This window comes from Schistocerca piceifrons, chromosome X (genome assembly GCF_021461385.2).
Source record: "Schistocerca piceifrons isolate TAMUIC-IGC-003096 chromosome X, iqSchPice1.1, whole genome shotgun sequence".
Classification (NCBI taxonomy): domain Eukaryota; kingdom Metazoa; phylum Arthropoda; class Insecta; order Orthoptera; family Acrididae; genus Schistocerca; species Schistocerca piceifrons.
Genome location: NC_060149.1, coordinates 701,028,069 through 701,100,157, shown reverse-complemented (window position 1 = coordinate 701,100,157; position 72,089 = coordinate 701,028,069). Strand labels below are relative to the sequence as shown.

General features: G+C 44.1%; 1 protein-coding gene across 1 annotated transcript; it reads right to left on the bottom strand.

The window, feature by feature from the left end:
* Positions 1-18,988: 18,988 nt before the first annotated feature.
* Positions 18,989-70,099, bottom strand: LOC124722626 (pikachurin-like). Its single transcript, XM_047247760.1, has 6 exons — positions 69,820-70,099; positions 58,534-58,692; positions 57,848-58,025; positions 51,685-51,912; positions 19,901-20,130; positions 18,989-19,095 (listed from the first exon to the last, which is right to left on the bottom strand). Exons 1-6 carry the CDS (start codon positions 70,097-70,099, stop codon positions 18,989-18,991), a joined length of 1,182 nt encoding a protein of 393 aa, XP_047103716.1.
* Between the last annotated feature and the right edge of the window lie 1,990 nt (positions 70,100-72,089).

The following is a 72,089-nucleotide window of genomic DNA, read 5'->3' as shown; positions in this document are numbered from 1 at the left end:
TCCTCGACTGTTGCACATCGCATTGAAAGCTGCCGCTTTCGACCACTAAGTGGGGGTGGATCAACGCCCCCAAGAGAAGGGGTGGCTTCATTGACCCCCTATGCCATCTGCTACGAACTTGTCTTGTCGATTCTGATCGGGGGCGTGTCTGAAATGTTTGGCATCGCGTTTCTGATCTCCATCCCAGGTGTGTCAAACGAATGGGTGACATCTAGTTCAGAAGACATGTGCCGACCTTCCCATTGTGTGAAACGTCCATGATAGAGTTAATTAGAATTTAATGAAATTTACTGCCAATGTGACATCATTAATGCACATTACACCTCACGTGAACTTCTGAGCTCTGGCCATTTTTTCGCGTGTGTCGACAACTGTATGTTTTGATGCGTCGCCAAGTCCGAGGTTAACGTCGCAGTGTACCACGCATTTGCACCATTACAAAGGAAGATTAAAAATGTAGCAAATATCCAACTTCCGTGTCACAGAGGCAGATAATTACGGTGTATCAACAAAGTGACACTTTAATTATGCTGCGCAGTGAAGATTATCTCTAGCTCACGGCAATGATCCCGCCAGCGACAGTGACATGCGACTGAAAACTTATCGCAGCAGTTTGAAAAGTAATTATTGGAAGTAAAACTCGTCTTAACCGATAGCCTGAGTGCAGTGGGACGGCCAGTTATTCAGATCTGAACGCAATGTTTAGCATTGCGAGGATGCTGTTTCTGCTGCTGGCAGGTAAGTTAAGTGAATTTCTAGATGGTGGTTACTACAAAGGAAAGGTTCCGACCACACTTAATTTAGATGTACAGTGATTAACGTTATTTTCCCAAAATTATTAATAAACTACATCAATGGAAAGGAAGTAAATATGGAACACTGGTATGACTGGAAATCTGCCCAACACAAGAACCTGAAAATGAGAATCTAGGCACCTTTGATCTAACACTGAAATGAACATGTCGGCTATGTTTATAAGCTGAACCGCTTTCATTAAATCAAATTCCCTACTATTTAAGAAGGACCACGAAATTTCCGCACAAAGAGAATTGGGATATCACTCTTTTTAAGGCAAGGAATGGGCGCACAGCTCAACACACTAAAAGGAATTCGCAAAGACGTTATTAAATGACATTGACTCAATCACGTCAAATTACAAGCTGTAGCTGCATGAAGGTACTACATCATTTAAATCGTTTGACGAGCTCGCCCCACAAATGCACGTTTTTCTATATGATTCTATGGAAACAATGTCTAGCAAACAGGCGGCTCTTAAATGTATTCTGAAACGAAACATAGACCATATGTGTCACTTGGTAGAGAGGGATTCACACTTATTCCACTTTTTTGAATTTTGTGGGTGATGAAAGTTAAAATCAACGTCATAAACTGAAAACTATTAGGCCTATCATTTAATATTTTTTTATATATTTTTCAGTAATACCTTTCTTACCAGGACATAGCTTTAGACCAAAATGTAATGAAATTCAGATAACTTCTTTAACTGGTTCAATGAAATATATATAACTGTGCAATATTTGATGTAGAGATCTTGAATGTAGTTATGGCTAATACCTCTTTTTCAAAATTTTTATATGTGACGGTATGACAGATGCCACCCTTCCAGCCAATAAAAATGTAGTGCTACACATGGGTGAACCATTGTTGGATAAATGTCAGACATTGCTTACAGACAGTTAGTATTCTTCGACTGACATGTTTAGATGAGTGATGGGCAGACAGGCAAATGCTGTTGGCATGGTAAGACAAAACAGAAAAACATATGCCACAAAAAATTGTAAAACAAAACTGAGACGCGGATACTACGAGAGATGGTCCCCTGCCGTATATCGCGACTGCGCGTGTGAACAAAGTCGTCCGTTGTCCGTCTAGCAAACACGAATTTCTTTACATGACTGAAACAGGCAAACTGAGAACAAAGAGAAGTCTGACTCTCAGAGAGGAGGTGATAAAACCTGAATGTGTCCCGTAATATCAGAAGAGAATGGGTGACATAGACTTTCAGGAGCAGGAGATGGCAGTTCACGTTCCAATCACGTGACGAAAAGTGAAAGGCTACAGAAAGATAGTTTTCTCCTGATATGTGAACTTTCCACTCCTTCACTGCGTATCACAAAATCACTGTAAAGAAAAACCTGCTACACCAACTTCATGACTACAGTTGCACAGCGGCTGCTAGGGAGTTCACAACCACCTGAGAACTCTGTTCACCGGTGACCATCAGTGAATACCGCATCTATGAGACATCAGGCGAAAACGTGGGCTCATTTCCTAATGCATATACCTGGAACTGAAAATAAAAAAAGTGTCAAATTCGGTGCGTTGTGTGCTACTGAACAGGGAAAAGAAGTGTAAGTGCATTGCAGTATAAAAAGTGTGATGTTTCTCTACTTTTACAAGAGGTCTACCATACCCAACAACAATATTAACCGATATTTATTAAATCTGACTTCACAGCAACCACTGAAGTATTTAAATATGATCTCACTGGGTTAAGGAAAATTACAAAATGACTTGAAGGGTAACGATTGGAAGAATTACGAGGCCCTGGTAGCTCAGCATAATTTAATCTGGAGACAGTGGCACATAATCTCCGACACCGACAAGACCCGGCGAAGTGAACGAACTTCCATACCAGACGTACACAAAGCAGCATCCAGCTCGCCGCGTAGATTACTCTACCGCCAAAACGGCTGCGCGTTACTAACTGGATTGTTTTAAAGTCTATCGAAACAAGACATGCAAAGATTCTACGACTTAAGCCTAGTTTACACGACGACATTGGGTTGCTCCACTCGTTGCGTGAAATGAGTTGCACGCTAGTGGTTTCATATTTGACTGTAGACACGGCGACACCAGTATAAACTTCAGTATCGTCGTTTTGTGGGTCACTGAGTCGTGTCTGAAATGAAAGTTTTGGCAGCAGCACGTCGCACGAGTAATGATGGAGTTAAAGCTTATTGCGTGGAATCACTGCATAAAAAAAAAATAAGAAACGTATTTCGATTCGTGACTCGATGAAGAAAAGACGGCAGCTCGGTTGTTCAGCATCCTTGCTCAAATAATTTATAACGGAAGACCCAAGAAGTTCTTTTCATGATCTTAGAATGTAAGCAGAACTGAAGGCGTTTCTTCTAAATAGAGTTAATTATGCGATAAGGAGTAAAGGTACTGTAACGCATGAAGCATTGTTGCCAGAACTGAAATGGTATATCATATTGTGTGCATTACAATCGAGAACACTCTGCATGCTATACTGTGTGGCCGAGCGGTTCTAGGCGCTACAGTCTGGAACCGCGCGACCGCTACGGTCGCAGGTTCGAATCCTGCCTCGGGCATGGATGTGTGTGATGTCCTTAGGTTAGTTAAGTTTAAGTAGTTCTAAGTTCTAGGGTACTGATGACCTCAGATGTGAAGTCCCATAGTGCTCAGAGCCATTTTTTTTTTTTTTTGCATGCTATAAGATGCGGTTTTAGTTGTGATGACGCTTTTTCATTCACACCAATAATTATTAACATTAAGAGTAATAATTGCTAATACTAGAAGCAATAGTTATTCGAAGCAGGCCGCATTAAGCAGAGAATGGTTTGCAAACTACTATCTTGAAGATAGATCTGCTTAGTGGCAATATTTCAAAATTCTAACGTATGCGAATGGGGAGCACTGCAGCGAAGTTTTAAATAGTTGAATACTGAATAAAGAATGCGAGTTCTTGAATCTGTATAGCCTTCCCTCCTGTCAACAATATTCATTAACAAAGAGTTGTCCAACTCTAACGACGGGATTTTAGTCTTGCAAACGAGAGCATTGCCACAGCTATAATTACACTTGCTTGTATTTCTCTTTATTCAGTTGTATAGTATGCAGCTCGTTGTCTTGCGGTAGCGTTCTCGCTTCCTGAGCACTGAGTCCGGAGTTCGATTCTCGGCGAGGTCACGAGATGACTGGGTGTTGTTGTGTTGTCTTCATCATCATCATCATTCATTCCCATTACCGTCGAAGGAAGGCAATGGCAAACTATTTCCGCTACGGCTTTGCCTAGTCGGCGGTGCGGGTCTCCCGCATCGTTCCCTACGCTCCTCGGAGAATGGGACCTCATCATCATCAGTTGTGTATGTGCTCTTAACTCAATAAATTTTGCCTTGCTGCTCATATATTGTCAAACCATTTATGTTATGATCGCACATGACGATCTCAGTGGCAGCAGTATGTTGCTTACTTTCGTAATCAGCAGCGCTGAAATCCCACAAACACCAATTCAAAGCATAGAAAAACTCATGCAACTAGTGTCGCCAAATTAGGAACACGTAGAAAGTGTTTAGTTTCATCAACGAGTCGCGCAATCGCGCGGCACACATGCGCAGTGGTCGGTAGCGCATTTGTCTGCAACCTAGTGTCGTCGTGTAAACTACGCTTTACTGCAGAGAAGTGTACATTCGCGTGGGTATCGGTATTAACGCGGAACTTCTCGTATCGATAAGTAACTGAACTTAACTGGAGCGTCTGATATACACGAGGGCGTGCTGAAAAGTAATGCCTCAGAAATTTTTAAGAGACAACTCAAAGCTTTTTAAGTAAAACTAACGTCATTAACTTTTTACATTCTTATTCTTCATTTCCTTATATTTGCAGCCCTCTGCCGCAGGAGGGCTCTCAATTGTAGCGTGTAACATGTCGGTGTGTGATGTATGGTTTCAGGTGAGGTGGTGTAATCGAGTTTCGCATGCGAAGAGTTCGTCCATCATGGAGCACCCTCTCCTTCAGTACGACAATGCCAAACCACACCCCAGCGTTGCGATGTCTGCTACAATCCGACGCCTTGAGTTCGCTGTCATCGATCATCCTCTATAAGGTCCCGATTTGGCCCCATGTGATTTCCATCTGTTTCCAAAACCTAAAGAACACCTTCGAGGACTTCACTTTGATAGTGATAAAGCGGTGCAAGCAGACATAAGACTGCGGCTCCGTCAAGATTGTCAAACATTCCACAGGAACGGCATCAATAAACCGATCTCTCTGGGAGAAATGTGTTTTGAAAAGGATGTGAAAAGAAGTGATGAGGTCCATGACCCGGTCCTACACATTAGAAAAGGAGTGAGAAGAGCAGTAAGAAGAAGGGCTTTAACATGGAGAAGATAATGAATAGTATGTCAAAGCTGGAAAAATGGGCAATCTACACGGCGGATTTTGTGATCGGGTAGGGGAAGACAGTTGAAGTTCCGTTGTGATAGGATGCGGTGAGTGCTAATATATGATTAAGTGAAGTGACATCGTGTTAGCTGGTCTAGTGAAGACTCAGGCTCCGACTCAGACTCGATATGTCGGCCACACAACTGCTGAAACAGACCGCGGCCAGAACTAGGTGAAACTCGCAAGATACTGCGGACTGCAGTGGGAGACGCTCGCAACACGTCCAGTAGTGCCCTCAGTGACGGTGCCTGGCATTATTTAGGGACCAGCATTGGTCGCTTTGCTTTACTTCCAATCACCTAGCATCTTGTGCACTATCTGAGTGTGAAATACCTGTCGTGGCCTGTAAACTTGGCTTCTTACTTATTGGTTTCATTGGAAGTCATTGATACTATATACGATGACTTTGATTTTGATTCCTAGAATGTCTGGTTAAGCTATCACGTTCTATTGGGGGGTTCTAGTGGACTTTGGCTGGGCCTCGGCAGGTTAAGAATGATTTCAGTTATCTTACTGTGACTGTGTTTCAGTTTGTTAATAAATCAGAGTATTCGTCAAGTCACTGTCGAATACTTCAGAGCTGATACATGTGTCAGAGTATGAAGGCTGACAGAAGACATGTTCCATTAGTGACATACAGATACATTCATTTTGAAAAAAAAAGCCTTTTTTGCTTTAATGTATTTTATTCTTCCAGAAGTGTTTCACTTTTTGCTTGAAGGCATCTTCAGTGGAAAATACAATGATGCAGTTTTGTTTTTATATTTGATTTATGTAGATTACAAAACATTTTAAGCCTCGTTTGTTACGTTAATAAATGAGTGCTACAGGTCTTTGCTCTTTTGGTTGGCATCTGCGTTTCCTGTCATCTGGTCGCATGCTGGAGGTCGCACTATAACTTCACTTACCAAACCTAACCTTATTTTCATCACAATTTTCATATTGTTATTGCTGTGGATAAATCTTAGTTTTCTGTCACTAGTTGTGGATATTTTTCTAAAACAGTACAACTAAATGAAACTTTATAGCTCCCTTAATTCGCCGACAGATAGTGCTTAGCTCTGCTTTTTGTCGTTGCAGAGTTTTAAATTCCTAAAGTTGTGGTATTCTTTTTGAATCACCCTGTACTTCCCTGATTTACTTGTTTAATGGCTTCGCCACAATCTCCAGATGTACTGTCCGAATTTTATCGCCTACAGAACCAGCAGACGCAGGCCTTACTGGATGCCCTTGGACAACTCGTCCAGGGTCAACGTGCAATGCAAAACGACGCAGCAGCCGCCTCTCCACCGCTCCCGCAGCCACAACACGCATTTGCACCACCTTTTCGTCCTTTTGATGCTGCACTGGAAAGCTGGACGGAGTGGTCACGCCAATTTGGATTCCATCTCGCCGCCTACAGAATTCAAGGTAATGAGCGGCAGCCTTATCTCCTTTCCTCCATAGGCGTCCACACGTACCGTGTGATAGTCAAATTGTTTCCCCGACGCGACGTAGCAGCTCTGTCCTACGACGAAATTTTGTCTGCATTAGACGCTTATTTCAAAGAATCTGTCAATGTAGTTGCCAAACAGTATACCTTCTTTCGTACAAAACGTACGGCCGGACAGACTAATAGCGAGTGGGTTGCAACCATGCAAGGCCTTACTGGGGATTGTGCTTTTGAGTGTGAATGTGGACTCCCTTATTCAGATACTATGCTACGTGATGCAATTGCACAGAACGTTTCTGATGTTCGTATAAGGGAACAGATTTTGAAACTAGTCAATCCCTCCCTTCGACAAGTGATGGACATATTGGATCGGCAGGACACACTTGACTTTGCTCAGGAATCATTTGAAACTTCGCCACCCATGTGTCAGGTTCACCAGCCCGCCGGGCGAGCTGCATGGAACAGTAAACAGTCCTCGCGCCCGGCCGTGCCAAAGCCGCCTGGCTCTCAGCCCCGTGTCCCGCGCCGGCATGCAAATGCAGTGAAATCGTGCCCGCGGTGTGCTACTAGACATTCGCGTGAGAACTGCCCATCCCGCCAAGCTATTTGCTTTCTCTGTAATAAAAAAGGACATGTTCAGAGTGTTTGCCAGAAAAAGCTCCAATCGGACACTCACAACCATTACAGGCCCTTTGCTTTGCGCCGAAATCGAACCAAGGATACTCAGGCTCGTGAAACTTCGCCCATGGAAATTCATATAGTTCATGCCACTCCGCCCAGTGCCACTCTCTCTAACAGTGACTGTGTTCGTCCCACAAATCATGTGCGTCGACATCGTCGGACATCCCATCAAGTCGCCACTAATTCTGTCCCAGTGTCAGTTCACGTTGCACGAGACAGTCGCTCCTGTCGTCAGCAGCACAATAAACTTTTTGTAGATTTGGACATTAACGGCAAAGTGATACCGTTCCAGCTCGATACCGGAGCTGCAGTTTCACTGATCAATCACGACACGTACAAACAGCTGGGCACACCTCCGTTGCATGCCGCAAATGTTAAGTCAGGTAGCTATTCAGGACAAGCGATCCCTGTGTTAGGACAGTGCTGCCTTCTTGCAACATACAATGGACAAACGAAACTTGTGTCAATTTACGTACTTCGTTCTTCAGCTGCAGTGAACTTGTTTGGTTTAGATTTATTTCAGTTCTTTAACTTGTCTATAGTCAATTGCGTCCTATCAGTGATCCAGACTGTGCCTTCAGTCAGTGTTTCTCGTCTATGTGAAGAATTTGCAGACATTATTGCACCGGGCCTCGGTTGCGCTAAGACCTATAAAGCACATTTGGAACTGAAAGTAAACGCGCAACCGATATTTTTCAGAGTGCGAAATGTTCCCCATGCATTGCGTGATGAGGTCACAAGAACATTACACGATTCGGAATCACAAGGTGTAATTGAACGTGAGCAGGCTTCTCTTTGGGCATCACCCTTAGTAATTTTGCAAAAACCTGCCGGAAAATTGAGACTTTGTGTGGACTTCAAGGCAACAGTGAATCCACAACTAGTGACTGCAACTTTTCCTTTACCCCGCCCGGAAGATCTTTTTGACAAACTGTGCCCAGGTAAATATTTTTCGAAATTGCACCTCGCAGGTGCGTACTTGCAAATACCGGTGGACGAAGAATCCCAGCGCGTTTTGGTGGTTAACACGCATCTTGGTTTGTACCGATTCAAACGACTGCCATTCGGGTGTGCATCCGGCCCTGTATTGTTTTAGCAATATCTCCACACTGTTTGTGCGTCGGTCCCTACTGCAGCAAACTATCTGGACGATATTGTGATCTCCGGAAAGACGGAAGAAGAACATTTAGCCAATCTCAGAACATTATTTCAGGTCTTGCGACAAAATGGTCTTCGCTTGCGGAAGGACAAATGTGTGTTTTTTGCTCATGACTTACCCTACCTGGGACATGTACTCAATGCCCAAGGCATACAACCCAGTCCCGAGCACCTCCGTCCCATGCAAGACTTGCCTTCGCTGCAGAATTTGAAACAGCTACAGAGCGTGCTGGGAAATATTAATTATTATCATCGCTCTGTGCGCCACGCCTATTCCATTTCAGCTCCGCTTCATCGCTTACGCCGTAAAGGTGTTCCGTTCGTCTGGACGACGGAATGCGAACGCGCCTTTCGCCAGTTGAAATCGGCGTTGCTTTCCAATACTTGCCTTACGCCATTCGATCCCCGGAAGCCCCTTTTGTTGATGGTGGATGCATCGGATTTCGGGATCGGTGTTGTGCTTTCGCACAAAGATGGTTCGCACGATCGCCCTATTCCCTTTGCGTCCAAATTGCCCTCGTCTGCGCAAAGAAATTATTCACAGATCGAGAAAGAAGCATTGGCTCTCGTATTTGGTGTTACAAAGTTTCACGATTTCTTGTATGGTCGTCACTTTACCATCATCACAGACCAACAACCTTTGACATCGCTTTTTCATCCGACCAAGCCTGTACCTCTACGTACAGCGCAGAAATTCATTCGCTGGTCTATTTTCCTCTCGCAGTACCGCTACGATATCTTGTATCGGTCCACTGCAAAGCACGGAAACGCCGATGCGTTGTCCCGTTTGCCTGTTGCTGAGGATAGAGCCTTCGATTCCTCCGAACTTGCTTGCATGTTCATTGATTCGGAAACCGATGACGTGGTCGAATCGTTTCCGATTGATTTTCGTCGGGTAGCTACAGCCACAGCTGCCGACGCTGTCCTTGCTACCGTTCTGCGTTTCGCTGCTACGCAATGGCCCTTGTCAAAGTCACGGATCGGGGATCCGTTGGTTCGCCGAATTTTTGCTCACAAGGAGAGACTTTTTGTACGACGTGGTGTTTTGCTGTTGCGTTCATTACAGTCTTCTGTCTTACGGCTTCTCCACCAAGGACATTGGGGTATAGTGAGGACGAAACAACTTGCTCGTCGGCACTGTACTTGGTTCGGAATCGATGCCGCGATTACGAATATGTGCTCTTCTTGCATGGTGTGTCCGAACAACAATCAGCACCACCGTGGAAATTCTTTGCATGGCCAAAAGCCACTTCCCCGTGGCAACGCTTACACGTAGATTTTGCTGGTCCCTTCTGGAATGCTCGATGGTTGGTTGTGGTAGAATCGTTCAGTCATTTTCCTTTTGTTGTCCGGATGTCTTCCACGACGTCATCTGCCACCATCCAAGCGTTATCCGCTATCTTTTGCATTGAAGGTCTTCCACAGACTATTGTTTCCGACAATGGCCCACAATTCATGTCCGCAGAATTTCAGTCATTCTGCAAGGCCTATGGTATTCAACATCTGACGTCCGCGCTGTTTTCGCCACAGTCAAACGGTGCCGCTGAACGTTTGGTCAGGACTTTCAAGTCACAGATGTTGAAGTTGAAAGAGTCGCATTCTCGGGAGGTCGCGTTATTGCTCTTTTTGTCCTCGTATCGCTCTCAGCCCCGAGATGGTCGCTCGCTGGCTGAGCTGCTCCACGGACGCCCTCATCGAACCTTGATGTCTTTGATACTTTCGCTGCATCAGGTTCCTGTGAAGCGGCAGCCACCTGCTTTTGCTCCAGGCGACGTTGTTTATTATCGCAACCATCGAGGTTCACGGCGTTGGCTCGAAGGGCGCATTCTTCGCTGCCTCGGCCGCGCTATGTATCTGGTTTTGGGGGCCTCTGGTGAGGTGCGTCAGCATCTCAATCAGCTGCGCCTCTGTCGTCGCACGGGATCTGCCGCTCCCCGTCTGTTTTCAGCGACGGTGCCGTCCGGTCAGCGCCCTGGGGACCCATCAACTGGCTCGCCTCAGCTCCAGGTGTTACCGACGCTGCCTTCCATTTTGCCCCATGGCGACGCGTCGCCGCCGCCGCCGCCGCCGCCGCCGGGCGCCTCCCTGGGTCACCCGCCGCCGATCGCTTCCCGTGACCAGTTGTCCTCCGCCATGGAACTCTTGCCTGCTCCGGACCATATGTCGTCTTCGCCAGTCGGGTGCCCCGGCCCGATGGAAGTCGACCCTTCGGCCCCTCCTGTCTCTCTACGGGCGCATACACCGCATGTTGGCGTGCACCCTGGAGCAGGTTTTCAGGCATTTCCTAGCTCCCCTCGGACCGAATGCCAGGGTGCGGGTGGCACAGCCTCGCCTGTTGTTAGGCTCCCCACCTCGTTGCGTACGTCAACATGGCGTCTTCCCCACGGCGGGCGGAAACCTTATGCCACAACGGTCCGCCTATTTGCGGGGGAGGAATGTGGTGTCACCGCCAGACACCACACTTGCTAGGTGGTAGCCTTTAAATCGGCCGCGGTCCGTTAGTATACGTCGGACCCGCATGTTGCCACTATCAGTGATTGCAGACCGAGCGCCGCCACACGGCAGGTCTAGAGAGACTTCCTAGCACTCGCCCCAGTTAGACAGCCGACTTTGCTAGCGATGGTTCACTGACAAATTACGCTCTCATTTGCTGAGACGATAGTTAGCATAGCCTTCAGCTACGTCATTTGCTACGACCTAGCAAGGCGCCATTACCAGTTACTATTGATGCTGTAAAACATGTACCGTCAAGAGCTATGTTCACCAATTATGGATTAAAGTTAAGTATTCCAGCAGCTACGTACTTTTTTTGCTAGTGTAATTACCTTATCCTGTTCCAGACCTCACGCCAGCCTGCGTGAGCTTAAACGCGTGCCTTTCGGCTTCCTCCTAGTGGGTTGGCTGTCTTGCCAATCCACAACAAAAATAAAATAAGAGAAATTACTGTTCGTATGGAGGTTTATACGTAGCTACTTGTCCATCACTTTATTAACGAGTGGAAGAGGAAAATGAATGACTATTGGTGGTACAAATGGCTCTGAGCACTATGGGACTTAAGTTTTGAGGTCATCAGTCCCCTAGAACTTAGAACTACTTAAACCTAACTAACCTAAGGACATCACACACATCCATGCCCGAGGCAGGATTCGAACCTGCGACCGCAGTGGTCGCGCGGTTCCAGACTGTAGCGCCTAGAACCGCTCGGTCAGCCCGTCCGGTTTGGTGGTACAAAGTACCCTGCGGCACGCACTATATGATGGCTTGAGGAGTAAGTATGCAGACGTTGAAGTATACGTAAAAAAACAAATTTTGCATGCATACAGCATAATTGATTGCCTCGTTTTTCCACACAGTTTACTCAAAGTATAATTTCGTGGGCTGAGAAAAGCAACAGGCGGTGTCCCGTTTCCGTTAAATTCTCCGTCTTCTTGTTGAGAAACACTGACGGTTGCTGTTACTACTAGTCCCATTATATCCGAAGGCATTATCCTACACTATCAGTTGGCCGAAACTGCCCTTTCACTTAATGATTCGATAATGCAAGTTTCCTTACTATGTACTTAAATTAAAACAACACAATTTAGTTTGGTACTTGGAAGTGAAGTTGCAAACAAACAATTTAGTACCCACATACGATGTTTGTCGTCAAGTGACACAACATAAACTAACAGTGTCACCAATTCTAAAATTCGTAATTTCTCTGCAAGACAGGTTCACTATCAACCTGGAAAAAACCATTCTTTGAATGATACTCCCATTTGCCTTTCGACGCGATTGCACTGAACTTTGTTGATAGCTTCTATTCATCCCATTCTTTATGTTCATCCTATTATACGGTATCTGATCATGTGCACAAGTCATCGCATAACAGGATGTGATTGCCCCACGTGAAGTAAGTGAATATTAAAAGGTACAGTCAAATGGCGAAAACTGCATTCAAAATGATGTACATGATTGCGGTCCCCAACGATGAAAAAGAAATTATTTTATGACATGTAGGATACAAGTCAGATTTTAAGGGAAACTTTAAGAGTTTGATATATAGAAGTACTTCAGCAAATTTTGAATGAAACATAGCGATGAATTTCGTGCGTAATGCAGGATAATAACTTCGAGGGGGGACAGCAGCAGCAAAGAAGGGGTTTGCTATTGTTTTTCTTTTATGAAAGGGTACATATAGAATACGAGATCGATAATGCATTGTGTTAAAAAAATATGAGAGATGAAGTGGGCTTGATCTCTGATTCGAGAAGCAGCGCAGCGAGAAGACGATGAATCTCACACAGAGTAAGGTAGGTGTGTAATTTTTCTGGTAGCAGCCTTCCCAAATGTACGTATAGAGAAGTGACATACCCGAATAGCTGGATGTTGAAGATGTAACTAACTTAACCGTTTGTGGTTAGTTTTAAACGTCTAGATGTTTTACTTCTCGTGCCACGCTGGATGCCTTCCCAATAGTGCAGGCTAGAAAAGACAAGTTTACGTTTCATATTCTGTGAAAATTTGTACCTACACTTCTGGAGTTATTACGGGAAAAGAGAAGTTTTCTTTTACGTAACGTTAAGATTTTCAGCGCAGCAGAGGTGCACATCATAAGGTGCACGCTAGTTCTCCGTCCGCAGCTCGTGGTCGTGCGGTAGCGTTCTCGCTTCCCGCGCTCGGGTTCCCGGGTTCGATTCCCGGCGGGGTCAGGGATTTTCTCTACCTCGTGATGACTGGGTGTTGTGTGATGTCCTTAGGTTAGTTAGGTTTAAGTAGTTCTAAGTTCTAGGGGACTGATGACCGTAGATGTTAAGTCCCACAGTGCTCAGAGCTATTTAGCTAGTTCTCCACCGTGATATCGGGGTAGGGTACTTCGATACCGTCGAGCAGTGCAGAAGGCTAATGTTCGTTTAGTTTGGAAAGGGTGCTTTAATAACCTGCGACTTTCTTCCATTCAGTTCACGTTTTACGCTTTTCGCCCATCTGACCACTAAACACAGATTGCCATTCGTCCGAGCTTCGGCAATAGTGATAAGCATACTGAAGGTAAAATTGGTCACCACCAGCAGAAATCTCGCCAATACGCTAAATTTCCGTGTCCAACTTGATTATTGGCCTCTTTTAACTGAGGAAGAGAGTGAACCAATTCCTTGAGGTATTATACAGGGTGCCTTAGAAAAAAATGGTTCAAATGGCTCTGAGCACTATGGGACTCAACAGCTGAGGTCATTAGTCCCCTAGAACTTAGAACTACTTAAACCTAACTAACCTAAGGACATCACAAACATCCATGCCCGAGGCAGGATTCGAACCTGCGACCGTAGCGGTCTTGCGGTTCCAGACTGCTGCGCCTTTAACCGCACGGCCACTTCGGCCGGCAGGGTGGCTTAGAAATGCTCCGACAGACTCCGAGGGATTGCAGATGGCGTCTTAATGAACAAATCGAGGACAGGAACCCTTGTCCATAAAACGTCATCCAATGACGCTACGACGATACAGAGCGTCAAAGCAACAGGTGGCACTATGCCATCCCTTCGGCGGCAAACGTGACCTTTACGCTGATGGAACATAGGAGAAACGTCTCGCAATGTTGTTTATTCTTCAATGATCGCGACTGATTGCTACGATCGCCAGGGGAGAAGATGGAGCTTTCTGCTGCACCTTCTATGAAAGCGATGTTTTACTTCTTTGCTGGATGATAGTTTCTGACATAGGATTCTATCTGCAGTTTACTTCTCTTCTAGAACCGTCTAAAATCCCCATTGTTTTTCGATACAGAGGACAAAAATAAACTGTGTCTGAAACCTTCGTCTACCAAGGCAGCGGAGCATTGCATTCATAGGAGACAAGGCCTGTCTACGCAGCAGCAAGCTTTGTTTTCTGCACTGGCGATCGTGGCAATCAATCGCTATCGATCGATAGCAAATAACATTGCGAAACATACCGCCTACGGTCCGTTAGCGTCAAAGCCACGTTTACTGCCGAAGGAGTGGATTTAGTGGCATGCGTCGGTGCCTGTAACGATCTGCAGCGTCGTTGGATAATGTTCCTGGACACGGGTCCCTGTCCTAGATTTGTTCCTCAAGACACTATCTTCAACCTCTCGAAGTGTGTCGTAAGATATATGAGACACCCTGCATATGTAGCTGAAGTGATTGATCTCATTGATCCCATAGAGCTGTTTTCAGGTTGTCATTCATCTTCATCGTCGTCAGTAGATCTGATTCCAGTTAAACGGGGTGTGTAGGGTACCTGGATGTAGGTGGTGATTATCCACTGAATATGGGTGCAGGAACAGCAGAGAAGGCCGCTCGTGGATGCAAGAAACTCCTTATTGCTGTTTGTTTACATTTATTCGATTGTGATGCAGCTAGTGTTGTTGCCGAGCACAGCATATACACCGCCACTGTGTTTCTTGGTACGTCGACGTCTGACCCATCCTTGTACATTGTGCTGACCGTGCAGTACCGATAGGAATGCTGGAAGCGGAACACAGTGAGCTCCCACAACCTGGTAATACTATTTACCTGATGTGTGACGGTGGCTGTTATTGTTAGCGTAGCAATTCCTGTGTGGAGAGCAGAGTATGGTAAAGGGGCTAATTGCAACCAGAACTCTTTGGAGCGCCGAATGTATGGGCAGTGTACAGATGACCTGATAGAACATAGGGCCTTAAAAAACAAAAAGACAGTAATAACCTTCGTGGACTTCACAAAGGAATATGACTCCATCGACAGACAGACTCATGTCAGGACCCTGAAGAACAGGGGACTTGATGAAACTACACAAGAATTCATAAAAGGAATTCTGACAGATACAAAAGCAAAGGTGAGATTCAGAGGAGCACTGTAAGAAGAATTTGAGATCAAGGCTGGTGTTAAATAATGAGATGGACTGTCACCATTGTTGTTCAGTATAGCACTGAACGAAGTGATCAGGCAGTGGAGAGCAATAAACGAGGAAATGGGAATACCAAAGACCCATGTGGGGGACAAAAAGGACAACAGGGCTCAAGTGGACTGCCTAGCCTTTGCAGATGACGTAGCAATAGTAAGCGAGACTGAAGAAGATGCAAAGACACCACTCCACAACATATGTAAAGTAGCCAGAAAGGTGGGACTGAGGATCTCCTATAACAAGACAAAGACACTAAATACCACTGCAGAATGGAAAACACCGGAAGGCACTGTGCAGTTCGTGGACAAATTTCAATACTTGGGAGAATTTATAACAGGAAGGAACAGAAGCAAGGAGGGAATAACAGAGAGCATAAAGAAGACGAGGTCAGCCTTCTGCATGACGAGAGAGATACACAATAAAAAGGATATATCCACACAGGCAAAGATAAGCCACTACAAGGCAACGATGAGGAATGCAGTATTATATGCTGCTGAGACGATGACAGTAGGAAAAAATGGGGCAGAACAACTAGAGAAAAAAGGGAGAAAAGTACTGAGAAAAATACTAGGTCCCAAAAGAGGTGGAGAGAGTTGGATGCGAAGACCTAGGGAAGAATTGTACCGGAACATAATAACAATATCCGGGGAAATCAGACTCAAAAGGGCAAGGTTTGCTGGACATGTAGTTAGGATAATTATAGACAGAATGACGAAAAGAGTATGGGAAACAACAGGGAGGACAAGGGGAATGACAGGAACCCAGTGGGTTGTTGAACTTCGGAAGGACTGGTTGGAATCGGGGATCAAGGTCGAAGGAAAGGAAAATTTGAGGAAAAAGTATACACCGACCAATATGCCGGAGATCAACGACAGAGAAGATTACAGGAAAATATTAGAGTGTCACCAGTGGAGCCGACAAGAGAAACGGATACTGAAGATCTCGGAAGAAGAGCGGGAAAGAAGAAGAGAAAGAATGAAGTGGTTCTGAGAGAAGAAGAAGAAAATTCAGTCCACGAAGGGGCTACCCGTGGTCCTACAGAGGCCGTAAAGCAAAAAGAAGAAGAAGAGGAATATAACCATAGTCCATCACGAGACGTCGGCTACGAGATTATCTCTGGTAACGCCAACATTCTCAATTGAAAGTAATCGATCTTTATTCTTAAGCTACAATTTTGTCATCCAAACTTTATCTAATTTAACACCTCCCCATTCTCTATCAAAATTATTGTGATGTTTACAAATCACAGTAGCCTCTTTATACATACGCGCCTGATAATGCGATATTTTCGACATGACACTCGCCTCAGTGAATTTTATTTCATGACCCGCTACGGCCGATTGATCCGTATGTCCCAGCTGATAAATCCTCTTGTATTTAAACAGATGGGTGTTAATAGTTCTTCTTGTGGTACCAGTATAAACCAATCTACAACTACAAGAAATTCTGTATACACTCAATCTGGCCAAAGAATGTGTATCTTTTGCTAGCCTGTTTTATCTTCTTGGTAGGTCTGAAGGTAGTTTCCACCCCATACTTGCTCAACAATTTCCAATGTGATCTGTGATTTTGCTGATGAATGGATGGAAAACTTTCTCTTTGGGCAGCCACCGTTCCGTGTCGATCCTAATTCACTCCATAGGGTAAAGTGCTCAATGTATCTCCTTGTTTGAATAGCCAGGTCATATAATAGTGACGGTTTCCATCGCTAAAACAGAGATAGAATGATGTTTCATCCACTTCTACTACATGCCGCTCTAACTCAATTTTGGCGTGATGCAAGCAAATACGAGTTTGTAACCACTGGCTACCACAGAGAGAACTTGTACACTCACTGGGAATTTACTTCCCTACTTATATCGAATCCTAGTACTGCCAATCCTAGCGAATCAACATGATTCTGACCTGCACTGCTTACCTTTCAGTGTGGCAGACTTCATTTTACTTCACCAAGTACGCTCTCATTTACAACCAATACCCTAGATCCATTATCCACGAGTGCGTGCTGAAAAGTAATGCCTCCAAATGTTTTTGTGTGAAAATAGTTAACGTTTCTTAAATAATAAAACAAACGTTATTAACATTCTGCATCTTTGGTACAGTGGACTCAACTAATCCGCGAGAATAAATCAATAGGATATTTCTTGTTGGAAATGGAATGTAGTTTAAATTTGTTCTGATAAAAATTTTCGCTAAAAGCCGTGGTGTTTGAGATATTTAAGACAAACCTAAAAAAGTTACCTACACACCCCAACGTTTACACCTCACTTGTCATGGTAGTATTTTTTCTCATGACTCCCTCCCCCCCCCATACACACACACCCGCCCTTCCCTTCAGCGCCCCCTCCCCCCCAACATTCAACAAAACTTTGTCACAACGTGATTTTTTTCTCCAGTCGCTATTTTTCGGTCTTCGTTCACTGGGCTATATGGTCTTAATAGCATGATTGTCCAAGATGATCTCATAGGTACTGATATAAATTTTGCGAATGTGGTCCATAAAACTATTCACCAATTCTCCATACCTATGAAATATCCTCGTAAGCTGCTAACGATAGTATCTCCTAGTATTTTTCCTCGTATATCTTTCTACTAACCCCTTCCCCAAGTCGGAAACGACTGTGCAGCCGCTGATGTTCAAAATGTCTGGGAAATCTTATCGGACTTCACTGCTAAGGTCATCAGTCGCTGCCGGCCGCGGTGGCCGTGCTGTTCTAGGCACTTCAGTCTGGAACAGCAGAACTGCTACGGTCGCAGGTTCAAATCCTGGCTCGGGCATGGATGTATGTGATGTCCTTAGGTTAGTTAGGTTTAAGTAGTTCTAAGTTCTAGGGGACTGATGACCTCAGATGTTGAGTCCAATAGTGCTCAGAGCCATTTGAACCATTTTTTCATCAGTCCCTAAGCTTACACACTACTTAAACTAAATTATCCTAAGGACAAATACACACCCATGCCCGAGGGAGGACTCGAACCTCCGCCGGGACCAGCCGCACAGTCCATGACTGCAGCGCCTGAGACCGCTCGGCTAATCCCACGCGGCGCAGCCCCTGATATCTCGTGGCACATTACATGACGCGTAGCGTCCCTGCTAACTTATTCTAGCTAATCTCAATAATTAACCATTTTTACAATTTCCCAAACTGGCAGCACTATCCAAATTTTCAGAAACTTCAAGGACACCTTTCTTGGCATCCTGGAGAATGGAGTGACCAACAAAGCAGAGCTAGTATGAAAGATGAGAACCTAGAATGTGATTGCTGCCTCCCTTCCTGCGTTAGTTGTCCTGATTTTGCCTCCAACTAAGCTACCTGATGTAGAAGATGCTGAATCGCATCCTGACCAGGAACGTGTTTAGACTTAATGCTTACTTGCAACTACCACAAGTACACAGAATATCCAAAAGAAGAAGCGATAGGGAAAGCAATCATACAGACCGTAAAGCCTCTGAAGAGCGACTGGCTGTTGTCTTCAGGTTATCATCCATCTTCATCGTCAGTAGATCTTCCGAGTCCAGTTACAGCGGGGTGGAGAATGGCTACGTGTAAGTGGTGATTCTCAACAAAAGTTGGGTGCAGCTACATCAGAGAACTCAGATCATGCATACAAGAAACCCTTTATCGTTCTTTATTTAAATTCGTTAGACTTTGATGCCGCTAGTGCTGATGACAACCGTGGCAAATACGCCGACGTGGCGTCCCTTGGTAAGTTGACCTCAGGCTGAGTGTTGTAGGCTGTAACAGTGGCAGTGCACCACCAGTGTGGTTAGTGAGTATCGATGGATTCTCGAACTACCTGACCCATAGCTGGCCTACCTGGCATGACTGCTGTTACCGGGAGTGTAGCTCGCTGTGTCTTGCCTCCCAGTGACACAGAGTGAAGGCGTCCCCGTTGGGAACCTTAGCAAAAGTATGGACCCTCAAAGGCAGAAATTGTGGAGCTACCGAAGCGCTGAGGTGGTCAGGTGATTGACAATGGTTTAACTCTCAGCGACGATAATGTCAGAAGCATCGTCGGTATAGCACTGACCTGCACAAACTGGACCCCTTACTGGAGCTCTGCCATTCGATGGTGGCAGGCAGGATCACAGGGGTTTAAATGCAGCTTCCTGGGGCTGATTACGAGTAAGAGACCACGTTTCTGTTTAACGTGGAATCGTCGGGTACAAAGCTGGTGACCGAAGGAGGACGGTTTATGCGCATGTTGAGGAAGACACAGGGTAATGATCAGCGGTAGTCAATGCTCTGTACGCCCCTCTCTTGCCTAAGCCATTCAGCACGGACTGCGATCTATTCCGTTCCACACCAATCCATGGTGAATGGCTGTATGACCGTCTAGTAGCAGTCCTACAAGATCTACACCATGACCAAGCGTCCAGGATCTTCCTTTAAATGTAGGATCCTCATTTTGTCCGGTGAGATTACTTTCAGCTTTAGCAGCTAATTAAATTGGAGGTAATCAACATAGTTGTGCTATTTACAAGAGGAATAAATCATGGAGATGATAAAGAGAAGGAAGTAGTGGTGATATGTGGCTCACCTGTGAACTCGGGAGGACAGTGACAGCGGAAACTGTGTGCCGCGGTAGGCGCACAGGAGCCGCCGTTGTGGCAGGGCAAGCGTGCGCACGGGTTGGCGCCGCACTCTTGTACACCCACCGCGCGAACTATCAACGGCTCGCCCTCGTGCAGCCGCACCTCCTCCTGGTTGAGCCTCAGCTGCTGCACACAGCCAACCAAGCCACGTGCTGCTCCCACATTTTCCGACACCCTGTCAGCCACAGTCAATATGTCACTCCAAGTACTACACACACAAAATTTCTGAAATGAGGAAGAATTTTATCGTTGAGGAAAATTACATCGACAATGATGTTGAGACAGAAAGACTATTCGGCACAATGATATGAATTGTTACCTGAGATAGTGAAAGAAGTTCCAGATATAAAATTAAATAGCACCAATTACATATATTTCAGTGAGATATAAGAACCTGTCAATACCGAATGTGATTTATCTTTTACTACATCGTTGCTATGCAGCTTACATGAAACTTATAAACTTCATTTTTCTGACTAAAAGCCGACACCATATTCATAGAACTCAGCTGTTGTATCTACATTTTCTGCTATACATAAGATTTCAAACTTTTGACTATTATGGCAGAAAATAGTACACATTATACACTCATGGTCAGATAAAACGGAACACCTTGAACGACTAGAGGTATGACCATCATATTCACAGTATATGTACAATAGTATGTTCACAAATGAGTAACATTTGAATCATGTCGGCCAGTGGGTTGAAGGTAAACATGGATATAGCAGCGCAACACCACCTACCGGTAGATATGCTTGCGGCTCTCGATGTCGCTGTAAACCGAAGGCAATGGAACTGTGTGACTTGAGGAGACGTGCAGGTTGCTTCGCAGCCGTAAGCGTACCGTCAAATCAGTGAGTCCGAAACAGGGCGCATTATTGGCATGAAGGAATGTGAGGCATCCATCTGCGAAACTGCTGTTCGTGTGGGACGAAATGTTTCGGCAGAACAACAGGTGTGTAGAGAATGGTTCACAGAAGACCACAGAACACAACTAGATGGGTCAAGTCACATCATCCAGATCACCACCACCCCCACTGCCCCCTCTCCCCTAGAAAATCGACACCTCATCCGAATAGCATTGCACGAGAGATCTACGTCATCCTGGCTCTGCTGCAACAGTGGGACAGTGTAATACATCGTACATCATCATTTGCGGCAGTCCATCGCCATTTATTACGGCATGGGTTACGTATGCGTCGTCCGCTTCTCCGCGCTAGACGGCAATGGTGTATGGAACGACATCACTGGGGGCAGGAATGGCATCAGATAGCGTTTTCGGACTAATTCAGGTTCTGTTTGTTTGAAAATAATTGCCGAATTTTGGTTCTCTGCAGACAGCAGGGATAGTGGCATCACAGTGACTGCATTCACACAAGACCTACAGAGCAAACTGAAGGCCTTATGGTGTGGGGTGCTATTGAGTAAAACCACAAATCACAGCTGGTGGTGTGCAGGGCACTGTGACCACTGTGACCTATGTGTATGACATCCTACAACCGCTTTCTGCACACCGCCTCAGACGCCATTTCTCAGTAAAACAATGCACGATCACATCTTTGGAACAAGGTGAATGCAGCATGGATGCCTATACTGTAGAACTGTTTTACTCACGTATGTACTATGTGTACTTTAGCATTATTACTTGTATACTGTAAATGCCACTGAAGATCGAAATGTGGCCTAACACTGATCTAATACAATAAAATTCTGAAAACAAATGCTGCATCTGTTGCATCACGGATATCGACTTTCAGTACTAAAAATGAAGGCTCATAATATTTTCTTACAATTATCTTACACACAATGAGCACGAAATGGAAGCTTAAACATTTACACAAGTTCCTCACAGGAAAACTAGTACAGAATATTGTATACACACAGAACTTACGCAGAATGTTTTATTTAGCAGAAAAAATAGTCTAAAAACTTCCCAAAGAGAAGTACTACAGGGTGTATATAGTACATTAGCTTACTCAGTCCCCGGCATCGCCCAGGAACGTAATAATTCCCGTCTCCTAATAGTTCATCTCCCCCTCTCTCTTTCTCCCACCTCCTCCTCCTCCTACCTTTCTGTCCGTCTTCTCCCCCTCTCACTGTTCATCTCCTCCCCCTCTTCTCTGACCATCTGCCTCTGCTCCTCTTTCTGTCCTGATCCTCCCCATCTCATTGTCCACCTCCTCCTCATCCTGTCTCTGTCCGTCTCCTCCATCCCCTCTCTCTGTCTGTCTACTCCCTCCCCTCTTCCCGTTCTTGCCTTCCTCCCTCACAATGTTTTACACCTCCTCCTCCCTCTTCTGTCCATCTCCTCCTCTTCCCCTTCTTTGCCAATTTCCTGCACCGTCTCTGCCCATCTCCAACACTCCTTCTCTCGATCCATGTATTACTCCCCCTCTCTAGCCATCTCCTCCTCTTTCCTTTCACTGTTCATCTCCTTATCTCCCCTCCATTTATTCATCTCCATCATCCCTTTCAGTCTGTTCAGCCTTCTCTCCTCCTCCCCCCTTCTCTCACCATGTTATCGCCCCATTCGAATAGAAGATTTCAGGTTCTTATCCCAACAGCATTTCATTCCAGATGGTAAGTTATATGTGTACCAAATTTCGTTGAGCTCCATCTAGGGGTTTAGGGGGAGATTTTTACTAGTTACTTAGCACACGTATGCTCTTCACATTTATTTCACATACATTTCATACGTATTAGTACATATGATTCACTTGTATCTGCAGATAATTCCACCGTGCAGTTTTGTCTTCACGCAGTTCAATGTTTAACTTAACTCCTCCCGAACAGGCCATTAAGGCCCAACGGTACCGACCGGCCTCCGTGTCATCCTCAGCCCACAGGCATCACTGGATGCGGATATGGAGGGGCATTTGGTCAGCACACCGCTCTTCCGGCTGTATGTCAGTTTCCGAGAGCGGAGCCGCTACTTCTCAATCAAGTAGCTCCTCAGTTTGCCTCACAAGGCCCGCTTGCCAACAGCGCTCGGCAGACCGGATGGTCACCCATCCAAGTGCTAGCCCAGCCCGACAGCGCTTAACTTCGGTGATCTGAGGGGAACCGGTTTTACCACTGCGGTAAGGCACCATACGTCCTGTGCTCTGTGTCGTATAGCGATATAGCTCTGCAAGTACACTACATTTCAAACCTGTAACCGAATTCCATTGTGGGTGAAGTTAACATAGGTCATATGGTAATACAAGGGTGATGACGTATCCTATAAAGTCGCTACCAATTATAGGGTGACAGCAACTCTTTACGCAGCTTTCGGTATCCTTCGAGTAGATGTCAAAGGGGTAAGAGTTCTGGTGTCTGTTTCCCAGGGTAGCGAGGCTGAGTGTTTGCTGCCGCTTGGTTGGCACAGAGCGTGCATCAGTGATACTATCTGCGAGAGCCGGAAGAAGCATTGCTCTGGTCAGATGGATGTCAATGACATTCAGATGGACTCAATTTACGCCCTAGTCTTTGTTTACCGTGACCCTTGCCTCTTGTATGTGATGGTATATAGAGTACGAAGGTCACGTGTATTATTAACTACGTTACTCACAACCCTCAATAACTGCGTCGTGTGGATGATTACCCTCTACGTTGTTCGGTACCTGTCACAAAACCGCCTTCACTTTTCCAGGTTTTCTGTATCAGTCACATCGACGACTACCTTCAAAATCCGCCGACATCCAGTCGCCTCATGACGTGAGGTGCAAATTCTTTGGGTTGGCGGTACTGCACCTAGAAGCATTCGAAAGCGGACTGTAACAGCTTATAGCTCATAGTTCCCTTGAGTGTCGTTTAGTACCAATCTGATCGGAATCAGAAGTTGCACAGTTTCAAATGTGTCATCCTATCGCCGTATTTCATTTTTCCATCCTTAACGTCCATCGATAATCGGAGAATACCACATCCGATTGTAGGATGATCAGTACGTCTCTATCCATAAGGAAAAAACCTTAAAAGACTTTGTCATCTCATTACTGGCCAACTATCCCAAGACTGTCACTATAACGACACCTGGTTGCTCCCACAATTTACGTTATCTGGTACTCGATGGCCCGAGTCGGGTCCAGTTCGCACCGGAAAGGAAGAGGAAATCATCAATTATGAGAGCACCGGTCACCCAATGTGGTATGATAATGTCGAAATTCTAGAACTGATTTCATCTTTTTGGGACTCGGCTGTGTAAGAAGAAGACGAAATTCGTTTGACAATTAACTTAAGTAATATGGATAGCGATTTCAGTCTGGATAAATCATGGAATTCATTAATGAACTCACCAAGAAGTTCCTACAGTACATCACAACATGGATCGACTTCGCAGCCACAGGTTAGATTTATGCACACTCATTGCCTCCGATCCACGTATCAGACTCTTATGTATCTGTGACTGCACACACAGTGACGTAGTCTGCGTGTATAAAATAACAGTTCGAATGCTGCAGCCACAGACTGTCGACTCAATCTGAAGATGTCCGGAAGATATACGGTCCACATATTAGAAAAGGAATAATAAAGTTTATGAGGCTGCATTCCCGAAATTGAATAGAACACTGCCTACTCTATGTCAGCGTACACTCGCATTTTCAACCAAAGGGGTGGCCTAGCGGTGGATGGCTATCCCCATTTTGTTCTCAGGATAACCTCCACACCTTCTCGCTGTATGATGGTATCCTTTAGTTTCATCCTAATGATGGATGAGTGCGAAACGCATACATCAAGCCAAGCAACAACATATGTCCTAACATATGTCCTAACTTTTCACGTTTATAGGTTACGTAGAAAGACATAGAGGGGTGTACTGTTGTGTGTGAAGATAACTGCATTCACGTTATTCTTGAATAAGTGAATTATTAAGGATTTTGGCGTTGGATAGAATGAAGTGACTACTGACTGAGATACATCATTCACTCTCGTTGTGACAAACGTACACACCAGCCCTACTCAACACACTGGGTATCAATAATGGTAAGTATACTGTGCATTCTCAACTTCTTCAAAGCCGTATTGAAGGCACATGTAAATATTGGTCTTTGGTGGGTATACAGGGCTCTCGTACGTAACGGTTCCTCTTCTGGCTGTGATTTATGATCTGTTGTACGTCTGCTCCGTGACCTTTACAGATAAGTACTGTTCGGTGAAGGAATCTAAGCTTTCACAATCAAAATATAGACAGAGGAGCTATCCACGTCGGAATGTACTCTTATAAGCTATACACCTGCAAATTTTCAGGATTAATTTGTGATCAGCTGTTTTTGCAGACTGGTGTGCAAGGCTATGCATTTTACCAAGTTACCTTATAGTTAATGTGGATACAGACGTCTTATCCAAATACATGCTTTTCCAGCTTTATTGAGTAACTTACGTTTCAACATAGAGCCAGTCATTTCGTTTTAGCACTATCGGACACCTGCTCATTTCAGTAGAATTTTTCCAATCGTAAAACCTCACTTTTACCATTTGAGGTTAATAAGAAAGGACAGAAATTCAATGGTTTGCATCGGTTCCAAACGTAAATCTAACGTATTTTCATCCACTTGTATATTAACAGGCCTTAGTGTACACAAGAGACAGTTATAATGGGTAAATACTTTAGAAAGCTTACTACACTACTAACAATCATTTGACCATTTTGGAAGGATGTGGTGGTCCTTGTTCCGATGTGTCCTAGGACATACTGAAGGGTATGAAGACTAGTTCAATCACTATCCAGAGTCACAGATTTAATACTTTATTGATCTTCTAGCATCCATTCAAATACATACATATAATATAACTTCCTCCTAGACCACTGGATCGATTTGAACGGAACTTGGTGCACATACCACTTACTGTCAGGAAAGAACCACTGTGGGGGTAACAAACACCTACGTCTCAAAGGCTTGGTGGTGGTGGATGGGGGGGAGGGGAAGCTCACTGCACATGGTCGCCTCACTGGTGTTCTGAGCTGGACAAAGCGGCTTGTACGCTTAAAATAAGAGAAGAGGTCCCCGCTGTGAGGAATTACTACATTGGACACATTAATCACACAAGTTATAGTTTGCAGAGAGTTGCATGGTTATGCTGAATAAAGCGCAAAGGAAAATTGTAGCAAACTGCATCTGATTCGTCCATGGATAATCAGAGGGAGGAATGCTTATTTCGTATTTCCAAAGCCATCTTGATGTCTCCAGTGAATTTATTCTCTGGGGGCCACAGTTTCTAATATACGATTGAAAGACGGTGATTTTGGAGTGGTTTTTGGGAATGCTACTACGATGCTACAATAAAGTATCGGTATTTCACGTCATTTATTACTTCAGATCTAAACGAGGAATATGTTTTTCACAATCGAACCTAAATGAGAATCAGTTTGAGCTCATTAATCACATTAACGACCACGGAATCTCATTACAACCTGTGAGGCACCATAATGTTGAAACTCAGTTTGTGCTTGTACACAACGAAACCGCCATCCCAGTTAGAACAACAACTTAGATATACAACAGGTCATTTTTTTTGCTTATAGGTCACCTAACCATGGAAAAGTTGCAGGACAAATATGGACTCTAAAAAGCTAAATCAAGCCTCAGTACAATAGATTTTTATTTTCTCATGTTGCACCCAATTCATATAAAATGGATACAGAGCAAAGTTTTCCAAAAGATCAATAGAAATTAAACAAAGTAACGCTGACTCTGTGTGTGCATATGTATCTGTGGGGGGGCGTGTGGATGGGGTAGAGGGTACTGACTTATGTGGAAAACCGTATGGAGAAAACACAGCAAAGGTTTCCTCATCTGCGCAGCTTGCGAATGCCTGATTAACGAGTCAGAAGAGACCAAGAATTGTAATAAAACAGGCATCACTAATTGTGTATAGAAAAAAATAACTTGCAGCGTGCTCAGAATATCGATGATACTGTCACAACAGCGATACTTATATTTCTTCAAACATCAGTTATGGTGGACCCATCAGCACCAGACGATGCCTCAGAGACTAACTCCAGAGACATCATTCTTCGCCTCATTTCCCAAAACTTCGAGGAAAACTCACCCTTGAGGAAACCACTCATTGCTGTCACTAATGTTCAAATGGTTCTAATGGCTCTAAGTACTATGGGACTTAACATCTGAGGTCATCAGAACTACCTAAACCGAACTAACATAAGAACATCAAACACTTCCATGCCCGAGGCAGGATTCGAACCTGCGACCGTAGCAGCCGCGTGGTTCCGGACTGAACTGCCTAGAACCGCTCGGACACCGCAGCCGGCTGTCACTAATGTAAAGAACCAGAGTTCCGCTTGTTTCACGAAAAGTAGGGGAGCTAAGCATGAACATAGCACTTTTGTCGTAAAACAAGCACATTAACATAAAAGAAGAAGGTACTAGGCTGGAGCAGTGTCCTTCTGATTGATCAACATCTTCGAGCCGAGAACGGTGGAGGGAGCAACTCATTTGACTGAATACAACTAAATTTTGGAGAGAAGTCAGCAGATTTCTTCACGGTACTTGGATGGTGCCACGGTGTCCCAAGCTTAGATGTTTGTACGAAAACGCCAAAACTTTAATGCTAAATTATTGTCCTGGTGCAACTGTGGCGAAGTAGCAACCTCTGCCCTCAGTGGGAAAGGCGCCGCCTGCAGCCAACGAAACACGGAGAAGATTACAGGACCATTTTTGTTAAACTGCTCGATACAACTAGGATTCTCACCTCTGCTAATGAGACTCAATGACAGCCTTATGCCGAATAATTGGAACTAGAGACTAAAATGGTTCAAATGGCTCTGAGAACTATGGGACTTAAATTCTGTGGTCATCGGTCCCCTGGAACTTAGAACTACTTAAACCTAACTAACCTAAGGACATCACACACATCCGTGCCCGAGGCAGGATTCGAACCTGCGACCGTAGCAATCCCGCGGTTCCGGACTGCGCGCCTAGAACCGCGAGACCACCACGGCCGGCAACTAGAGACTACATTGGGTTCACACATTCCCAGCACCTCATAAATAATAAAGAATAAACTAACCAAGAAAAACTGACAGAAATTTGAAATAATATCGCATAGCAATATGTGACAGTCATGTCGTAAAATCAGAAAAAATGCACCGTATCTGTATGTTTCTTCACTTCATATCGTCGAACTATTCGGAATAAACCTCGTCCGAACAGGCCTCAGAAGACTCAACGGTATCGACTGACTGCCGTGTTATCGGTTAAGACTGGCGTCATCGGCTACCAAGAGCGAAGGCTGCCGCAATGCTCTCTCAACCGTTGTCAGTTTTCGTGACCTGGAGTTACTGCTACTAGGAAAAGTAGCTCCTCAATCGCCATCACGAGCTAAGTGCATCCTGGTTGGTCAACGGCACAAGGTGCCCCAAATGGACACCCATTTAAGTGCCCACCACACCCGACACTGTTTAACTTCAGTAATCTAACAGGAACCGTCATATCCACAACGGCTTAGCGACTGACCTATTCAGAATAAAACTGTAGTTTATTTTCAATGCCCGCGATGTCCGTAATTTGGATGGAAGCTGCAGACTATGTACAAAGGTTTTCTCAGGTAAAATTAAACTTAAGTCAATTTTTATTTAAATGGTATAACCACTCAGAGCTCACACATGTTGCCTGTCAGAAGGTTAGCGTTAGATTCCATACTAACCTCTCCTGTTTCCCATCTGCCCACGAAGGGCACACTTTCATGACTGGCTGGTTAAGTCCGCCAATCATTCGTATCCTTAATCATTGCAGGTCAATTTTCAATAACTGAAATTGTTGTTATATAACCATCTGCGCAGGTAAAGTCTTCAGCATTGCCAAATTGGTTTCTTAATCATTTATACATTAAATAGCAATGCTATAAATTATCAACTTGGGTGCCAAATCTGATTCCATACTCACTGCTAGCGGTCAGCACTCAAGGACAACTCAGTCTATTGTCAGTGTATGCTGGGCAGAAGGATTTCGCACGTTTTGGCGCTGTAATTCATTTAGAGTTCCTTTCACTGTATTGAAACAGTAAGAGAGAAATAAAATATGGGAAAAGGAACATGTACAAATCTGTAACTTTCTGTATGTAATGTATGTCTGGGGTTTTGGGCAGATAGTCGAGAACCTTGCACAGCATGTTCGTGAGGTGGCGGGAGAAAAATGGTTCAAATGGCCCTGAGCACTATGGGACATAACATTGGAGGTCATCAGTCCACTAGAAGTTAGAACTACTTAAACCTAACGAACCTAAGGAAATCACACACATCCTTGTCCAAGGCAGGATTCCAACCTGCGAACGTAGCAGTCGCGCGGTTCCGGACTGAAGCGCCTAGAACCGCTCGGCCACCACTGCCGGCGTGGCGGGAGAGATCATCTGTCAGCACAGAGACAACCGCAGAGCGTTGGAGCCAGAGACCATCGTGCACAAATTGGCCGCTATAAGATCGACCGACCACTATATGTTGCTCATTGATGGTTGCTAAGGAATCCAGTGACGCCGTAGTTTTGTCAACGAAATGGTTCAGCTATGGTTCTATGCCAGAGGAAAGTTTCTTACTGTCGAGGAGCAGTGAGGGACAATTAAGAGGAGCAAAGTTTGTGTATAGAGGGTCGCAAGGACTGGATATTTAGTTACTGTTTGTTGGCTAACTTGAGCTAATGCGGTTTATCTATCGATATTAATTAATCGGGCGGTTATATCGATTTATTGTTCAGTTGGGAAGTTCCCGAAATTTTAGAAGTGTGACTGAAAGTGTCTGTATTTCGGTGAAAGATTGCAGCAGCAAGTATAGGGCTGGATATCAAAGACTGGAAATAATTTAATTTCATTGCACCCCTCGACTTATTTTGAAGAATTAACGAAGTGACTTATTCTTCAATTAGCTGAATGTGAGTTTAAGTTTGTACTTGTAGTGCGATTAAGAGTTCTCTGAGGACTATAAATCCTGAATCGTAAAAGTATTGTTTGACTTCAAGTGATTGGACTGAAGCTATTTGAGTCATGGTTCCGGTTATGGTGTGTTTGTAGCACACCTATAGAGTGGGTGCTTTGATTACTTGTAAATGACTATTATTCCTAATATACATAGTTATAGTTTGCAATATGCTCTGTTTGTTTTAATATATTTTAATATGTGTCATCCTAAACAAATTAATGTAACCTTCAATTAATACAATCAGGTTTTTTCTCTTTCTTCACTTTTGATCTAGAATAAGTAAAATTGTAAATCTAACTGTCAATAATGAGATGTTTGCACTGATGGAAGAAATAGAATGTAATAAAATAATAAAATGTATCCCACATCGTCAAAAGCTGAAAAGCGTATTGCAGGCCCTTGAACAGCCCACCCTTCCCCCTGAGGAATGGGAATGAAAAGTGCAAAAACGAAAAAAAAAATGTAAAAGTTGACGAAGCCGTTCTCTGAGGCATAGAGTAACGACTATGAATGTACTAGATAGATTTGGTATTTGAGGTTAAATGTGAACAAGATTATCTGAATATTGATTTATTTTATTGTCGAGTGGAGTTCTAGATTTTTGTAGAGATTTGAAGATTGTTAGCGGAAGACACAGACTGATGGTATTCTTTTTTATTTTGATAAAACTTACCTCACTCAGAGTTGTGGTAGTAACGTTTCAAAAAACTCCACTGCAACCGTTATTCCTGTAGTTAATAGTGACGATTGTTATTTACATTGACGTTTTGTTAATGGGATCGTGGATCGATAACACCTGAAGTGACTAAGAATTTTTCCAATTGTGTTTTAAATTTGGTTAAAAACTGGTGGTAGCATCTAAGACTTTCGTTGGACCTACTTTTGTATTACTTCATTTCGCTTAGGGTGGGGACTGAGTTTTGTTTGTTCTCGACCACTCGTCGGTGTTGGTCTCTGTAAGTAGACAGTAAAGAGAATGAAATAAATTGTTAATTTGTTTAGAAGTCAAAACCTGGTCGCCGTGTCCTCATTTAGCCCAAACTTACTAAATAATTGCTATTTTACAGAAATCATTCATTATGATAGGAACAAGCGAGATCTTAAACTGTCGCACACTAACCAATAGAAAAGTGCTGTCAAAATCAGAGATTCTTGAGTGATAAATGAACGGAAGATAGGTAATCCAAAGTATTTACGAGTTAAGAAAATTTTCTTTAAGTTCATTTAACGGATAAAATCATAATAAAGTAATTAGTGCAAGAGTTTATGTTTAAAAGGATGCAAGAGCTTACTGTCTAAAAGTTCAGAAAATAAGAACGACAGGTTTATTTTAGTCCTAAAGCTGAAAGTTTATGAACGTAGTTTCGTAACGTAAAGACACACACGTTGCTTATAAGATTGACAGATGTTGCTGTAGAAACAAAATAGAGCGCTGACAGTATCTGTCAAAATTCATACACTTCAAACATATTTTGGATTTCTGAGGATGGTAGTACGCGTAAGCAAGAAGGTAGCAAAATATATCAACCTTTATTGTGATATTACTAAAAGCTCAAATAGGCAAGTGAGTGCATTTAAAATCTGTGATTTATGTTAAATAGCGGTCTGATGTGTGTTTGGGTAGGAGTGATTCTTGGCTACGCTAAAAGTTTACTAGTAATAAAATTGAATTATACCTCTTTTAGGAAGCGTTCTAAAGCATTATGTCTTACACACGTGACTAGACAAAATAATTTCAGATTCATTTCGTTCAATTTATGGTATTTAATCTTTTGTGTTACTAGGCCGTATTCGACGCGCAATTGCATTTTTCCGTTAGTGCGTTGAGGTCATTATAGGAGGAACTATTTGTTAAAAGCCACTGATATTGACCTTAATGTAATACATAACAATAATACATAACGGAAAGGTGTGAAAACCTGTATCGAGAACAATATACGCAGAAAGATGTCGTTTGTGTGCGCCGTTGCATTTCACCAGAACCAGAACTTCTGTGTAGCTAGAGTGTTATCGCAGCGTTCCTTCACATTAAAAACGGAAATTCTTAAGACTATTAAATTTTTTTCTCAATTTCTCCCCCTATTGGGGCGCGGTTGTGTCTCCTACTAAAGGGTTAGTTGAGTAAAGGTACAGACGGCAATTGCGGCACCGGGCAAAACGCTTTCCTACACCCCCCGTCCATATGGCATGACCATCTATCGCTCATGGAGTAGGTAATCTATCTTTCCAACTGGCTTGCATAGCTACACCAGCTTATGCATTCCGATACGATATAATAAATCATGACCCACAATGTGGCAGAAACGCCAAAGACTGCCTGCTGCACCTCTCCTACACAACGTGCACCGTGGTCCATGGGTTCGACGCTCCACATACTGTGACCACTAAACGTCGTCAAATATTACTATCTTAAACTGTTAGTAGCGAATAAAGATTTCTGCTATCATTAAACCAACCTCATCCAATCCTCACCCAAACACTCTACAACTCGAACAGCGACCTGCTTCGAGGTTTCAAATATATTTGCTCGAAGCCATCGGCTCATAACGGACTGTCCTAAGTCAAAGCCAGTTAACTCACTGAATTTTACCATTTGCAGATATAGCGCCAATGAATGATTTCCTCTCGTTTCTGCTAAGCTTTTATATTTTCCTAGCAGCGTCACGTGTCCTGTAACGCTGCAAGGGGCTGCGACTCTCACTGTGGGCAGTGATCGTAAGTTCTGGCTCTTCAACATATATATCTATATATTCGATGCGATCAAACGTATCCAAATCCAAACACACATCAGTAATGCAGAACTGTCCACAAGATGAAACCGCCAGCATAAAAGGAGGAGGGTAGCGTTATGTACTCAGTATGAAACAGTTGCAGTAGAACAGGTAGATGTGGAGAGCTCGGTGACTTCACATGTGGATTAGTAATCACTTGTTACCTCAATAACAATTCTAAAGCTACCCAGTTCGACTGTTGTTTGATGTGTTTGGGAACTGGAAACGCGAAGGAACAACCACAACTAAACCAATTCCATGCAGGTCTCATGTACTGTACGACATGGACCGTGGAGCATTGTGGAAGGTGGTCGTGAAAAGTTTCATGAAATCAGTGGAATGAATCACTCGTGTGTGCCCAGCTAGCACAATAAGTAGTGTATAGGGAGACAAAAAGAATGGGGAACAATAGTCGAGCAACTCTTCATAAGCCACAAATTTGCATAGTCAAGTTTAAGCGACGCTTGAAAAGATGTAAAGATAGACGCCACATGAAAAACCGTAAATGGAAACAAGTGATCTGGAGTGATGAGTCAATCTGTGACTTGTGCCAGTCCGATGGAAGAGATCTGGTTTGGCCTATAGTGAAGTACGGGTCGGAGGGGAGGAGGGGGGGGGGATGTTACGAGGCGTGTGTTTTAAGTAAGTACCGTTTTGAAATTAAAAAAAAAGACGTGCTAAGATTTGTCAATAATTTTATTTTTACATGAAAGTTTGTACCTTAATCTACGCCGGCCGGTGTGGCCGTGCAGTTCTAAGCGCTTCAGTTTGGAACCGCGTGACCGCTACGGTCGCAGGTTCGAATCCTGCCTCGGGCATGGATGTGTGTGATGTCCTTAGGTTAGTTAGGTTTAAGTAGTTCTAAGTTCTAGGGGACTGATGACCTGAGAAGTTAAGTCCCAAAGTGCTCAGAGCCATTTTTGAACCTTAATCTACTTTTCTACATAATTTCCGTCAATACTGAGGCACTTGTCATAACGTTGTACCAATTTTTGAATACCGTCCTCATAGAAGTCTGCCGCCTGACTTGTTAACCACTGCATCACCACTGTTTTGACTTCGTCATCGTCTTGAAGACGCTGACCGCCCAGGTGTGTCTTCAAGTGCAGGAACACATGGTAGTCATTGGGCACAAGATCGGGGCTGTACGAATGATGTTCTAGCGTTTCCCATCGAAAAGATGTGATGAGATCTTTGGTCTGATTCGCCACATTCGGACGGGCATTGTCTTGCAGCAAAACGATGCCCTTGCTCAACTTCCATGGACTCTTGCTTTGATTCTGGTGTAACGTAGGCCACCCATGTTTCATCGCCCGTAACAATTTGGCTTAAGAAATCATCACCGTCGTTGTGGTACCGCTTAAGGAAAGTCAATGAAAGGGCTAAACGTTTGGTTTTGTTCACATCCATCAACATTTTCGGTACCCAACGTGCGCACAATTTTCGATAATTCAAGTGCTCGGTCACAACGCCATACAAAACACTACGAGAAACATTAGGAAAGTCATCCCGCAAGGAGGAATTAAAGTGTCTACTTTCTCTCACTTCCTGCCCCAAACTTTCATTAACGACCGAAGGACGTCCACCCCGTTGTTCATCATGCACATTTGTGCGGCCATCTTTACATCCTCTCACCCACTCTCTTACCATTCAATCACACATAACGTTTTCTCTGTGAACTGCACAGATCTCACGATGAATATCGATCGCTTTTAGGCCTTTAGCATAAGAAATCTTATAACAGCCCGTACTTCACAGTCGGCGGGACTCACGATTGTCGGAGGCATTTTAAACACTCGGTACACAACGTAAACAAGGAAGAATCAGACCGTTATGGCGTCAGTGCGTAAATTAAGGTACAGGCTTTCATGTAAAAATAAAATTATTGAGATATCTTAGCACGTATTTTTTCAATTTCAAAACGGTACTTACTTAAGAAACACGCCTTTTATTATGATATTAGGACGTGTTTTTCACGATCAGGGTGTGCTCCGCATATTGTGCTTAAGAAAAGGCTAATGCGAATGGATATGTAGATATTCTACAGCATTGTTTACTGCGTACAACTGAGGAACAGTTCGGGACGATGATTGTTTGCATCACCATAACAACACGCACTGATAAAAGGAACCATTGTGAAGACAATGTTTTTTGAAATATATCATTCCTGAAGTGGACTGGCTTGTGCAGAGTCCCAAACCGAACCCAATCGAACACCTTTGGGATGAGTTAGAACGTCAGCGTCGTTCCTGACCCCAACTTTCAGCGTCACTATCTTCTCTAGTTTTTGCTCTTGGGGCAGAAAGGGATGCCAGTCCATCGCAGACATTCAGAAACATCACTGAAAATGTCCCCAGGAGAGCTCATTCCGACAAAAAGGCGAAGAGTAGACGCTCTGCATCACATATTAATGTTCGCTAATAGATATCCAGATATTTTTAATCAGATAGCATAGCAAAGCAGAGTACCCGACACTGCCTCGGTTCTGTTTATTCCAGTTTTCTACTAGTGCACCTCCTCTTTCCCTATCATTGAGTCCATCGTCTAATTTTCTCTCTCTATTTCTCTTTTTGTCTCTTGCTTTTCTCCGCCACATCCTATCTCTGTCCATCTCCTCCACCCCTTACTCTCTGTCCATCTCCTCCTGCTGCTCTCTCTGCCCGTCCTTCTACTCCTCTCCCTCTCCATCTGATCTTCCCCAATCTCTCTACCGTCTACTCCTTCCAAATCTGTCCATCATCTCCTTCCACTCTATCCATATCCCCACTCCCCATCCATCCATCTCCTGCCTCCTGTAATTTCATATCCACTTCTACCTTTCCTAGTCCCTATTCCCCTTCTTCCTCTCTCTGTCCATCTTCTTCTTCCTCTCTCCCAGTCCATCTCCTCCTACCACTCTCGCTATTCATCTCCTTCTCCCTCCTCTGCCTCTCCATCTCAACCATTTCCTCTCTCTGCCCATCTCCTCTCCTCTCTCACTCTCCATCTCCACCTCTTCCCTTTCTTTCCATTTCCTCGTCCCCTCTTTCTGTCCATCTCTTCCCCCTCTTTCCTTTCTTTGCCCATCTCCTCCTCTCCATACATTTGCCCTCTCTCTGTCTATCTCCTCCCCCACACGGTCTGCGTTCATGTCCTCCTTTTCCCTCTCCATCTGTCTGTCTATTCCTCCACTTTCTCTCTCTTTTTATTTTACCCCCTTGCCAATAGGGGGCTGTTTTTTCTTAACCCCACAGTCTCGTAACTATATGTATACCATATTTGATGGAATTCCTCCCAGAGATTTAGGATGAGCTTTTTATTCATTCCTTTGCCTGTACAAGCATATGTCAAATGCATTTCACATATACTTAAAGTAGCAGTTTTCCTCGTATCTCAATATCTGACATCATATCTCACGAGCTATCTGTTGTACAATGTTATATTGTTGTAGGTACAGTCGGCGGCATATATCGTTACTGTCTGCGAAATTTGTTACGAATAGGTTTACTATCAAAGAAGTAATAAATCTGAAAGCGATACATGATGAGGAAGATTTCACACATCCCAGTGGTTATGATGCCGTATCTCCTGAACCATGTGTTGTCCATCGATATAATTTTTCTAGTATATTCTGTGGTATACATGAATAATGTGTGTAAAATTTATCGTGAATGCCGTTGGTAGTAAAGAAGTAATAAACTGAAGCGTTATGCTTTATGCGGCAGTGTTACTCATGAACAGCGAAAATTTAGTGAGCGATAACTTTGTTTCCTTTCGTCATTTATTGGGTGATGTCAATGAGAAAACCCTCGTAAAAGTTTTACACTACGTGTAATGTTCGTGGCGTCACTAAGTGCCCTCACTCTCTAATAATGGATGAATAAGTTATGGGTGTAGGAGCACTTGCGCGTCTTGGGTACGCTGCTTACTTATATGTACTTCATATATATTTCATTGTCGCTCTAGCTTAGGAGACCATTGTGTTTTCTACAATCCTTCACCAATCATACCTGCTCCTCCTTTTATCACACTTATCGCCTTGGTTGGTTGGTTGAATTGGGGGAGGGGACCAAACAGCGTGGTCATCGGTCCAATCGGATTAGGGAAGTATGTGGATGGATGTCGGCCATGCCCTTTAAAAGGAACCATCTCAGCATTTGGCTGAAAAGATTTAGGGAAATCACAGAATACCTAAATCAGGATGGCCGGATACGGGTTTGAACTGTCGTCCTCCCGAACACCAGTCCCGTGTGCTGATCACAGCGTCACCTCGCTCGGTCCTACTTCGTTTGTCTCACTGTTGATATCATCCTTCCTTCCTGTTCGTGTGCTTCCTATGCCCCTTCTGTGCTACATGGATTCTGAGATTCCTATTCGTGGTAGTTTTCCCTATTCCAATCTAATTAGGTGTCCAACCACATCATTGCTCTCTTGTTTATCCTTCAGACATTATTAGCCATTATTAAAGTAATTTTTTCCGCTCGTAGATGGCGTTGTAGTCGACGAAGTTCCATATTTCTGATTTTTGCAATTAAGAACTGACACATTTGGTTTTGCTTTAAATTTTCGATAAACATCTAAACATTTTTGTTTTAAACATTTGACATATTATCCTAAATCTAATTTTGGTTTACAAATTTCATTGTTCAGTAATATTTTTATGTTTAGATATTTAGAAGTCTGACAGATTAGCTTCATTTGCCGTAACGTAGTTTCCAGAATGCTTATACATTGATTTCAGTTAGTCCTCATACCATCAGCATGCTTGATTTCGGAGACGTACCCAGAATCTTACCACTAGGGTGAATGATTTCAGTAATTTCTTCCATCCAACTCAGATTGCTGCCTATTACTTCAGCATCGACGCTGAATGAAAGAGATTGTTTCAGATGAAACCTAGATATGTTTTGGTACCAAACCCTAATTGTAATGAAAATTAGGGCTCCCATTTTGAAATAGGAAGTTGACCCCCATTAGGTAGTGGCAAATAAAGTCGTAATCATTAATCTGTGGATGGCGCGAAATGGGGATGTAATGAAAGGAGTGTGAGAGTAATATTCGCAGTACTCTCCTTAATCTGATCGCGCTCGCACACTGAAGTAGCCTTGTGGTGACGTGTGTTATTGCTGTCAAATGTTAATTGAATTTCTCTCATCAATTCCTTTATTGGTTGGCAGATTTTATTGTTCACACGTCCAGTATCTTTAACACAACATACTGTTTCCGAAGATAAGTAGTGAGGGATTGAATGTTGTATGTTAACTGGGGACCTAGAAACGACGGAGAGGCTCCGTCCCCGCTGCAGCCGCAGTGGTCCACAACCCCACGATGACTACCACAGTCCACTTCACCCCTCCGCCACCCCACACTAAACTCAGGGTTATTGCGCGGTTCGGCCCGCGGTGGACCACCCCAGAGAACGTCTCACACCAGCCAAGTGTAGCCCCGATGTGTGCCTGGTAGAGTAATGGTGGTATCCGCGTATGTGGAGAACTTGTTTGCGCAGCAAACGCCGACATAGTGTAGCTGAGGCGGAATAAGGGGAACCAGCCCACATTTGCTGAGGCAGATGGAAAACCGTCTAAAATCCATCCACAGACTGGCTGGCTCACCAGACTTCGACACAAGTCTGCAGGGCGGATTCGTGCCTGGGACCAGGTGCTCCTTCCCACTCCGGAAAGCCATGCGTCAGACCGTCGTCTACCTGGGCGGGCACTGAGGGCTTACTTGGACCAGGATTGCTTTCAGTATATAGCTGGTCTCGCAGCATGATGACATTTCCTCGGGCCTTTGTCCCACTTGAACGTGGGGTCGGCCTTGTCACTATGGATTTGGCTATGTTAGTGTCAGAGGATCGTCGGATGCCCTTCCTGGCGCCACTCTGTACCCCTGGTACAGAATTAGTGTACCCCAGCTGTCTGCATCTAGTGTAAGCCATGAAAGAGTGCAAACGTTTTTCAAATGTCTGCGAGTTGTGTAACGTGCGGGACGTGGGGACCAACCCGGTATTCACCTAGCAGGATGTGGAAAACCGCCTAAAACCCACATCCAGTCTGCCCAGCACATTGGCCCTCTTAGTTAATACGCCGAGTGGATGTGAACCGGGGCAACCGTGCCTACCCGGGCATCTCGCAGCATGACGACATTTGCCTTAAGTGACCATCATATCTGCATTTTCGACTTAGAGTTTCGTATACATTGTGAAACAGTCAATAGTTTAACGAGGAAGTCGCGTGATCGTTACAATAACTGGTCACAAACTGTTAGTCTACAAGCGTACATGAAATCACAATAACGGTACCTAGGCTACGTGTCCACTTGCTCTATTATGAGATTAAATATTATGACCACTGCTTGACCGAGCGAGGTGGCGCAGTGGTTAGACACTGGACTCGCATTCGGGAGGACGACGGTTCAATCCCGCGTCCGGCCGTCCTGATTTAGGTTTTCCGTGATTTCCCTAAATCACTCCAGGCAAATGCCGGGATGGTTCCTCTGAAAGGGCACGGCCGACTTCCTTCCCCATCCTTCCCTAATCCGATGAGACCGATGACCACGCTGTCTGGTCTCCTTCCCCAAACCAACCAACCAACCAACCAACCACTGCTTGAATTGCTCTAGAGCCTTGCGTCAGATGGTATTGTTTAAATAGCACACTATTTCTACAGGACAGCTATTGGTTATCTTCGCCGGCTGGAGTGGCCGTGCGGTTCTAAGCGCTACAGTCTGGAGCCGAGCGACCGCTACGGCCGAAGGTTCGAATCCTGCCTCGGGCATGGATGTGTGTGATGTCCTTAGGTTAGTTAGGTTTAATTAGTTATAAGTTCTAGGCTACTGATGACCTCAGAAGTTAAGTCGCATAGTGTTCAGAGCCATTTGAACCAGTTATCTTCAGGTGCCACTGCCCCTAGATTTTGTGGGTCGCCAATGCATACGTTCGCTTCCTAGAAAAGCGAAGGCGCTAAGAGGTGTGGGTATATCGTCACCGCAGAGGGCGCTGACAGAGCTCTCTGCCGGGGAAAAGGCTCTCGGAATACAGATGCGCTGCGCAGGGAAGCCCGGTCACAAGCCGCAGATTCCATGTGCGCGGGCAGGGTCTTGGAGCACGGCTTATCAAGTTTAGCTCGTCCGAATTAGATTCCCTAGCGGTGTTATATTTGCCTCCAAGTGTTATAAGTGTTTTGAAACTTTTTTCTTTTAGTTTGACTACGAACAGCAAAGTCTTAGTGCCGCCAGTCATTTTTCCCTGGTTATCCGAGCTGACACCCTGTGCGTCCCTGTTAATTAAGTCGTTAACTGCACGTACCATGTTGGTCTGTAAGCTCTGACTTTCGACACCAGGAAAATTTATAAGAATAAGGATGAAACTACTTCCTGATTACGTACTGGTATGACAGTCTTTTCCGGAAAATACGAAATTCCGTTTGAGGAGACGGTGATTGACTTATTGCACGGTATTACTTTTTAGTTTTGGAGTGGCCACGTTTTTATGATACAATCATTACCGGTTTCGGCATTCAAAGGTCTTCCTCAAACGCTGTAATAGAGAACAGAAAAGCTTAAATTAGGACCTGAAACAAGTGCAAATATTTTCACTAGATCTACATGTGAAATTAGTAAAGTTCTATTACAATGTACATAGTTCACACTTACAGACGGAATTTGATGAACAAGTGTTCATGCGTTGTCAACTAAACACAATATCTGAAATCATGAAATTATCTACATACTAACAAATGTACTTTTTCTTCTCTACTCTTAGTGCTAGTTGCGCCCGTCCTCTGTAAGAGAATCTTCAGTCATAAAAATCATAACGTATAGGGTCGCCGTGATCGTGATAAAAGCTGTATCGGCCAGGCAGGCAGGTATTTTAACCTGAGATTCAAAGAACACAACTACGTCAGCAGTAAACCAGAATTAGGTTTACGTACCCAATATGAGGGACGTGATACTGAAAGCATCGGCCAACAACTAAACATGTTACATAATGCCGAAGAAAGAAGACAGACATTTTATAAGAAGCGGAGACTGACGACGTGAAACCCTAAGAATCGGATGGACTCCTCGTTGAACAAAATGGGTTGGCAAATAATGCATATTTTAATATTTACGACGGTATCCTTAGCTGATTTAGTGGCTGCTGCCTCCTTAAATGCTCCAGCTGATCTGAGGATGACTAGTGAACAAGTGCTGCATTGTGCTGTTCGGGCAGCGTCTCCGTTTCCTAACATTTATCCAGAGAACATAAACACCTCGCTGCCGGAAGAAGAGTGCCAGCGAGTTGCAGCAAAGAACCGCTCTGGTCGTCCATTCCGTGTCGTCTCCCCTAAGCCTACGTGCAGCATTGTAAATATCTAACAAACTGAAGTGTAGTGCCACCGGGTACCAAAAAACATGGGGATAAAGGTTGCTACTCTCTCTCTCTCTTTTATTGTGAAGGTCTCGCTTTGTTCTAAATACATTGTACTGTTTTTTAGTTGACAAGGCATGAACACTTGTTCATCAAATGACGCCTATGTATATGAACTATGTCTATTGTAACAGCACTTTACTAAGTGCACAAGTAATCTACAGAAAATTACTGCACTTGTTTCAGGTCTTAATTAGAACTTTTCTTTCCTCTATGGTAGAATCCAAACAAGGCCTTTGAAGGGTGAAGCTAGTAATGATTGTATCATACAAAAATGTATGAGTCTAAATTAAAAAATAATACCTTGAAAGAGTCTTCTAATTCCCTCTTACATAATAACTGACGTTGTGGTTTTAACTTACTTTTCTACTGCCTGTCTTGCAACTGAACAAAGTTTTCTTGTGTCTGGATCCGTTATGGATCGATGCTGAATATTCTCATTGTTCCTTGTATCAACTTGTCACGTGATTCTGCAAAACTATCATGGCAAGATTTATTTTACACTGTATACATGGCCCTGTTAATTCTAACTGTTGAGCAAGCAAAACTTCGTTTTCACAGAGTGAGATGTTTTTAGGGTCACTGTTTTCGGTCGAGGGAAAATGTTGCCACTCACTACCGTTTAATAGCAATGTATCAATACTGTGAAATCTCGTTAGAAGCGATATGAAATTTTCGAGCGGGATTAGAGTGGGACAAAGCGGGGAAAGTCGCTCGACAGCCAATGTGATACGCGAATAAAATTACGGGGAATCTCGAAATGCACGCGTGCAATAATTTACAAATTAAGCAAAGTAGAGGGACGTACTAGGTCACCTGTTTCATGTACTGTGACCAGCCTTTAAATTTCATAATCGCTTAAAATTGTCTGCATTTATACACAGAAACGACATCACCGGAACAGCGCAGTTTCATGACCACTGGCACAAAATATCAAACAAATTCCTGGAAGTCTTCAAATTTTCAGTGTTTTCATTAAATGTTTTAGCTCTGGCATGTGCTATATGACGCAACTCCCCCGTTCCTGAGTTACGTAAATTACGCTGTAATTAAAAATGTGATTTCAGTTTAACGACCAATAAAAGAATTTAAATTAGTAACCATATAGCAAAATACTTCCCTCTTTTCGTATTGCTGCATTATAAACTTTTTGTCTTGATACCTTTAACAGACTAGAAATATGAGAGATATTCATGATGCGCGGTAGACCATGATAGCCTAATTGGTGAAAAGGCCAGGTAGTGTGAGGTTTAACGCCACTGTCTCGTATTCTGGGGTACTGGGGTTAAAAGTATAATCTGTTTATAAAATGTTGATGTAATGAGGGTTCCGCAAATCATGTAATGTGCATTCCGAGATGATTCCTTTGGAAGCGCCGTCTCCAATTTCCTCACTCACTAATATCAAAGTTCCACGTATGTTCTGTCTCTTGCGGCTTGGGTTCGTTCGGAGAAAAGCCCTAATCATCCTTTCGTTTTATTATCTTGTACATTTGTTTCATCAGTCAGGCGAATGGTCACAGTTATACTAAACCTGTATTAGTAAATCAGAGACCAAATAGTTCTTGTAAATCGCAAATCAGTAACTGCAACACGTTTTTAGTCTCTATTTTCGATCGTGGTTCATTGTTGGTTCAAAGAAAATAAATCCTAAAATATTGTGAGTTTAAATAGCTACAAAATTATCAAGTCAAGAAGAGGTTCAAATGGCTATAAGCACTATGGGACTTAACTTCTGAGGTCATCAGTCCTCTAGAACGTAGAACTACTTAAACCCAACTAACCTAAGGACGTCACACACATCCATGCCCGAGGCAGGATTTGAACCTGCGACCGTAGCGGTCGCGCGGTTCGAGACTGTAGCACCTAGAACCGCTCTGCCACCCTGGCAAGAAGAGGCTCGCTATTAAAAAAGCAGACGATATTTCAGAGTCGTGCAATATCCACTTTTCAAATTGAGAAAAATATTTTGCTCTTTTAAATGAGATGGTAACCCCAATATTGTGCCTATATACGGCAACAAGTGAAATACGCTTACTGCTACTATTTTCCAGACAGTGTCGTTAAGTCTTTGATAGGGCCTTACCGCTTGGTATATTTAATTTCTTGGTGGTGGTGTCTGATATAGGTTTGAAAATGGCGTTACTACATTCAAGTACTGTGGTAGTAAAGTACAGTATCAACAGACACGATTGAGAGATTCCCACTGTCTCTGTGAAGGATAGCTTAATGTGTTAACAAATAATTTCTGCTGTGTCCAAGTTCACAGTATACGAAAAAGGCACTAATATTTTCGTACTTTTCTTCAGTGTGAGTGGTTTTGATCATTAATTTGACGAATGTGGTAATGTGTCCATTTCACTCTGATGATGATGTCTTTGCTGACGTTACTGCAACGAGTTATTTTAATTCGGTTGAGAGCTCTTGATAAACATTGATGCTAATTCTCTTAACCTCAAATCCAAATACGTAGGTAGAGCAGGTAAATATGTGTACCTTCTATTTTCCAACCACCTGTTATATTCTTCAGAAGACTTGGCGGTGGCAAAACAGAAGTTTTTAAAGGAAGCTTTTGTTAAGTGAACGAAACAATTTAGTAATGGAAATATCATATTACCGTATACATAGCTTTATCCTGAAAGTTCTCATGTTTAATGGTCTAGATGTCTTCTCAGCTCCATAGCAGTTAGTATGTTAACAGAAGCGCATATAAATCTATGTTAGTTACATTTACTTGAGAGATTTTGCAAAGACAGTTATTACTTGCACTCCATACCCAGCGAAAGTATATGGAAAATGGTATTTTGAATGCCAAGAAAAAACCACATTCTGTTCTGTGCAATCGTCTTCATCTTTGAAAAACTGTATTACGCAGATTAACATGATTCTGTTTACTGTCCTCAAGCCTTGGTCTCCCTCTACAAGTTTTACTACCTTCCCCAATGCTTCCAGTACCAAACTGAGGATTCCTGTCTGCCTATGGATGTGTCCTACAGACTTATATCTTCTTTCAGTTATGTTGCGACCTAGTTTCCTTTTGCTCCAATTACATTCAATTCCTCTTCATAGTTATTAGAGCTCCCAATCTTATCTTAGCATTCTCCTATATCACTATATTTGAAAAGTTTTCTTTCTCTTCTCTTGTGAATTGTCTGTCTTCCATGTTTCATTCCGTAAGAATGAACATTCCATGCAAAAAATATTTAGTAAATATTTGCCCACACCTACATTTATATAAGATGTTAACATGGTGCTTTTTTAGAAATCTTTTCTTGATATTGCCGTTATGCATTTTATATCCTCTCTACTTCGGCTATTTTACTCCGTAATAGGAAAAATCGTCGACTACTTTTAGTGTCTCATTTACCAAAATGCTTCTGTCAGCAACACCTGATTTAACTGAACTACATTCTATTGACCTTGTCGGACTTTTAGTGGTGTTTATCATGTAACACATTTTCAAGACACAATCCATTCGGTTCAACCCTTTTTCGTCTGTGACAGAATCAGAATGTCACTGGCATAAATGAAAGCTTTTATTTATTGTCCCTGAAACTAACTTCCCTTTACAAAATTCTCACAAATTTTCTTCACTACGTGCTCAATGTACAGATAAAATATCTTGACATAGGCTAGTAACCTGTATTACTCCCTTCTGAACTACTATTTCCCTTTCACGTATTTCAATACTTAAAACAGGAATTTGGTTTCTGTAGAAACAGTAATTGGCAGCCTTTCACTTTTGGTATTTTACATCTGTTACATTCGGTGTTTCAGAAGGTATTCCAGTCAACACTGTCTAGTTTTTATCAAGCTATGAAAGCTGTAAATGTAGGTCTCAGATGTACTCAGTTGTCATCTGACTCTTTTCAGTGTTGTCTGTACATGACGATATCAACATGGGTACGTGATACTAGCCGCAGATGACTGCATTAGGTGCTGACCTCCAAGTGGAGACAAATGCAGAACCAAGTGAACTATCCAGTTATCTGCCAAGGACTTCGTCTCCAGTAGTGGTAAGTAACCGTCTGAGGTGGGGACTGTATGCAGACGAGTTACGCCTTCTCACTGTTGAGTCTCCCTCCAGGTGACTACCTCGAGCTGGCAGCCATCTCTCTGGTGGGTTGCCTGTTCGAACCTGGGCTGGGGGCGCCCCGGTTTCTCTGTAGCTGTGCATCGGTTCCTGAAGGATTCAGTCAATGCTGATCATCGCCCAAGGCAGACTTACATCTACGACATCGACATCGATCGCTCTTGGGGCTATGGTTTGTGTACCGTTGTGCCCTGTGTTGTATCCTGCTGAGGTGGGCCAGTAGTCTGAACGGAGTTTTCATTCATCGGCCGAGGCGCGTGATCACTGCCTGCTACGGCCGTCCTGCTAACTCTAGCGGGTGACACTGCTTATGCACACCACTCGCCGGATATACACTCCTGGAAATTGAAATAAGAACACCGTGAATTCATTGTCCCAGGAAGGGGAAACATTATTGACACATTCCTGGGGTCAGATACATCAGATGATCACACTGACAGAACCACAGGCACATGGACACAGGCAACAGAGCATGCACAATGTCGGCACTAGTACAGTGTATATCCACCTTTCGCAGCAATGCAGGCTGATATTCTCCCACGGAAACGATCGTAGAGATGCTGGATGTAGTCCTGTGGAACGGCTTGCCATGCCATTTCCACCTGGCGCCTCAGTTGGACCAGCGTTCGTGCTGGACGTGCAGACCGCGTGAGACGACGCTTCATCCAGTCCCAAACATGCTCAATGGGGGACAGATCCGGAGATCTTGCTGGCCAGGGTCGTTGACGTACACCTTCTAGAGCACGTTGGGTGGCACGGGATACATGCGGTCGTGCATTGTCCTGTTAGAACAGCAAGTTCCCTTGCCGGTCTAGGAATGGTAGAACGATGGGTTCGATGACGGTTTGGATGTACCGTGCACTATTCAGTGTCCCCTCGACGATCACCAGTGGTGTACGGCCAGTGTAGGAGATCGCTCCCCACACCATGATGCCGGGTGTTGGCCCTGTGTGCCTCGGTCGTATGCAGTCCTGATAGTGGCGCTCACCTGCACGGCGCCAAACACGCATACGACCATCATTGGCACCAAGGCAGAAGCGACTCTCATCGCTGAAGACGACACGTCTCCATTCGTCCCTCCATTCACGCCTGTCGCGACACCACTGGAGGCGGGCTGCACAATGTTGGGGCTTGAGCGGAAGACGGCCTAACGGTGTGTGGGACCGTAGCCCAGCTTCATGGAGACGGTTGCGAATGGTCCTCGCCGATACCCCAGGAGCAACAGTGTCCCTAATTTGCTGGGAAGTGGCGGTGCGGTCCCCTACAGCACTGCGTAGGATCCTACGGTCTTGGCGTGCATCCGTGCGTCGCTGCGGTCCGGTCCCAGGTCGACGGGCACGTGCACCTTCCGCCGACCACTGGCGACAACATCGATGTACTGTGGAGACATCACGCCCCACGTGTTGAGCAATTCGGCGGTACGTCCACCCGGCCTCCCGCATGCCCACTATACGCCCTCGCTCAAAGTCCGTCAACTGCACATACGGTTCACGTCCACGCTGTCGCGGCATGCTACCAGTGTTAAAGACTGCGATGGAGCTCCGTATGCCACGGCAAACTGGCTGACATGTGTCCGCTGTGCCGTGCGTGTGATCATTGCTTGTACAGCGCTCTCGCAGTGTCCGGAGCAAGTATGGTGGGTCTGACACACCGGTGTCAATGTGTTCTTTTTTCCATTTCCAGGAGTGTACTTGCTGACGAAAGCTCGCTGAGCTCTGTGGCTCACTAAATCATCCTGAGGTCGATGGCCTCTCCTCCAACGGCGATCACACCTCTGTGTCTAACATGAATAAAAATTTGACTCAACCAGAGATATATTTCTAGCAGTCCGCTTTTTGCAGCCAGTCGCCACTAACATCTTACCAAAGGTGTTTGACTGGACTGCAAAAGTTTCGCTGGGAACCCCTTACTCATCGTCTATACAGTACCGATATTTCCTCATGCAATTTCCCTATTTTTGCAACCCTGAAGAAAGTCATTTGTGGTCTCCCATTTGCTTCGGAGGGAGAGGTACATGCCTGGGTACAATCATGCTCCTGAAGGCAATCACAAACATTTTTCCATGAAGCTATTCATCATCTTTTTCCATCAGTCTCGTTTTTGTTTGACTACTCCTTACATCCTACAGAAAGCTAAATATAAAATTTATAAGAAAAGGAATTACAGGACTAAAAAAATTAAAAAATTATTGTAAGCCAGTGTTCAAATAGACAATAGATTACAGAGAACAGTTCCGAACTACTGCTAGGATTTCGTGAGCAGAAGAGACGCAATACGTCACAGGAAAATCTTTCAATTTTAGTTTGAATACTTAGTGTCTTCCATTATTTAACTTTCTGTTCTGATAGGCTATTGAATATTAAACGTGCTCACTAGTGCACACCTCTTCGTACAATGTTGAAATGTTACCTTACTGCATATCGTTTTTATATTTGTCAATCACTGAACAAATGCTCCAGTTTCTTCTAAATAAGACAAGATAGGCAACAACAAATCCCATTAGACAGTATACAGTGGCATTAGATGTCTCGGCACAGGTAATGGCATCCGATAACAACTCATATGGGGTCCATAGGATTTACTGAGGTGAATTTGGTCGCCGAGGCATCAACCTGAGTTCACTATAACGCTCCTCAAAACACTGTAGTATGGTTCTGGCTCCCGACACACTACTGAAAGATGACATATGGTGAGATGCGAAGCTAGATGTTCACCGATGTAAGAGAACAGTGTGCTCCAAAACAATTGTGCGGGCAACAGAGACGCCACAGAGCAGAATCTATCCTGCTTTAAAGAGCAGACAAATCTCCCAACCCAACATTGTGTGAAGAGTCGTGACCGTCCAGCCACTTAGCGCCCAGTGGTATTTTCAGTGCCTACCTCTTTCCGTAGATGTTCACGACAGTGGCACGTGAACAGTCGATCAGCTTCGGATTTTTAGGTATACTCCTTCACAGGCAGTGTGTAATAGTAATCCGCCCTTTGTCAGAGTCGCTTATCTCAATGGAATTTCCCATTTGCAGGTCATATGTTATTAGTGTGATACCACGTCCGTGTCCGTTCCGCTTGCATACTTCGTTACTGCGTCAAGTGCCCTTAACAGGACCAGGCGGCGTCCAACGTCACGCTGGGCAGTGGTCATAATGTCCTGGCTGATCAGAGCATGTAGAGGAATGGCAGAGTTCTAATTCCGAGACGTTTGAATAACGGGTCTCGTGCGTTCGTAAACTGACACCGTATGTAAGTATGGTCGCCCTACGCTGGATTAGGAATATTCTTGGTAAATGCACAGGCTTCTCCCAAAATATAATACCATACGAGTTACAGTAAGCAGCAAAATAAGCAAGATTTAACGTTTCATGGGTCAGAGACTGTGGTGACACGTTTTTAGTGCCGATAGCTGCAGTCACATTCTGCAAAACGTCTTGAGCGTGAAATTTCCAAGAGAGCTTTCCTCATATTCTGGGGCTTAAGAATTTGCACTGTCGGTCGGACGATGGCATTCACGTATCGTACAGCCGTTACGGCGCCAACCATGACCACCAGCGGCGTACGTCGGCCCTACATAATGCCACCCAAAAACAGGACCGAACCTCCACCTTGCTGCACTCGCTGGACAGTGCGTCTAAGGCGTTCACCCTGACCGGGGTGCCTCCAAACACGTCTCCGACAATTGTCTGGTTGAAGACATATGCGCCACTCATCGGTAAGAGAACGTGATGCCAATGCTGAGCGGTCCATTCATCATGTTGTTGGGGCCATCTGTACCGCGATTCATGGTGTCGTGGTTGCAAATATGGACCTCGCCATGAACGTCGGGAGTAAAGTTGCGCATCATGCAGCCTATTGCGCACAGTTTGAGTCTTTACCCTGCTGTAAGGGTTCCTCCGAGCCATAATCGATAGGTAGCGGTCATCCGCTGCAGTAGTAGCCCTTGAGTGGCCTGAGCGGGGCATGTCATCGACAGTTTCTGTGTCTCTGTATCTCCTCCATGTCCGAACAACATCACTTTGGTTCACTCCGAGACGCCTGGACTCTTCCCTCGTTGAGAGCCCTTCCTAGCACAAAGTAACAATGCGGACACGATCGAAAGGCGGTATTGACCGTCTAGGCATGATGAACTATATACAACACGAGCCGTGTACCTCCTTCCTGGTGGAATGACTGGAACTGATCAGCTGTCGGACCCCGTGCGTCTAATAGGCGCTGCTCATGCATGGTTGTTTACATCTTAGGGCGGGTTAAGTGACATCTCTTAACAGTCAAAGAGTCTGAGTCTGTGACACAATATCCACAGTCAACGTCTATCTTTAGGAGTTCTGGGAACCGGGGTGACAGAAAACTTTTTTTTATGTTTGTATTTGGCCAGATATTGTAAATAAGGACAAATCTAATATTAATATTTTGAAATATTATTTTTGGCTCAACAACTGTGAAATTTCATTCACCATTCATATAATTTCTGAATCAAATATCATTGTCATCGCGTTGTGGATCATTTGTGGGAGCAAGGTGTAGCTCCCAGCATAGCAACTATGCGTAGTATAATATAAACGTCTCCTTCTTCAAAACTTTATGTAATAATTTTGATTAATTCAAATTACGGCTATAATGCTCCACATAAAGTCTCCATACGAATACAATACAGGAATAAAACCGCCTTCCGTAAGGTAACGTGATTCAACTACTTATATGAAAATGGACCTCTTTAATTTCAATAATACTGGCTGCTCAGAGGAGATGAACTAGCGTGATGCAGACATGTGCGGAGGGTTACATAGAGAGGGCAGTGAACCGATATGAGGTGGCAACGCTTTCATGAGCGCACGTGGGTGGAAAGAGACAGAATATCCCGCGACCCAGAAAACAGATTCTTTCTCGAATGTTTTAGGAGGTAAGTGTCGCATATAGGTTCTCCGTAGCATGGGAAATGCTCGGAAAGCACTTTCGTAGATCGGTTCTTAGAGGTCTTTTGACCAGTATGTTGAAGTATCTATGTTTTCACAATATAATACTCTCTGTTTATTAATCTTTCAGGTTATACAGCATTTTGTTACATACAAACTAAAACACGAAGTGTAGAAAGACAGCACTGGGTAAACCCTTAGTAAACAGTAAGCATTATTTTATTGCTTAGAGTTTGATTTGTGTAATTAATGTCGTTGAGGCATTTGTGTCTGAAGTTCGTAAAGTGGTGTGTGTTCTTTGACGATGGTTGACTTGTAATGTGTAGATGATGCTTAACATTTTTGGAATCCTTTAGTTTGTATCTTACAAGGTTTAACGATTGCAGCAACCGAAACTAGTTGTTAAAGAATATAATAAACACGTAACCATTAAACCATCTAGATAGTACCGTATTATTCGAAAAAGCAACTACTGTCAAATTTTTCCGTTTCTTTTTAGAAGAGGTTTGCACCTCATGGGTCACCGAATTCACTCATGTCCCTTAAGATACACAAATAGATGTAACAAAATGTGTTCAAATGTGTGTGAAATATTATGGGACTTAACTGCTACGGTCATTAGTCCCTAAGCTTACACACTACTTAACCTAAATTATCCTAAGGACAAACACACACATCCATGCCCGAGGGAGGACTCGAACCTCCGCCGGGACCAGCCGAACAGTCCATGACTGCAGCGCCACAGACTGCTCGGCTAATCCCGCGCGGCAAATAGATGTAACAGACACTGTTATAGTGTGATGCACTTTTCAAGTATTTCCGAGATATCTACGTTGAAAAGTAACACGAGTCTTTAGAATACGACAAGAGAACGCAAGCTATGGAGAAGTGGTATTAGAACAATTGGCTAAGGCACCTAACTACAGGGCAATCCGTACCTTGTTTGTAATCTTCCATTGATGATTCTTCAATCGCTCTTTAAGGCTCAGCTAATGAAAAAAAATGAAATGGTAAACCTATTCACTGCAGTGTACAGCAACGATGAAATGGCCTGAGAGGTTATGAGCTGTTGACTAACAGGTTCAGTACTTCTGGTAATGAAATGAAAGCAATCGCAACACAGCAGGTAGGAAAGCAACGCCAAATCATTCTACGTGTAAGACATATAGCTGTTTTCCGTTGATTATCGAAAACCATTACAAATATGATGTACATTGTTAGAAGAGAGTGTGAATGATATAGCTGCGAAATGCGAATGGATGTGTAGATACATAAATGTTCATATCATCACGGTTCCTTATTATGTCTCTTCTCGCATATTCCACTATGATTATCATGATTACTATTTTCCGAAGGAACTTATTTGGTGGTACTGATACAAATCTGTGGTGGGAACAAAATTACGAGACTCGAACGCACTACAAATAGGCCACTTTTCTGCCGCATTAGCCGGTTGAATTAACGCAACTGTCAGACAGCTTGCGTTGGTTTCCATCATGCTTAAAAAATTTGAATATTGGCACTTAAAACTACAATGATACGATAAATCAGCGAAGTCAATGATTTTTTGGTGTATGCTTCCCAAGTTATTTCACCTGAGTGTATATTGAGCGGTTCATGGATCTGACACGATAAGTCGAAACCAATATTAAAGTAGTACCTTGTTAGATTGGTAGGAACTGCACCGACGAAAGCATCCATCTGCAGGTCCAGTGCCCGCAGCGCCCCCTGCGACTGGCCCACCACCTCAGGGCCGGCATCCAGCCGCAGCAAGCCGTCCCGGTGGTAGCGGCGCGCACTCACATGGTGCACCGTACCCAGTGTAATCCGGTTTGCCGATCTTAAAACTGCGGCACCGTTTCCCAAGTCGTATCTGAATTCTACGTAGCTGAAAGAAAAAAAGCATTAAATATAATAAAATTTCTTACTCTGCATCGGCAAGCTTATTTTATTAAGTATGAATAACTGTTTCAGCAGTCAGAAGCAGGCATTTAAGGGGAGGAGGAAGTAAAAGATATCTGCCACAAAAAGTGACGTATTTTGGATCGTTTTCCCGGTACATTTGTGCAAAGAAGATGATAAGCTATGGGAAAATTCAACTGCCAGGTACATTTGTGCAATGGAAGGTGATAAGAGATGGGAAGATTCTACTAACGTTCAATAAAAATATTAAGTTTAGCAGACAAAGTATTCTTCATTCTCTGAAAATACCGCCCGAGTATTTTAATATGCAGTAGGCAGCACAGAACTTGTATCAGTCCCTCATGTGTGTCTGCACCACTGACGCAAGGCACTCGTAACAGTGATGAGGTTTTCATATGTCATTCGCCTGTATCGGTAATTACGTGCTCAAGACCCCACCAAGAATGCAGTTGCGCAATTTGTTGGTCTATGAACGTGGACCATCCAGCATATCAACAAGGAATGATGTACCACCCGCAGCCGTGCGTAAATATAGTTATTGTTAATAGACACTACACGACAGGAACTTGGATGAGTGTCATATATTGCCAACGACAATTTCAGCCAGTTTCCGCACGAACATTGTAAAGGGAATTGCATACAACGGAAATTTTCAGTTTGGAACCTCGCAGAACTACATTAATCACAACAGCCCATAAAGCTTCACGTCTGCAGTAGGCCTAAACAGGACAGTAGGTGTACAGGCATGTAGTGTGTTCAACGAGTCGCAGTTTTGCCTCTTTTCTAAAGATGAAAGGCACTGAGAACACTGACGACCCAATCTGGTGATTAACTATTTATTTGGCACAAAAAGAAATATTGTGAAAAAATAGAGTTACTTAAATTAGATGCGTATTGTCACGCGGACACTTTTACCCCCGCTTTCTCAAAATGCAGTATGTTGCCTTTAAGTACCATGGCCCACAAACACAGATGGGTGCTGTTAAATAAATGCTGCAGTGTTCTAAATGTGGCTGAAAAAATGGTAGCATTTTCCACTTTTTAATGTGAAATGTCTTATAACAGTTCCTTTTTCGTACAATACACAGAACATTTCTCTATGTTGCACATTTATAGTCGAATACCCTTCGAAGCCAACCCACATCTTCCTTTTCGGATCATAGTCTGGCCAGTGCGCAAAACTATCATATCGTACATCATTCACTGACACTGGATCTGCAGTTTTCTTCTTCTTCGGAATTTGTTCATCCTATAATCAAAGCCAGGCTTACTTTTCCCAGACACGATCGGTTTATTCGCAATGTTCCGGGTAACCATTCCCTAACATATTTCTATAATAACTCACTTCAGGGCTTCATCTTCCCGTTTATGATCAATTTTCACTGTACAAGAAAGAAAAGCACTATAAAACCGAAAGAAACCGCTGCACTCGTAATTGATGCTCACGTAACCCAACACCGTGCCTTCTAAAGATGCACACTATATAAAGCTTTTCACCAGAGAAAACAAAATACCGCTGTATATGAAATCTTAAATGTTGCTTGCAACCACTATTGCCCATCCATGGTTGAAATTTGAAACATGTTTAGAAAACATTGTGGAATTTTCATGTTGCATGAGAGCAACATTGCCAAATAAAGGATTAACCTTCAGGGTTAAGGTGACAGTGAAAGTGTATTAAGACGTTTTATTCAAAACTTTTGGTGCCCAAGTATTGATCCTTCTTCTACATCTTCATGATGAGTATACTGTGGACAACCCTGTCCTCCGAGATCCCAGCAGCCCTGTTCACAGGTCTATACGCGTATCTTCCTTGTTTGACGACCATTTAGACACCATACTACACATGAAACGTTTCGGTAAATCATTCTATCTTAATGCTACAGGAAACGTTAGGACTACTTAAAGCAGCTGGTGAAACGTAACAAGCAGCATTCTCGCAGTATGGTAGGTGTACTGGATTTAATCATGACGAGAGAGGCTTCAGTTGCATATGGCATACCAGAAGAAACTTTCTGATTCATTTGCTGATCGAATCGAGGCCATTACCAAGGTCAGAGGAGATGTTACGCAATATAATGCTTTGGAGGACATTAATCTGGACTTCCTTGGCGCCTGTGGTATAAATCGACACCACCATGATGTCTGTGGAGTATATGAACATCATTTCGGACCGTCTGCATAACTTCAGGTTTGATGTCTCCCCCAGTGGCGATGGCATTCTGCTGCAGGATATTTGTCAGTTTCTCAAGAACAGATTATTTCTACAGTAGTGTGAAGGAAATTATAGCGTGAGAACGCTGATGATCTGACATCAAATGCGCTTGATCTGAATCAGATGGAACACATTTGTGAGGTGATCGGGCACCAGGTCCACGGCCACCAAGCTGCGGTACGTAATCTAGGGGAATTAAGTGACATGTGCGGAAACATTTGATGCCACACATACTTTTAAATCTACCAGGGACTTGTATAATACATGCCAGACTGAATCGCTGCTGTGTAGGGTTCCAAATGTGAACCAACACCCTTTTAACCAGGTGCTTGTAATGTTTTGGCCCTTCTGTGCATATGTAAATACCTGTGTTCATTGAAAGGTATTTTCACTCTAATTATTGTTCACCTCCGCAATCAAAGCATCCAGATAAGTTTGGGCTTATTACTAAAATGGTATTTTTGTCTTCTTCTGTCAAACGGTGCCATAGGTTGCCCACGAAAAATCACATAAACAATTCGTCTATGACTTACTGATTGAGACAAAGTCACTTGGTGAAGGATAATAAATGTGAACGCTTATAGTATTTTAAGATTTCAGTTGTTATCCGTAGCACCCAAGGAACCTAAATTTTTTGTATTTATACGTAAGCAGCAGTTGTGGAAATAAAGAATGAAATACTGAAGTTGGTACTCTAAGCTTCTACATCTAATAAAATCAGCTGCTACTTTCGACCATCACGCAGATGAGAAAATGTATAGCAAACCATTGAGCACGGAAATGGATATCAAAATAATCCTTATGGGATACTAGTCAGATTATACGTCGAATACGCAGAACAATTAGTCCTTCGTTGAGATACGGTTTATCTTTGGTAGCGCAATAGCGTGTAGTGCAACATGTTGTGAAAAAGACGCAAGTAATTCAAAAACGACTCAAATTAATATACTATGGAAATGTGTAACATTTTGTGCTCGGGTAATACGGCTGTTATGGAAATCTGACGCTTGCTATGTACAAAAAATAGCGATTCCAACTAGCACTTACCATCAATGTACGACGTTATGTATTTCGAAACGACTTCCATCAAATTCTGATTCATGGAAGGGATGACACCTTTCGCTATAACTGGATACATTCATTTTAATGCGTATAACAAAGACAAATAATTCATTAGTAACCGACCACAACATTAGTGTTAATGTCTTGAACGTGTTTCATCTTAATGTATTTAGAGGAAATACGAAGAAGCGCAGTGAAATAGTACGATTTTACGTGAAATGTTTCTGTGGAAAGTACAGTACGTCTCTAACGGACATACCGCATAAGACACCAATGCGATCAATTTCAGACTCTTGTTAAAATGTTTGGATACTTTATTAAGAAAGAGTGGCAATACACGAATCCATAGACATTGCAAGTTGGTGCAGTAGATACGAAATCGTTACAGAAACGCTTGGGGTTCTTACATAGAAGCTCTTGGAAAAAAAGCGACTTCGTTCTCACGACACCAAACTGAGTATATTTGGAGGACCTGTAGTCGATGGAGACTGCCCCCATTACACTTCTATCACTTTACACTCCTGGAAATGGAAAAAAGAACACATTGACACCGGTGTGTCAGACCCACCATACTTGCTCCGGACACTGCGAGAGGGCTGTACAAGCAATGATCACACGCTTGGCACAGCAGACACACCAGTAACCGCGGTGTTGGCCGTCGAATGGCGCTAGCTGCGCAGCATTTGTGCACCGCCGCCGTCAGTGTCAGCCAGTTTGCCGTGGCATACGGAGCTCCATCGCAGTCTTTAACACTGGTAGCATGCCGCGACAGCGTGGACGTGAACCGTATGTGCAGTTGACGGACTTTGAGCGAGGGCGTGTAGTGGGCATGCGGGTGGCCGGGTGGACGTACCGCCGAATTGCTCAACACGTGGGGCGTGAGGTCTCCACAGTACATCGATGTTGTCGCCAGTGGTCGGCGGAAGGTGCACGTGCCCGTCGACCTGGGACCGGACCGCAGCGACGCACGGATGCACGCCAAGACCGTAGGATTCTACGCAGTGCCGTAGGGAACCGCACCGCCACTTCCCAGCAAATTAGGGACACTGTTGCTTCTGGGGTATCGGCGAGGACCATTCGCAACCATCTCCATGAAGCTGGGCTACGGTCCTGCACACCGTTAGGCCGTCTTCCGCTCACGCCCCAACATCGTGCAGCCCGCCTCCAGTAGTATCGCGACAGGCATGAATGGAGAGACGAATGGAGACGTGTCGTCTTCAGCGATGAGAGTCGCTTCTGCCTTGGTGCCAATGATGGTCGTATGCGTGTTTGGCGCCGTGCAGGTGAGCGCCACAATGAGGACTGTATACGACCGAGGCACACAGGGCCAACACCCGGCATCATGGTGTGGGGAGCGATCTCCTACACTGGCCGTACACCACTGGTGGTCGTCGAGGGGACACTGAATAGTGCACGGTACATCCGAACCGTCATCGAACCCAACGTTCTACCATTCCTAGACCGGCAAGGGAACTTGCTGTTCCAACAGGACAATGCACGTCCGCACGTATCCCGTGCCACCCAACGTGCTCTAGAAGGTGTAAGTCAACTACCCTGGCCAGCAAGATCTCCGGATCTCTCCCCCATTGAGCATGTTTGGGACTAGATGAAGCGTCGTCTCACGCGGTCTGCACGTCCAGCACGAACGCTGGTCCAACTGAGGCGCCAGGTGGAAATGGCATGGCAAGCCGTTCCACAGGACTACATCCAGCATCTCTACGATCGTATCCATGGGAGAATAGCAGCGTGCATTGCTGCGAAAGGTGGATATACACTGTACTAGTGCCGACATTGTGCATGCTCTGTTGCCTGTGTCCATGTGCCTGTGGTTCTGTCAGTGTGATCATCTGATGTATCTGACCCCAGGAATGTGTCAATAAAGTTTCCCCTTCCTGGGACAATGAATTCACGGTGTTCTTATTTCAATTTCCAGGAGTGTATATCTCGCGTAGCGATCATGACAACAGGGTAAGAGAAATAAAGATGCACAGGCATGAAACCTGTCATTTTCCTCTAGCGCAGCAGGTGATTGGAACACAACAGAAAATCGATAATATTAGTGTGAAATACGTGCCGCCAGATACTGTATATTAACTTGTGGAGAATATATCCAGACATAGAGTGAAGATCAGTTTGCTCAGTTGGTTCATGAGCAGGATTAAGTTAGTTGATTAAAGAGCTACGTATTTCTCGACTGCAATCCATTGCCTGGTAAATAAAATACTTTCATACGTAACATCTGAAGAGACAATTGATTTAATTGCTAATCTAGTATGTTGATCACTACTTCAACTCCCTCAGCCTTGCCAATGTTCAAAGTATGGCTCTGTATGAGATAGTATCTGTGGCATTTTTAGTATTCAAGGGTTTAAGATCCAATTGCAGAAAATATGGACAGGCATGCCACAGCGCTGAATGCATACGCCTCTGTACCCTGCTAATTCACTTCCCTTATCCTTGACAAAGGGTACTCATGCGTACTAATTTCACAGAAAATTTACTTTTCGCACGACGCTGCTCTCACTTACTTGTATCCTCGCTGCGATGCGCTCTGTATAGTGTGTTCGAGTTTATTATTCACTTAATATAGTACTTACTATCGAAGTCACTCTGTATAACTCACCCTTCAATAATGGCGAGGGAGACGAAATCACCTATTCCGTCTTCCTTTTGTTGGTTGTACAACAGAAGACCATCGTTTGCGTATGAGATGAATTCCATTTCGATATTCAGTTTGTTGTAAGCTTTCAGACATTGCAGTTGAACGTAGGACTCACCATCAAATGCTGGAATCCGATACACTGAAACGAATACAAGTTACTGTAAAGTATTGCCCTATAGATATATGAGAATTGTAATTCTTAATTTCAACAAAGAATGCCGAGTATTCTAAAAGATTATATAACCTTTAAATATTCACAAAATGTTCTACGATGGAGAATACCACTTTGGGGTTATCGTAACGCCAAAATGTTCTACCTTAGGAAAATTTATGTTGTCACGTCCAGTGATAATTTGCTCAAGCACATCATGCTTCGTACCTTGGGTTGTAAATGCAACCGTAAGAACTGAAATCAAAATCTCAGCTACAATGGACTTTTCCCCACGGCAGAAAGCTATGTGAGATACATAACAAGCAAGAAAAGTTGTAGTTATGAGGGCGATGATTTGGCAAATGCAGATGATTACTACGGCTACAAGTTTCGTGAGGTTGGCTGTATGCGTGACGTGCCAGCCACATGAGTCTCTACGAAATACTTCTTTCGCAGCTGTCAGTTTAGTAATTTTGAACGGAATATAGATACTGACCGAGGCAGCGTCGGCCGTCGTGTGAGGGTTGCAGCCCGTTGCGGCAGCGGCAGGAGCCTCGGTGGCAGAGGCTGTTCTTCAGTGCGCAGTCGGCGTCTGCGTAGCACGTACTGCCCAGCCGACGCACCTCCGCTGAGGCCGCCGTCACGTGTATCGTCACTGAAATATACACAGTGCAATAATTACTATACTAATTTACTTACTCGGTGTCTAAAAGTCCACCCGCGCAGGATTAGCCGAGCGGTCTAAGGCACCGCAGTTATGAACTGTGCGGCTGGTCCAGGCGGAGGATCGAGTCTTCCCTCTGGCATGGGTGTGTGTGTTTATCCTTAGGATAATTTATGTTAAGTAGTGTGTAAGCTTTGGGACTGATGACATTAGCAGTAAAGTCCCATAAGATTTCACACACATTTGAACATTTAAAGGTCCACATCCTTGTCGTAAGCAGATCAAGTGTCTTGGCGTGAACTTCATTGACATCCTGTGATAATTCAACCCGCGCTTTCCAGATAAAGGTTACGTCCGGTTCCTAAACATCGCGTTACGAGAGTGCGTTTGTTCCACACACATAATCTGTCCACTTTGGCGGCTGGCGTATTGGAGGGAGAGAATCACCTGGCGTCTGCAATAAATGATAGGCCTATTGTCCCGGAGAAGGAGTAGTTTGGCCAGGCACAATCATTATAAGCTGTCTTAAAGGCAGCAGATCTACAGTGCAAAAGGTGAATACATAGTAAAATGGGTATTTTGACAGTTGAATTCTTACTTAGTACTCAAAGGTGGGGACTCTACATGGAATATCGAGGACGAGAAGTGGAACGTTTGTCATGGGTAGCATCTTGTCCTGGTAATTACCCAGAATACAGATACAACAAAAATAATCCGCATTATTCACCATCTTTCATTTTGCTGGTATATTTGTAAGGTAAAATTTCCACTTAAGCTTGTCACTAGCAAAATCGTGTGACTTCCTCGGTGATAGTATGTGACGTGCATCCCAGTTGCACTTAAGAGAATACACTGATGAGCCAAAACGTTATTACAACCAGCTAAATATCATGTTTGTCCACCTTTTGGATGCAATACTGCAGCTATTCTTTTCAAAAATAATGATAATAATTATTTGATACCCTTGGGTGATTATTATTTTTATTATTAATTATTAAAATTATTATTGTTTTTAACTTTTGGTCCATCGTTTATTGTAGTTGCATTCAACATTTGTTCGAATTATTAACAGTAAATCCGTTCCCCATTCATCTGCCCAAGGATATCTGCCTATTGGCCAACTAGGTCAGACTTTTGCGTAAGTTTACTTTTCCTCTTTGAGGTAAAAACAGGTCAAAATCCTTGCAAATACATTCTTGTTGTCAGCAGAACGCATATTTTTCTTTAGAACTCTCCTCTTCTAAGTATTCCCTGGAATTCGATAGGTGGTGGCACCAGTTTTTGAAAGCTCTTTGTGTTTATGTATGGCCAAATTATGGTTTCTATATTCGCCCAAAGGCCGCCAGTGTTTTGACCGTTTTATGTCTTGCACTATTTATAGAGGGCGACCTTGCAATCATAACGTGTTTCCTCCGTAGCTCAAAGCCCCACACATTTGGCGGGAATGGCTAAGCAAGTCTCCATCAACCTCCAGTGCATTCGAGAACGCCTAGGACATGCCCATCAAAACACCAGGCAGGCATTGATACATTATCCAATGTGACACAGCCTGTGTCCTGTTAACCTGTACATTTTCAAAAGGAAAGATAATGACATCTGTCAGTGTGGTCGTAGGGGAACTCCCGACCACATTGCCTTTACCTGTGACGTCTAAATGAAGTTAGGATCCATTGGACACTAATAAACCACTAAAAAACCACTAATTCCCCCAGCACCACCTGATTGAATTCGACTGCATTCCATTATCTTCGCTTTACTTTTGTTGATGTTCATCTTATTTTCTGCTTTAAGAGACTGTCCATTCCGTTCAGCTGCTCTTCCAATTGTTTTTCTGTCTCTAACAGAGTTACAGTATCATCGGCAGACCTCAATGTTTTTATTCCTTCTCCCTGGACTTTTATTTCCACTCCAATTTTTTCTTTTGTTTCTGTTGCGGGGTAAAGTCAGCACCAGCACGCCAGTCAGGAACGGCAGAGAAGAGAAGGCTATGAAAAGAGATCAGCCAGTCGTACGCTCACCGACCACCATCCAGGACGACAACGCGACACCAAAGGCCCCTACATGAAGAGGATATAAGCGCCGCGCCCTACTAGTGGCAGCCCACTTCGATAGCAGCTTTAATCGTAGCCTATATCATTTGTACTCCCTACATAGCACAGACTTGTGTTTATCTATTCTGAAGAAGATTAATTATTTCGTATGTCGCCCTTTGCTTGCGAAACATCTCTCGAATTTAAGTACTGGAATTGCCTTATTGTGATAAAACTGATTACTATGGGTTGTTTGATTGTTTGTTTAGCGAACCAAGTATGCAGGATTCCTAGACACCACAGTTCTGGCATCGGCTAAAACCCTGTCTCACTCCCTCCCAACAACTACTTCCTCGCCCTCGACTCTTATAACTGCCATCTGGTTTCTCTACAAATTGTAAATAGCCTTTCGTTCCCCATATTTTACCGCTGTCACCTTTAGAATTTCAAAGAGAGTATTCTAGTCAACGTTGTCAAAATCTTTCTCTAAGTCTACCAATGCTATAAACGTAGGTTGGCCTTTCCTCAACCAATCTTCTATGTGAAGTCGTTGGATCAGTATTGCCTCGCGTGCCCCATATTTCTCTGGAATCCAAAGTGATTTTCCCCGAGGTTGGATTCCACCGGTCTTTCCACTCATCTGTAAAGAATTCGTGTTTGTATTTTGCAACCGCGATTTGTTAAACTGATAGTTCGGTAATTTTCACACCTGTCAGCACCTGCTTTCCTTGGAATTGGAATTATTATATTATTCTTGAAGTCTGAGAGTATTTCACCTGTCTCATACATCTTGCTCACGAGATGGAAGAGCTTTGTCATGGCTGGCTCACCCAACGTTATCAGTAGATCTAAAGGGACGTTGTCTACTGCTGGGGCCTAGTTTCGACTTAGGTCTGTCAGTGTACAGTCAAATTCTTCACGCAGTATTACATCTCCCACCTCATCTTCATCTACATCCTGTTCCGTTCCCATTATAACGCTTCAAGTGTATCTCCCTTGTGTAGTCCCTCTATATACTCCTACAACCTTCCTGCTTTTCCTTCTTTGCCTAGGATATGTTTTCCACCTCAGCTCTTGATATTCAACAGCTGGTTCTCATCACATCAAAGGTCTCTTTAATTTTCCTGTAAGCGGCATCTATCTTTCCCCTAGTGATATATGCTTCAAAATTCCTACATTTGTCCTCCAGCCACTCCTGTGTAGCCATTTATCACTTCTGTCAATGAAACTTCCTGGCACATTAAAACTGTGTGCCCGACCGAGACTCGAACTCGGGACCTTTGCCTTTCGTGGGCAAGTGCTCTACCGTCTGAGCTACCGAAGCACGACTCACGCCCGGTACTCATAGCTTTACTTCTGCCAGTACCTCGTCTCCTACCTTCCAAACTTTACTTATGTCAATGTCATATTTAGACGTTTGTATTCCCCTTCGTCTGCTTCATTAACTGCATTTTTATGTTTCCGCCTTTCATCAATTAAATTCAGTACCTCTTGTGTTACTTAGGGATATTTACTAGCCCTCATCCTTTTACCTACTTGATCTTCTGCTCCCTTCACTGTTTCATCCCTGAAAGCTACCCATTCTTCCTCTACTGCATTCCTTTCCCCTGTTGTGAATTATCCCCTCATGCTCCTTCTGAGATTTTCTACAACCTTTGGTTCTTTCAGTTTACCGAGGCCTCAGCTTCTTAAATTCTCAACTTTTTGCATCTTCTTCAGTTCTACAGATTCTACAGTTCATAACCAATAAATTGTGGTAAGAGTCCACATCTTCCCCTGAAAATATCTTACCACGTAAAATCTGGTTACGAAATCTCTGGCTTACCATTATATAACCAATCTAAAACCTTCCAGGGCCTCCAGGTCTCTTACACGTATACAACCTTATTTTATGATTCTGAAACCAGGTGTTAGCTATGCTCTGTACAAAATTCTACCAGGCGGCTTCCTCCTTATTCCCCTACTATTTTCCTTCTTTTCCTTTTTCTACAATCGAATTCTAGTCTCACATGACTTTTAAATTTTCGTCTCCCTTAACCAACTGAATAATTTCTTTTATCTTCTCATACATTTTCTTCAATCTCGTCATTATCTGAGGAGCTACTTGGCATATAAACTGGCACTATTGTGGCGCGTGTGAGCTTCGTGTGTATCTTGACTACGATAATGCGTTCACTACACTGTTCATAGTTGCATACCAGCATTCCCATTTTTTAAAATTTATTATTAAACCTACTCCTGCGTTACCCGTGTTTGATTTCGAATTCACAGCCCTGTATTCACCTGACCAGAACTCGTGTTCCTCATGACATCGAACTTCACCAACTTCCTCATTATCAATGTTTAACCTGTCCATTTCATTTTTAAAATTTTCTAACCTGTCTACCCGATTAAGGGATCTGACGTAACACACGCCGATCCGTAGAACGCCTGTTTTGTTTCTCCTGATATCGACAGCCTCCTGAGTCCCGCCCGGATACCCGAATGAGAGACTATTTTAGGTCCGAAATATTTCACTCACGAGGATGCCATCATCATTTAACCAACAAATGCCCTTGGGAAGAATTACAACTGTAGTTTCCCTTTGCTTTCAGCCGTTCGCAGTACCAACACAGCAAGGCCGTTTTGGTTGGTGTTATAAGGCCAGATCATTCAATTATCCAGACTGTTGCTCTTACAACTACTGAAAAGACTGCTTCCCCTCTTCAGGAAACAATTGCTTGTCTGGCTCCTCTAATGATATGCCTCCATTGTGGTTGCACCTACGGTGCAGCTATCTGTATCGCTGAGGCACACAAGCCTCGCCACCAACTGCAAGGTCAGTTGTTCATGGGGGGAGGGTGGGCTCCAATACAACGGTACGTAAATACTGTGTTACCTAAGGAGCAGGCGCAAATAACCGGACTGGCTGTGAATATCTTGGTAGACGACTACCACATGCAGACCGAAAGAGTACGGTGCGAGATTTCACTCCACTGTTTTGCAGACTTCTCCTTACAGAATGTGCTGTAGACAGGCCCGTCTAGCACGAGTGGTAGGGTAGCAAAAACAGACGAGTTCACTGCTACGCATTCAATTAATCGATCTCGGCAAAAGTGGTTGTTGGTACAATCTGGTGTCATAGGTTAATTTCTACAAATATATTAAATTATATCCCAGTTTTGAGGTACTTATCGATCTGAGCAGCTATTTTCAACAATGAAAGGAAATAAAGTTCCTGTTGCATCCAAGATTTCAGACGTTCCAGATGGGTCAGTTTTGAAAGTTATTACTGCAAATAAGTCTCCTCCGAAAATAGGAAAGATAATAGCTGAAGAGAGAGGTCGAGTGTCAGGAAGAATACATTAGTATTATGTTGTTGTTGAGCCTTGTTGTCGTTTATGTAAATTTGCGTTTCTATGAAAATTGGTTTTTAGGTATTTCCTTTTTTTTGTGCGTGTCCCACCTGAACTTGAACCGTTTTGATCTGGCCTGTCTCGGCTTTAGAGTTTCATACCCTTGCTATACATATGTATATACAAATGAAATCACATCCTCACAAGGTGATACTGTTCACTCTGCTTCCCTACGCCCATAGCTCTCTTATATAACACCTACTGAAAAGTGGCTTCAGCCATCAAGTATTTTCTGACTGCTATTAATTCGTCTTTTTAAACTTGCATATTCTCTACGTTTTGTCAACAAAACTGTTATTGATTCATATTACATTTAAGATTATATTTGTTACTGATTCATTTTACATTTAGGAATATATGTACATTTCCTTTCTTTTACCTTTACTTGATGATTATTACTATAATTATAATCAATACTATTGAAATGGACCATGGATAAAGGGTCACATGTGTGCATGGTTGAGTTGTCGCAACTACCCAAGCAAATACACTCACAGCGTCACGGTGCAGTGGCCACACCTCCTCATAGAATGTGCTGAGGACGGGGCACTCTGCGAACACCAAAAATTCGTTCAGTGGCGCATCCCAATTATACATTGCAAGGCTGCTCGCGAAAGGTGCCAGTGGCGTGGATGACTGCCAGAATACTTCCAGGGATTGTCAGCCTCTCGTGATTGCACTTGGTGTCAGGGCGCCCATAACAGCACAGAAGGGCGAGTGGCTGTACTGCCCTAGTCCCGATCTGCTGCACTCCAGGGCTGTAGTCTGGCTGCTGTTGGACTGAGACTGGCGGCAGCCCGCCATTGGAATGGTATCAAGCCCAGGAAAAACGGCTTGGTGCTAGAAGATGCTGCGGTGGTTGAGGCCCGAACTCATGGCGCATATTTGCCACCCATATCGCACCAGTACCTGGTACAGACCTCCCGCAATCGTAGCCACCACAAGACTGCACAGACCTCTGCTATGATTAATGCTGGTGGGGAGCTCACTAGTTGTGCCGATGAGCTGCTTCCAGCCACGATTGGAGCAACAAATCCGTGTCCCAGCGATGTAGGAATTGCCTGGCCTGGCCTGCAAGAGCCCAGACTTAACCGCTGCATTAGCAGCACTGTGGTGCTAGGCCTGGCCTACCTTACAATTCATAAACGTCCCTCCAGCTGCAACCGTGATGCCGACACCTTTGTGCCTGGGCTGCCTCTTGCTCCTCAGCTGCTGCGGGTGAGCTCATTGTTTATATAGTAACACTCAAAAAATGGTTCCGGTACTACAAAAGCTCCCTCCTTCAGGAGACTTGGCCCCTGTGTCTCTACCTTGGACAGTGGAAACTAGCAATCATTTCCTACAATTCTTAGTCTCTGGTATCATGAAAACACACTAATCACAACAAAACAAAATCAAACTACGAGAAGGATACATAATCATAACACGATCATAATACCTCTTACTGTAACTTAACTATTGTGCCTGCGTGGATGCTCAAAATTAGTACTTTACACACTGAAAACAATTAATGCTCCTTCACAACCCTCAAATTCACTTCCTGTATTACTACGTACGGTTACCACCTTACATACTCCTTGACAATGGGCCACAACCTGTGCTCTTGGTAACACATATTTCGAACTAACATTCTTGTTTACACTTCCACAGAACACTGTCTACGACTAACCACCACACATTGAACTTAATAATAATGCAATTAAATACAGGGCTATTACAAATGATTGAAGCGATTTCATAAATTCACTGTAGCTCCATTCATTGACATATGGTCACGACACACTACAGATACGTAGAAAAACTCATAAAGTTTTGTTCGGCGGAAGCCGCACTTCAGGTTTCTGCCGCCTGAGCGCTCGAGAGCGCAGTGAGACAAAATGGCGACAGTAGCCGAGAAAGCGTATGTCGTGCTTGAAATGCACTCACATCAGTCAGTCGTAACAGTGCAACGACACTTCAGGACGAAGTTCAACAAAGCTCCACCAACTGCTAACTCCATTCGGCGATGGTATGCGCAGTTTAAAGCTTCTGGATGCCTCTGTAAAGGGAAATCAACGGGTCGGCCTGCAGTGAGCGAACAAACGTTTGAACGCGTGCGGGCAAATTTCACGCGTAGCCCGCGGAAGTCGACGAATAAAGCAAGCAGGGAGCTAAACGTGCCACAGCCAACGGTTTGGAAAATCTTACGGAAAAGTCTAAAGCAGAAGCCTTACCGTTTAGAATTGCTACAAGCCCAGACACCCGATGACAAAGTCAAACGCTTTGAATTTTCGGCGCGGTTGCAACAGCTCATGGAAGAGGAAGCGTTCAGTGAGAAATTTGTTTTCAGTGATGAAGAAACAATTTTTCTTAATGGTGAAGTGAACAGACACAATGTGTGAATCTGGGAGGTAGAGAATCCTCACGCATTCGTGCAGCAAATTCGCTATTCACCAAAAGTTAACGTGTTTTGTGCAATCTCACGGTTTAAAGTTTACGGCCCCTTTTTCTTCTGCGAAAAAAACGTTACAGGACACGTGTATCTGGACATGCTGGAAAAGTGGCTCATGCCACAACTGGAGACCGACAGCGCCGACTTCATCTTTCAACAAGATGGTGCTCCACCGCACTTCCATCATGATGTTCGGCATTTCTTCAACAGGAGATTGGAAAACCGATGGATCGGTCGTGGTGGAGATCACGATCGGCAATTCGTGTCATGACCTCCACGCTCTGCTGACTTAACCCCGTGCGATTTCTATCTGTGGGGTTATGTGAAAGATTCAGTGTTTAAACCTTCTCTACCAAGAAACGTGCCAGAACTGTGAGCTCGCATCAACGATGTTTTCGAACTCATTGATGGGGACATGCTGCGCCGAGTGTGGGAGGAACTTGATTATCGGCTTGATGTCTGCCGAATCACTAAAGGGGCACATATCGAACATTTGTGGATACCTAAAGAAACTTTTTGAGTTTTTGTATGAGTGCGCAAAGCATTGTGAAAATATCTCAAATAATAAAGTTGTTGTAGAGCTGTGAAATCGCTTCAATCATTTGTAATAACCCTGTATTTGTCAAAAGCCGGTTGGAGTGTCCGTGCGGTTCTAGACGCTACAGTCTGGAGCCGGGCGACCGCTGCGGTCGCAGGTTCGAATCCTGCCTCGGGCATGGATATGTGTGCTGTCCTTAGGTTAGTTAGGTTTAATTAGTTCTAAGTTCTAGGTGACTGATGACCTCAGAAGTTAAGTCGCATTGTGCTCAGAGCCATTTGAACCAAGCCATTTGTCAAAAGGCCCATTTACTCTCCGTGATACAGTCAAACAAAAACACTGCACTTTACCCACTATACGTTGACGCAAATGTTACCCTGCGGTAGATGGGTAATCTTGTTTATCCACTGGTGGTAGCTGTAGGCGTTGTGAATCCCATTTCTGACAAGTGAAACAGAGTCGCGGTGAAGGGCCGTTTCTGTGCGAGGTTCGGCTACGGCAGTGGGTCATCGCAATGGCGAAGGCTGCTGGCATCTCAGATAAACCACATCAAAAATCAAATGTTTTATTAAAACCCATACGACTACACTCATAGCATTGTGGTGCGGTGGCCACACCACATCTTAGCACGTGGTGAGGACGGTGCATGGTACACAGCCAGCTGTCAACCAGTGGACCATGATATCTGTGCCCAGGAATGTTGACGCCATGGGCTCGCTCATTCGCGTGTCACAGTTTATACACTGCACAGCTGCTGGCTAGAGGTGCCAGGGGTGCAAATGACTGTCAGAATACTTGCTGGAAATGCCAGTCTCTGATGTACTTCGCTTCTATGAGCGACGGCACGTGGTGCCGTGGAGCACATGCCAACGGAGAAGGCTGAGCGGCTGTACTGCCTCAGTCTCGATCTGCTGCCCCAAAGGGCAGGTTTCTAGTTGATGTCGGAGTGAGCCTGAAGGCGGCTCAGCAGTGTAGTGGCACCAGTCCCAGGAAGGAGGACTTGGTGTAAGAATGCGGTGCGGCGGTGGAAGCTTGAGCTCGAGGCGGCTGTTTGCTGCCCATGTCGCACCAGCGTCTATCGTAGACCGCCTGTGATGGCAGGAGCTGCAAGACTGCTGATACCCCTGCTAAAATTGACGGTCATTTGTATGAGTCAGGAGCTCACTTGTTATTCCGATGCGGTGCTTCCAGCCACGTTCAGAGAAACTAATTCATTGCCCATTGATGTAGAAACTACTTGTTCCTACCTGCAAGAGCCCTTTTTTATCGCTGCGGTGCTTGGCACTGCGAACTTTAAAATGTACAGATAGCTCGGTTGTTGTAACCGGCATGCCGACATCTTAGTGCCTGCCGGCAGCCTTTGATTCCTTCAACTGCAGTAGCTGAGCTGCTAGTTCCCCGTGATGCCCAAAATAGTGGCGGTGCTTCGCTGTTACTATCATTATTATTATTTTTACTAAGCAGAGATACAACTTTGTAATCAGTCAAAACAAGGAACAGTTTCACTTCTTAGTATGGTAGGAATACAATCTACTATATATAGAGAGAGATTTAAAAGAAGAAACATAAAAAATATTCTGCATGATCAAAGAAAATGAAGCACCCAGAATGGGAAGGGGAAACGAAATGAAATTTCATGGGATGAGAGCATATGTGGTGCTATTTCAATGATTACAAAATCGATGGAAATTTACAAAGAACTGGGAATTGTGAGCCTACTTATCAGTAGGACGTTACAATCTCTCTGTCAGGGATGCATGGTTGAGAAGGTTATCGTGAAGAAGTTGTATCTATTCCTGAGACAAACTGCCGCTTAACTGTTGTAACTCTTCCTTGATATCCCAGATTCTCGCACTGGTCAAAGTTAAGTTCCGAGCGAGTCACACAATGTCCTACTGCAGACAAATGTGGGGATCCTGCCTGCCACTGAAGTACCTCAGTATTAAAAAGGAAGTTCATAATACAGGCCATATTCGGACGAGCATTTTACATTTAAAATTGACATCATGAAATTGTGGTACGAAAGATATACACGAAGACACACGATACCCATGGAATATTGTTGTGCTGTCGGAATTCCTTCGATCACTACCAGCCTTGACCCTAGGAGTAATACAGCTGTGTCCCTCCAAAACACTGGAAGAATGGGATCCCTCTTACAGTCATATGGGGTAATGCAGGAGTACGATTCATAACTGAACGAAGTGCGAAGTCATTCATCAGTAGTTCATGCTTTCCGGTCACAGTGCCACACCAAAAGCAGCTGTTTGTTTTTAGGTAATAATGGCAGCCTACTTAGGGGATCATCAACTGATGCTGTTCACGCCCAATCCGATCCATGTTGCTTCTTAGTAATCTGGGCGATGCCGTACCCTCAGCGAAGGTGAATGCTGCATACTGTCCCCCCCCTCCCCCCCCCCTCCCCCCCCCTCCCCCCCCCCCCCCCCCGAGAACTCTTTACCTTTTATACGTCCATTTAATATGCATGCTGTAAGGGCATTTTAAGATGAGTCTGGATGCAGATAACCAATTACGATAGTATCGAGCCATTGAGTAGAACTGTCTGTGATCGTTCCAAAATCCAGTCGATTTCCAATCAACCACTGTATTAACTCACTTAAACGGTCCACCGAGTTCACATTAAACGGTACCTATAGAACGAAAGGTTGAATCCAACCGTGTGTGATTTTGATTGAGTTCCTTGGCGTCTGAAAGGCTTCTTACTATTGCCACGAGCTAGTTCACTTTGTTGAGCAGCAAGTGCAACACATTGTTTTAGCTGCGAAAGTTCCATACGACATATGAACTCCAGACTCTGCTTTCGGAGGTGAGCAAAACTGCGCTTCAGCACTGAAGCTCGAACGACGACCTGAACACCACCTTTAACTGCTAAAAAATGTGTGCAGCATCGCCAACGCCCTGGCGACCGCGACAGATGTCCGCCGTCCGCCACAGCGGCCCCACGTCTCTCGTCCATTCTGCGCCGTTCTGCCGCCTGCGTCATGCCGGAAGGAGTTCCATCTACCTTTACTGACTGGCTTAAACACAGGTTTTCTTCAGATGGTATTGTTCTAATATGTTGTATCCTTTGGTATACACAGATAAGTTACATATCATTAATGTATCTTATTTACATTTTAGTTTCCCCATGTTGGCTTTATTTTAATATTAACAACCATTTGCTTTTAACATTGAAATCTGATTCCTCGTTATTTCCACCATTCAGCAACCTCAGTAAAACATTTCCTTATGTAGAAATGCTACAGACTACGCAGCAGCCGGCCGGGGTGGCCGAGCGGTTCTAGGCGCTACAGTCTGTGAGCGCGTGACCCCTACGGTCGCAGGTTCGAATCCTGCCTCGGGCATGGATGTGTGTGATGTCCTTAGGTTAGTTAGGTTTAAGTAGTTTTAAGTTCTAGGGGACAGATGACTTCAGACGTTAAGTCCCATAGTGCTCACAGCCATTTGAACCATTTAGAACTAAGCAGCATTGCGTGCATTAGACACCACAACACTACGCAACTCTTCACCATCAAAAACAAATCACAAATTATTTTTGGACTGAATGAAGCATATTCGTTACAAGATCATATTTCTAGAATTCGACAGCTTATTGGACGCAAAAACTAATTTTGCACTAAAATATACTAACAAGAAGAATTGCTATACCTGGAAAGATAATGTCGTTTCGATTCGATGACAACATATGCCACCTGGGGGATAGTAGATGAACTGATAGTGGTTTCAACGTCATACCCCAACAGAAAGCATAGTGCCATAGCTACCAGAGCACCATCTGTGTCTACCCTTGAATAAGGCAAGGTCGCAGCCATAAGGTCCAGTGTGCCGCGAACATGAGAAAAAAGCAGGCAACTATGCCACGGAGACGTACTCTTGCTTACTACAGCCAACTGAGGGAGTTTGAAAGGGGTCTGATCGTGGCCTTAGGAGTGGGCGGATGGTCCTTTTGGAGAACTGCCACACAAGTTGGACGCGTTGCGTCATCTGTGCAACCATGCTGGTATCAGTGGTCACCTGAACATTGTCACACTCATAGATGAAGTTCTGGATGTCCACACAGCACAGACGCCCGCCAGAAACGTCGTATTGTAATGGCAGCAGTGCCAGATCGTGCACCTACCACAGCACACATAAGAGAGCTTGTCAGCCCATATGTGTCACCACGAAGTGTTGTGAAACGATTATTAGCAGTGGGACTACGGACACGCACACCTGTAGCCCATCTTCCACTCATGCTACAGTATCGACTTGCACAGCTTGACTTGTGCCGTTAGATGATCACTTGGAAGATGGAATGTTACGCTGTGGTCTTTAGTGAGTCTCGTAGAGTCCATTCGTCCAATACATACTGGCACTACACCAGTCGTTACGATCTGGAGTGTGATAATCTACGGTTCTCGTCTACGTTTGGTGTTTCTGGAGTGGACATGAAATAGAGCTCGGTACGTGCGGAATGTTACTAGACCCGTTCTTCTGCCGTCCATGCCACAGGAAGGTGGCGTGTTGTTCCAACAGGATAATGCACGCCCATACACTGCTAGTGCAACTCAACGTGCTCTGCAAGACTTGCAGCAGCATCCCTGGCCATCACACTCTCCGTACATACTCATCAGTCGAGCACGTCCGGAATAAGTTGCAATGAGAAGTGACTCGTGTGACTCATCAACCAACAACTATTACAGAACGATGTAAACAGGTCGAGCAGGCGTGGAATAACATATCCCAGGACAGTATTTGCCATCTGTACGATAGACTAAGCCGGCCGGTGTGGCCGAGCGGTTCTAGGCGCTACAGTCCGGAACCGCGCGACCGCTACGGTCGCAGGTTCGAATTCTGCCTCGGGCATGGATGTGAGTGATGTCCTTAGGTTAGTTAGGTTTAAGTAGTTCTAAGTTCTAGGGGACTGATGACCTAAGAAGTTAAATCCCATTGTGCTCAGAGCCATTTGAACATTTTTTTTTCTTTTTTTTTTT

Bases quoted from the DNA above. Each gene is read 5' to 3' on its own strand.
- LOC124722626 (XM_047247760.1), bottom strand. From the start codon at position 70,099: ATGACGCAGGCGGCAGAACGGCGCAGAATGGACGAGAGACGTGGGGCC. The intron at 51,913-57,847 runs GTGAGTTATACA...TTTTTCTTTCAG, and splicing joins TCCCTCGCCATTATTGAAGG to CTACGTAGAATTCAGATACG. The intron at 20,131-51,684 runs GTACTACTTTAA...TGTGGCTGACAG, and splicing joins GTTCCTACCAATCTAACAAG to GGTGTCGGAAAATGTGGGAG.